General features: G+C 31.4%; 10 protein-coding genes across 10 annotated transcripts in view; 4 read left to right on the plus strand and 6 right to left on the minus strand.

Moving 5' to 3' along the window:
* Positions 1 to 2,146: 2,146 nt before the first annotated feature.
* On the plus strand, positions 2,147 to 4,973 carry HELRODRAFT_162380 (hypothetical protein; the record flags this gene model as incomplete). Its single annotated transcript, XM_009024602.1, has 4 exons — positions 2,147 to 2,157; positions 2,429 to 2,456; positions 2,644 to 2,796; positions 4,347 to 4,973. 4 exons carry the CDS (start codon positions 2,147 to 2,149, stop codon positions 4,971 to 4,973), a joined length of 819 nt encoding a protein of 272 aa, XP_009022850.1.
* Positions 4,974 to 9,489: 4,516 nt separating this feature from the next.
* Positions 9,490 to 13,851, minus strand: HELRODRAFT_66644 (hypothetical protein; the record flags this gene model as incomplete). Its single annotated transcript, XM_009024198.1, has 11 exons — positions 9,490 to 9,594; positions 9,766 to 9,895; positions 10,202 to 10,337; positions 10,449 to 10,575; positions 10,826 to 11,045; positions 11,300 to 11,405; positions 11,657 to 11,750; positions 12,024 to 12,148; positions 12,418 to 12,563; positions 12,741 to 12,895; positions 13,627 to 13,851. The coding sequence occupies 11 exons, from the start codon at positions 13,849 to 13,851 to the stop codon at positions 9,490 to 9,492; spliced, it is 1,569 nt and encodes a 522-aa protein (XP_009022446.1).
* A 1,853-nt stretch (positions 13,852 to 15,704) lies between these two features.
* On the minus strand, positions 15,705 to 20,091 carry HELRODRAFT_107075 (hypothetical protein). The gene is made up of 12 exons (XM_009024603.1): positions 19,883 to 20,091; positions 19,176 to 19,268; positions 18,924 to 19,102; positions 18,400 to 18,520; positions 18,172 to 18,223; positions 17,959 to 18,084; positions 17,656 to 17,791; positions 17,378 to 17,462; positions 16,860 to 17,132; positions 16,376 to 16,509; positions 16,212 to 16,267; positions 15,705 to 16,076 (listed from the first exon to the last, which is right to left on the minus strand). The coding sequence occupies exons 1-12, from the start codon at positions 19,973 to 19,975 to the stop codon at positions 15,910 to 15,912; spliced, it is 1,515 nt and encodes a 504-aa protein (XP_009022851.1). The 5' UTR covers positions 19,976 to 20,091; the 3' UTR covers positions 15,705 to 15,909.
* Positions 20,092 to 21,595: 1,504 nt separating this feature from the next.
* HELRODRAFT_188954 (hypothetical protein) lies at positions 21,596 to 27,628 on the plus strand. Its single transcript, XM_009024604.1, has 14 exons — positions 21,596 to 22,119; positions 22,289 to 22,460; positions 22,889 to 23,033; positions 23,346 to 23,512; positions 23,644 to 23,774; positions 23,938 to 23,998; positions 24,562 to 24,739; positions 25,051 to 25,168; positions 25,270 to 25,380; positions 25,640 to 25,782; positions 26,375 to 26,453; positions 26,812 to 26,922; positions 27,108 to 27,251; positions 27,371 to 27,628. Exons 1-14 carry the CDS (start codon positions 21,922 to 21,924, stop codon positions 27,578 to 27,580), a joined length of 1,968 nt encoding a protein of 655 aa, XP_009022852.1. The 5' UTR covers positions 21,596 to 21,921; the 3' UTR covers positions 27,581 to 27,628.
* A 1,794-nt stretch (positions 27,629 to 29,422) lies between these two features.
* HELRODRAFT_162385 (hypothetical protein) lies at positions 29,423 to 31,348 on the plus strand (the record flags this gene model as incomplete). Its single annotated transcript, XM_009024605.1, has 7 exons — positions 29,423 to 29,500; positions 29,783 to 29,888; positions 30,272 to 30,340; positions 30,548 to 30,612; positions 30,880 to 30,975; positions 31,064 to 31,144; positions 31,208 to 31,348. The coding sequence occupies 7 exons, from the start codon at positions 29,423 to 29,425 to the stop codon at positions 31,346 to 31,348; spliced, it is 636 nt and encodes a 211-aa protein (XP_009022853.1).
* Positions 31,349 to 35,570: 4,222 nt separating this feature from the next.
* HELRODRAFT_188955 (hypothetical protein) lies at positions 35,571 to 48,869 on the minus strand (the record flags this gene model as incomplete). The annotated part of the gene is made up of 20 exons (XM_009024606.1): positions 35,571 to 35,600; positions 36,287 to 36,866; positions 36,939 to 37,022; positions 37,176 to 37,345; positions 37,570 to 37,847; positions 39,808 to 40,039; positions 40,237 to 40,364; positions 40,547 to 40,657; positions 40,835 to 40,861; positions 41,835 to 41,940; positions 43,057 to 43,126; positions 43,478 to 43,598; positions 44,432 to 44,579; positions 44,781 to 44,926; positions 45,708 to 45,867; positions 46,739 to 46,851; positions 47,259 to 47,333; positions 47,742 to 47,819; positions 48,212 to 48,349; positions 48,806 to 48,869. 20 exons carry the CDS (start codon positions 48,867 to 48,869, stop codon positions 35,571 to 35,573), a joined length of 2,859 nt encoding a protein of 952 aa, XP_009022854.1.
* Positions 48,870 to 51,424: 2,555 nt separating this feature from the next.
* Positions 51,425 to 55,697, minus strand: HELRODRAFT_162387 (hypothetical protein; the record flags this gene model as incomplete). The annotated part of the gene is made up of 4 exons (XM_009024607.1): positions 51,425 to 51,477; positions 52,199 to 52,335; positions 53,773 to 53,947; positions 55,637 to 55,697. The coding sequence occupies 4 exons, from the start codon at positions 55,695 to 55,697 to the stop codon at positions 51,425 to 51,427; spliced, it is 426 nt and encodes a 141-aa protein (XP_009022855.1).
* A 1,344-nt stretch (positions 55,698 to 57,041) lies between these two features.
* HELRODRAFT_150875 (hypothetical protein) lies at positions 57,042 to 57,701 on the minus strand (the record flags this gene model as incomplete). The annotated part of the gene is made up of 1 exon (XM_009024608.1): positions 57,042 to 57,701. A coding segment is annotated over one exon (660 nt), but the record flags the coding sequence as incomplete, so codon positions are not given.
* Positions 57,702 to 59,816: 2,115 nt separating this feature from the next.
* On the minus strand, positions 59,817 to 61,266 carry HELRODRAFT_162389 (hypothetical protein; the record flags this gene model as incomplete). Its single annotated transcript, XM_009024609.1, has 4 exons — positions 59,817 to 60,440; positions 60,511 to 60,688; positions 60,824 to 60,939; positions 61,009 to 61,266. The coding sequence occupies 4 exons, from the start codon at positions 61,264 to 61,266 to the stop codon at positions 59,817 to 59,819; spliced, it is 1,176 nt and encodes a 391-aa protein (XP_009022857.1).
* A 7,760-nt stretch (positions 61,267 to 69,026) lies between these two features.
* HELRODRAFT_66975 (hypothetical protein) overlaps positions 69,027 to 72,089 on the plus strand; it is a gene marked incomplete at both ends in the record, with an annotated part of 3,941 nt that continues 878 nt past the window's right edge. The window contains 6 exons of the mRNA XM_009024258.1: positions 69,027 to 69,143; positions 69,243 to 69,347; positions 69,600 to 69,642; positions 69,757 to 69,832; positions 70,620 to 70,664; positions 71,872 to 72,051. Of these exons, the coding sequence (XP_009022506.1) occupies positions 69,027 to 69,143; positions 69,243 to 69,347; positions 69,600 to 69,642; positions 69,757 to 69,832; positions 70,620 to 70,664; positions 71,872 to 72,051 (566 nt within the window). The remainder of the gene's footprint in view (positions 69,144 to 69,242; positions 69,348 to 69,599; positions 69,643 to 69,756; positions 69,833 to 70,619; positions 70,665 to 71,871; positions 72,052 to 72,089) is intronic.

The raw sequence follows: 72,089 nt of genomic DNA on the forward strand, positions 1-72,089 counted from the left end.
TTTTTAAAAAAAGCTAGAAAAAAAAGGCATGTTAACAAATTTGAATCCTTGGATCGCAAGAAGAATTACATAGATTATAAAGACGACGATGCCGAATACGCGGGAGATGCTGAAGAAAGAGAAAGAGCGACAGACAACAATTGCCACAATAACAACACTATTAACAACAACAACATTATTAGTAACAGTTATAACTATAGCAACAACAACACTGACGTCATACTGTATACAGTGCCTTCTACAACCAAGTGTCCTTCAAACATTGTTAGTTAATTTAATTAAATTCCGCTTAATATCATTGCTTTAAAAAATTGACATTTTTTTTATGTTTCACGTAAAACTTTGCTGTAAAAATCATCTTGAAATCATCATACAAAAGTAGAAAGAAATAAATATGAGCCGCCTTAGGCACGCATTATATTATTAAATCATGATGCTGCTTATGATCATGGAATAACCATGATTGATTTCTCGTCTCCAGCCTTCCATCAATAAATCCAACAAAATTATTATTCTGCACGTTGTAATGTGAAGCTGTATTTATGCTGCATCATGCAAGTCTCCACAATTACCATCACATCTGCTTTTATAATCATCCTTCATTCCCTTGCCTGCCTGACTGACTGCCTGCCTGCCTGCCTGGCTGCCTGCTTGCTTGATTGTTCCATCTTTTTGAAAGAGTTTTCTGATGTAAGAAATATTTTTGTGAATAAATTTAACAAAAATTTATTTCCTGTTTAATTTAGGTATCGATTTGGGTTTTCTATTGATTTGAGCTTTTGTATTTATTAATTTTTTTTCAAATTTAAATTAAACCAAAACAGGCTAAAAAATAACTAACGTAGAAAATATGCCAAACTCGCAGATATAATTTAGACGTACAACGACGATTAAGACACACATTTTGAAAATCTGATAAGAATTGTAATAAAGAGATATCTTCTTTGAAGTGAATTTTAATGTTCATTTATCATTGTATGAATTAAGACTTTTAAAACTTCTTTTAAACTTCAAATTTAAATTTGTTCATTTTGTAGGCTATATAAGTATATATATTTTTATATATAGTTAAAATGTTTTTTATTAAATCCGCCAACAATTAATTGTGACCCATTGGAATGTTTGGTTATTTTCCTTCCATGTTTGAACCATCTGCCTATTAAAAATTAAATTGTTGAGCTGATAGACTTTAAAAGACTATAACAAATTTTGCTAATGAGCGTGCGCTGTGCTCAAATAGCATAATACATTTGCATAAATATTTAAAGAATGATGTGAAAGATATAAAAGTAATCTGCAAAATATTTTTTTCTTTGAAACCAGGCATTTTGAAAATTAGAAACAATTCTAAAATGTAAAAAAAATTAAAATGTTGATTTTTTTCGTATTGAGTTGCAAGTTATTTTTTGCAATTACAAGTACTAGGAAATAAATTAAATTTATTGACATGCCAGCTAAATTTTTATTTTCAACTGAATTCGTTGATTTTATCTCTAGCTTTTTTGCATGTATAAATTTTTGCTGCCTCTTATTCGTTCGAGTTAAACATGCTACGCACACTACTTCAAAAGAAAACGACGTGAAATTTACGACCGTTCTTTAATTTAACATTTTTCCAATAGAACAAACTGGATGTAGTTTTTTTCCATGTTTCGTTGTTAAAAATGGAATGTTAATGTTAAGGTTGGCGAGTGGCCTGACCGCAAAATGTCAAGTTGACTAATGTCACACAGGAGTCACACAGGACCCGCAAGCATTCTTATTTGGAATTAGTCAGTGGTTGAATACTTCACTGCAGCTTCAATTTAATTTCAATGCTATCTTGACGAGGACGACAAATTATTTACATTGTTTTTAGGCTAATCACTCACGATGACAAATAAATGTTATATTTTATATATATGGCAAACAGCTTATTTTCGATAACATTACTTTAAGAAATTTGAATTTTGTTTTTCAACGTGATTCAAAGTCATCCACTTAATATTATAACTGTAGCAAATGACGTTGTAAGATTATTATTCATTTTTATTTGCGTAAAATTTCTTTGAGACATGAAAATGCTCCAACATCGAGAATATCAAGAGAAAAAGAGCGGGTATAAGAAGGCGATCACAACACGAAGTTGAAATGATGGTGGAATAATATGTCGGACAGGTTCGACGACGGGCAGGCAGTTTTATTGTCTCTCTGATAGATCGACATTCAAATTCGATCAGATATTATTCAGCCTGTTCGTCTGCTGTCTTTAAGTGCTCTCCTCAATTCAATTCGCGTCAATACAAAAACATCAATGCCGCGTTATTTTTACTTCTATGGCTTGTGTTAATATTAATGTTGCTATCATCAATACGATCGTATGTATCAGATGTTTTGTGGCTTTAGCTATCTTAGATTTATATATTCTTTATTATTTCAACTCTCTCAGAGGCTTGAGCAATAAAAACAGCGTGCACGTAGGTAAATACACGGCATTCAAGACATGACGCATTGCACATGGTGGGCGAATATCTCTCTACATACAAAACAGTTCACTGAAACAGCTGGACCAGGCACCTCCACCATTTAATATGATAAATCATCGACATCGTCAATCAATCAATCAATTAGCTTATAAAGCGCTATTTCCGCGATGTTCAACAGCGCTCCTCATGGAATTTTGAAAACAGATGGGTCTTGAGATCCGCTCTGAACTTCGCAAGTGATGGAGAAGTAGTCAGAGAAGTAGGTAAAGAGTTCCAGAAAAAAGGACCAGATAAAGCAAAAGCAGATTTGGCAAAAGAGTGTTTAACACGAGTTAAGAAAAAGCGAGAACAAGAAGACGATCGTAAACCGGGGTGTTTAGGTTCAATTAATATATCTGATAAATACTTAGGAAATAACTTAGATTGAGACTTATACATGAACGTGCAAATTTTAAAAATCATTCTATATTTTATAGGTAGCCACACGTATTATTACTCACCTGGAATAACATTAAAAGATCATCACATTCAATTGAAAAACCCAAATTAGAAAAATCCTTATCCTTTTTTGCAACAGAATAGAGGGAGAAGATATGTTTTGAAAGGCGTTTGATGCCAAAAATGCGAACCGACTTGAAACTTAATGTCGTTGTTAGGCTTCATTCGGGACAGTTTTTCGCGCAGATATCAGATTTCAAAAGCATCGTTAACTATAATTAATAATAATATCATTGTTACTATTATTATTATTACTATTGTTGCTGTAGTAGTAAAAGTAATAATAATAGTTGTAATATTTTTATTACTATTGCTGCTGTTGTAGTAGTCGTAGTAGTAGTAGTCGTAGTAGTAGTAGTAGTAGTAGTAGTAGTAGTAGTAGTAGTAGTAGTAGTAGTAGTAGTGATAAATAGTAGTAGTAATAACGGTGGTCTATCATAAGATCTTTTCTTTTTTGATCTCCGTATCATTTTTATTTCTTACAATTGTTTGATTTGATTTGATGAATAAATAAAAAAACATTGAAATATTGAAATAAATAGTAATAGTAGTAGTAGTAGTAGTAGTAGTGGTGGTGGTGGTGGTGGTGGTGGTGGTGGTAGTAGTAGTATTAGTAGTAAAAGTAGTTGTAGTAGTAGTAGTAGTAGTAGTAGTAATTTTTTTATTACTATTGTTGCTCTTGTTGATATTATGTTATCGGCCATGAAATAAGTTGCAACATAAATATGACACTTGGTGTTTTTGAGCATTTGTTATGAGAGCACTGCACTCATCAGTACTTTTTTTCGTGCGGTTTCTTGTTTACATAGTTTCATTATTGTGTTTATTTGAAATTTGATTTTTGCATTTTTTGAAGCGTAAACATAGAAAAATAATTTGAAAAAACAAATGAATTTTCACACACTCACAAATTCAAACCTGCCTATTAAATAATATTTAATTGCCACTTTCATTCATTCCAATCAAACCAACGCCATTTACGCCGTTCACTTTGCTTGCTTCAAAGATGGACTAATTAGAGATTTGAAATGTTATTATCAAACAGTTATCAAATGTCACCGCTGTCAGAAACTTTGCGCTATGTTTGTTGCATTGTGTTGTGTGTGCTACCATTTTCAATCCAATGTTGATTGGTATGACAAAATCGTGCAACTTGATTTACTGTTAATCATCTGAATGTTGTCTCTATATCAAAGGCAAAACAAAACATCATTAATACGTTCGCGAAAAAATAGTGTTTCAAATAGTTTTGTAATAATATTTTACAAAATTTAATAAACTTTCAAACGATTTGTCATTTGGGGTTAAAACTTTGAATAATTTAAATAATGTTTGAATAATTTAGATTAACTTTATTAACAAGCAAAATTTTCCATTAACCAGGTCACGACAGGCATGGAACTAAATGAGAACCTCCTTCCAATAAAATGTACTTGCCACAGTGACTTGACTAGTAGATCAAACAGCCAAACAGCCACACCGCTATGGAAAATGCAGAAAATGCGACGAAACGTTTTAAAATCGGACGGCAGCGGGATTGAAAGCGACAGTTCGTATTCAGACAGCGGCAGGGGACTGAGCGAGGATGAACGGTTCAAACAAATAAACAGAAACAAAATATCCTCCATATCTTTGATGACGCCAATGAATGGCCTTTGTAAGGTAAGCACTGCCGACGTTTTAGCTGTTCATGAAGTTCTGTGCGCGAATAATAACAGACATCTCAAAAATCAAAACGTTCAAGTTCCTTCTAACGCTTTCGTGCATCAAGATCCAAACGATCTCCAACAAGCAAACGAAAAAAATAGATTCCACAGAACATTACTGAACAGAATAAACGAGAAGCAGGATGCAGTGGTCTCGAGGCAGGATGCAGTGGTCTCGAGGCAGGATGCAGTGGTCTCGAGGCCGTCTCCCTCCCGTCTCGACTCAACCGAACGAAAGTCTCACTCCCCTTCGAACGATGGTACCATACGCAGGAACTGGTCCGTGGCTGCCAGTGAGTTCTAAAAACTCCTTTCGAGTTGTTTTTATGATGAAAATTAAATTTAAAATAATTTCTTCTTCTTAGGTGAAGTGTGATGCAAAATAAAGCCGTTAACAATTTACTTTTTATTATCTAATGTTAATGAAGTGTTTGATTGGTAATTTATAATTATGAATATTATTTATTATTATAAATAATATTGAAAAATTATTGTAATAAAATAATCAAATATAATAAATAGAGTTGTTTGCATGCCAAAAAAAAAACTTAATAATTTAAATAAACATTTGCGAGTTCTTCCAGGGTGAGGGGGCATTTGTGCTGCAGCTGCATAAACTGCCATAAGTTCCTCCTGGTTATTTGGCTTACTCGATTTTTTGCTGCTTCTTCCTAGCTGTTGATTTTGTATTGACGTGTGTATTTGTGAACTGATAACGCTTATTTATTACAGTGTACCTGATGGATAGAATTCTTCTTACTACAGATCTAAATAATAATTTTGAAAACTTATAACCAATCAAAATTTGAATAAAGATGTTTAAATCTACCAAAATCATTTGCCTAATGAGTGCGTGCGGCTAGAGCAGACGTATGTGCTTGTCGCTTTTTAAAGTAAGAAATATACGATGTCGGACCCAAGAGAGGGGTGCGGGATCCCCACAATTCCATTTATATATTTTTTTATGTTTATATTTTTATTTATTTATATTTCGTTTTGACTGTTATACACTTGTTTCGTATCAATAACAAACTAGTTTTAACAAGCATTAATTAAAAATAACGTTTAATATGAGGAAATAAATGAAAGGAATTTTTTGTGTTATGGATGAAAATTTATTTTTCATATTTTTAAAAATCATTTTCAAGTTAGTCTTGTAAATCGATCATCATGCAACAAATTTAAATTAAAATTTTTTGTAAAAATTATTTTCACTGTTGCCAGATAAAACATAATACCAAAAAACAACACACTTTCATCTCTTGAATGCTTATAAAAAAGTATTTAATACACTTAGCTATTTTTGTTCACGTTAAGCTCTAAAAACATGAAAGCTGAAAATAAAAACTTCAAATAGAAACATATTCTAATTTGCATAACTGAGTTAACGCACACACCCAACAGAAATTCATAGAGATACAGTTACCAATTTTTTTCGAATAACAGGAAAGTGTAAAAAATAGCATCGTTTTAAGAAATTGTTGAAAGGACAGAAATGTGCAGAACAACAGTTATTATTTATTTATGCGCAATGTTCAATTTGAAAACCGCATTCAATTAACCTGGATACAAGTATGTGTTTAATGTAGTTAAGATGTATGGCAGGGTGAGTACAAAAATGCTGTGAAGAAGGAAAACGCAGACCATCGGTTGAAAATTTGCTAGCTTTTAAATTAGCGTAGATCATCACACCAAACCGGGAACAAAGACTGGAAACATTATGAATATCCGCTGAATAGGAAGAAGGAGCGGCGGTAGAGATGTATACTTTATAAATAATGCATGGAGGCACTGCATTAGGCGTAATATTTGGAGTGATGTATCACGTTGAGATTTCTATATTTATTTCACTTCTAATTCACCATGATCGTCGCATAGGACGCATATGTTTACGTTAGCAGTAACATTTGAGGTGCTCCTATATTTATCTTTTGTGTTTCGTTTTATTCAAATTATCGCTAAACGTTGTTCAGACGTTTATAAACACGTTGAGAGTGTTTTCCTATATAAAAAATGCTGTCCTATATGCCAAAAAGATTTTATATCAAATTTGCCGAAATGAATTTATATTGATGAAATGAATGGGTCTGTGTACAGACATTTTTTGGCTATTGAAAGAAATTAATAAAGATTGTGTAGCTTCGTTCTTAATGCAACTTGATTCCATTGAGATTTAATTCAAATCCCCTCAAATTTAATTTATGTATGCTTTTCTTCTAAATGATTCTAAGCTTATGAACATAGGTGTAATATTATAAATATATATATATATATATACATATATATACATATATATATATATATATATATATATATATATATATATATATATATATATATATATACATAACTTGTGAGAAGAGCTGTAAAATTTAGCACAACAGTACAATACTCTGAATTCACATGAATGCTTTATGGCGACTGAAACAAAATTCGAAACGGACACCTAAATCATTTTTATTCATAAACTTTTCTTAATAAAAAGCTTATCTTTCTCTTTCAACTTCACAAAACTTACAAATGCAAAATTGCATGTTACACTGCAAAAAGTTTACCGTACACCTTGTTGCACGGCATTTTCCCGGCATAGCATCACCGGTTGTATTGTAACTAAAATTTTGCAGCCTTGCAGCTGGTTTTCTGTCCTGTTTGAAAATAAAAGAAATAATAATTTCAATTCTTTAGTGGAAAAATCAACTAAAATTTTATTCTTTTTAATTAACAGGCCGGTTAAGGAAAAATATTAAAACATGAAATGGCTGGTTATTAAATGGTTATAAAATTCAAAAAATTTTCAGGTACATGAAATATGACATTTCTTATCAAATTTTTTGCTCGTTAAAACTATGAAAAACTTTAGTAAAAGCTTTTCTGTGAACCAAAAAACGTTTCATTCAGTGCTTGTTTGATAGAGGAGGTTCTATCTTATCCATTGAGGTGCTTTCATCTCCCTTCAGCACATAACTTTCCTAAAACTCCTAAAAACGTGGTTCATTCGTTATCCTCAAACTTTTAGGAGTTCCTTTAGCTTCGCAAGTCAGTTTACATTCGATTGTATCTCACCATAAAGTTATTACACTATTTTGCAAGTTTGATCAGCATAAATTTATTCCCTACTGCTTTTCAGAAATTTTCCATTTTTATTTGTATCCGACACACTTGGACATTTCATAAAATTCACTCATCCAAGTCGATTACGTACACAACTCCATCAACAAACTCCGCATGCAATAACCGGCACAACTAGCAAGGTAACATTCCACAAAGTTCTAATGACAATAATGATTTAACTTTGTTTACTGGATCTTAATATGTTTAACTTTTCAAGTAACTGAATGAGCTGCGCTAACGTTCAATCGACTACAACAGCCATGGTCAGGCCTAACAAGCACACGTACATACGCAGTTCAAATGTTGTGTATTACCAAATAAATACATGAATTAATTGTGATCTACTTGTTTGTTGAGTGAAGTGATCTTGAAATTATGATTTGTGGCATCAGGGTTTTCAAATATCACAAGCTTATGTATATAATAACTAAAACAATAGAAATGAGTTGCAAATAATAATCAAAATATCCATCAGCTAGAAAATAATAGCCAACACAGAAAATGAAGTTATCAAGCCCAACATGAACGCACAATGATAAGCATTTAAAATGTAAAGAAGTTCTTCAGTAAAAATCGTCATTAGATCCTCAAACGAACAACGCCGCCCAATTATTCTACTGGTCGGTTGTTCGTCATTCACTTCTGAGATTCTTATTATTTCAAAAAAATTTGATTGTCAAAGAAGCATAAAAATAAAAAACTGTGTTCAATTTAAACAAATAAATATTTAAATAAATAAATACAAAACGAAACGAAAAAATAAGATAAAAAGCAAACCACAAATTCATACAATTGATAAAAATAAAAAATAAGCAAGCATAAAACTGAAAATTTTTCATCTCGAAGACATCTTCAAGGATCATCCTTGATTCATACATCTTTGAAACAGAAATGAATAAGCCGTGTTCATTATAAAATATATAATGTAGATGGAATTAATGAATAAGTTAAACAATTGAATGCTCTTTGCATGGCTCACATGATATCATTCATTACACGTTAACAGTAAATTTGAAGCACCGTCCAAAACATCCTCATCACATATGCTAATACATCTTTAATAATACGCAATCTTCATCACACACCACAAAGAGATGTAGTGACACAAGTTGATTGATGTCTGCCGTCGTCAAGGCATCACATTAAATATATAAAAGGAAAACCATCAAGCTTACCACCAATTACATCAACATAAAATAAAAAAATGGAAACACCACCCACAGTATTAAACAACAAAAAGAAATAACATCAACATAATATTGCATCACCTCTATATATATATATATATATATATATATATATATATATATATATATATATATATATATAGTATATATACGCATTAATAACATTGCATCATCCATCATAATTAGAAATTAATGACATCACATCATCGCGAATGTTAATAATGGTTAATCCATCATTTGAGTATGAGTTGTTTCAGAAAGTGGCCCACCAGAGCCACCCAACTACTCGGCGTCCCGTTCAGGGATCGGTATGTGGGGGTACCTGTAGCAGTATTTTGAAGTTGCGAGAGGTAAAAAAAATTATGATGATTATATCGTTGTACGATTTTTATAACAAATATTATAAAAAAATCACGAAAAAACTTAATTATGGAGAGTCTTTAGCAAAATACTATCTTAGAAATAAAGCTGCTTGATGTCTATGGTGGTTTATTATAAGAAATACACGAACAAGTAGATGATCTACCTGGCCCTGAAGTCTTTATCATCTTCAGAAAATGTGACGCCCTCTATTCTAGAATATTTCAAAGATAGCAAGCTGCCAACGTCGTCAATGATCTCCAGAGCCTGCATGTGCATTTGTTTGATATTTTAAAAAAATCCTATTATTAATAACCCATTGCACAAGTAAATCAGACTTTAGCCTTTTTTAAATTCATTCACCTTTGTTGAAATACTTAATTAGAAAACATTACTTAAAAAATTTAGTAAACTATGAGAAGTTAAAAATAAACTAACAGTGTCAATCATTTCTTTAGTGTGGGCTCCAGAGAGGCAGAATCGTGCTCTGGATTCGATGATGGGCGTAGCTGGGAAGCCAACAACAACCGTTGCCAGACCTCTTTTCAAACACTCACGACTGAAAGCGCTGTAAGAAATATCAGATACGGTTGTGATAAAAAAATATCCTTTACAAATTTTACTAAAGAGCTTGCCAAACTTGTTACCTGCTATGCATTTTTTTATAAACCTTCATTAAATATTCAAATAAAATCGTACCATAAACTAAAAAAAATATTTTGAAACTCTGATGTCAAATATATATAAATAATTTCTACTATTTAACAATACATTAAAATTAAACTTCATGATGAATTCCCTAAACCAAATGCAGAAGAATAAATCTCTGCAATCCAAGCTGTTGTAATGAAAAATAAAATAGAAGTTAAAATACGCGATCTTGGCAGGACAGAAAAGTAGAAGCGGAACGACTGGTGAGTCGATGTTGCCATATATAATGAATCCCATCTCTTGCAGACGTCTTCTGAAGTATCTGCTGTTCCATGCCAGCTGTCCTAGCCTCTTTTTGCCTGACATCAAATTAATAAAAAAAAAAACAATATTCCAATAAACCACACATATTCACGATATCAAAAGAATCTGGCATATTTAAATTGGAATTAAAAGCAAGTGAATGAAACCTTCAGCTGGATCGTTTACGCCCATGATGACCTTCATTGAGGAGATGATTTGCTGTGCCACAGGCGGCGACATGCTCGATGCATAACAGGCACTGTGGGACTTCAACCTTATGAAGTCTATCAGCTTCTGTTCATCATTTCAAAAATTATTTGTAAAAATTTGAAAAAATGTTCTCTATAGATATTTGTACGGAACATTGCAAATTTTCTAATTAATTAATCTAAAAAATTATGCATCATCTTAGTTATATTTATAACGAAAAGGTTAAAGATACTATAACAATTGAAAATGGCAGGGCAGTATGAAGACATCAACAGTAAGTTGTACTCTAAAAAGTAGTAATGATATATTGTAAGAGTGAGTAGGCACAACTAACCTTCGAACCACCAATGTATCCCCCAGCTGATCCAAAACTTTTGGTAAAAGTACCCATCATGATGTCAACATTTTTTGGGTCACACCCCCAGTAATCCACCACACCCCTGCCCCTTGGTCCCAGGGCTCCAATGCTATGCGCCTCATCAAGGTACAAGTAGGCTTTGTACTTCTTCTTCAATCTGATTACCTCTGGCAACTTTACAATTGATCCCTCCATGCTGTTTTTTTATTAAGGTTAATGATGTTTGGATGATGTACAGTTGAAATTTATTGCCGGAGATTTGCAATTAAATATTTGATATTACTGAAATAACCAGACGCACGCACGGCACAACCAAGTGCAGACAGATCAATAGAAATTATCACTTTACAAAATCAACATAAACTTGCTGACTCCAATTTAAGCTGTATTCAAAACATAAAACAATTCACATCTCAAAAAAATGAGGAAAACCAATGAAAAAGAGCTTACCTGTAAACTCCTTCAACGATGATCAAGATTTTCTTCCATGGTCTGTGAGTGTGAGGCTGGCCATCAATTATATAGTTTTTCAACTTCTCTTCCAGGTCTTCCATGTCTGATGCAATGATGTCATCAAGTAGTTGATGCAATGATGTCATCAAGTAGTTGATGTAATGATGTCATTGAATATTTTAAATACCATGCAAGTCACTCTCAATTGAACACTAAGCAACGATTCCAATTTGCAACACTACATAAAGATTAAAACACAGGAGTTACTGTGTTTATTTAAAAAAAAAATTAATTGAATAAACTTTAAAAATTGAAAGTCAAATATTTAACAATAAACAAATAAAAAATACTAACTGTTGTGCTTAAAAGTTTTGATGACAGCTCCTGACAATCTGGCCCCAAGAATTAGTGAGGAATGATTAAGTTCGTCACTCAGTATCAAGCAACCCTGTAACAATGTTGTAACAACTCTCATTCAATAGTATATTAATATAAGCATATGAATGTGCATAAATGTGCATATGAATGTGCCAGTAAAAATCCTTTGTGGCATGGTTGAGCACTTTAAAATAAAATAAAAACATTTATATGACTTTCAATTGTGAAGATGAGTTAGCAAAGACTAGTGAAAATTGTAGTGACAAAAAGTTAGGAAAACACATTTCCTCTACATTTATAAAGCAACCTAATTATTAATCATGCTTCAAACAACAAGCACTACCTTTCCAACCAGGGTAGGAATATTCATGGAGTTTGTAGCAAAACCCATGCCAAATGCTATTGCCGATTCCACCCCAATAAACTCTGCCACCAGACTCTCTAGTTCTTTGTGCAGAGAGAGATTTCCTATAAGCAATCATCACCATAATCTTTATATTCGTCAGTGCCATGTTCATCTTCATCCTCGTCATCAGTTATTTATACTTAATTATAATTACAGCTATCTCCATTGCTTGCAGGTAAAAACCAGACTACACTCATTAAACATACCCAAAATAACACAGTCCAAAGCATGAAGACAACACTTTAATATTAACACATATACAAATACACTGACAACAAAATAATGAAGTTAATTGCAATCCAATAATATGTCTGCATTTAAAAAATCCCACCAAGTTCATGTCTAGTGGAGCATGTACTAGGTCCATATAGTTCTGTAGCCTGTTGGCTCTCATCAGCACATCTTCCCTTGTTTTCAGCAAATCCAAGATAATTGTAGGAACCCATGTTCAATGCTTTCGTTGTTGTGCCTGTGAAACTGTCATAATTCATAAATAAATAATTTGCAGCTAAGCTGTAATCAACCAATTCAAAAAGAAGTGTAGTAAAAAAACATTTCCATCATAAAGCTTAAAAATTAAAAATATTTCATAAGATATAAAATTTCACAAATACAGGTGAATTAAATTAGTTGTTATAATGCTAAAAAACTAACTGAAAAGTCCAGCCTCGATCACTTGTTTTTCGATCGATGATCTCGAACGTCGCCCCAGGAACCGATGAAATCGGACGGTTCCAACAATCTCTAATTCTTCTGTACAAGTTCCTAGTGTAGAAACTTTCAAAACTTTGGTAGAGAGGCACAAAACCCTTTATAATGTCATCATTCAACATGTACATTTTAAATACTTCAAATACAAAATTTATGAATGAAAAATATCACATCCTAATCAAAGATCAACAAAATTTTTGAAAAATTAGAAAGATCATATCCTTCACCAAAGAAAGCAAATTTTTAGTAATGTGTTTGGATATAATAAAAATACAAGTTATAGTTGTTTTGCAGTATTCAAGGAAGGACACATTTTAACATACATTATACATAATTTGTATGTGAGAAAACAAATGAATAAACATACAAATACAAAAAGTAACTAAAGAAAGAAATGTAACAGTCAAAAATTTGGAGTTAACAGTATTGAAAATCTCAATTAAATTCACTAATTAAGAAGATGACAACTAATGGAACAACAATAATTATTATTTAATAAAAAATTACCAAAGTATATAAACTTTTTAAAAGATTTACTCAAATCTTAACTTAGAGGAAAGAAATTTTATGTTGAGTTAAATTAACATTATTCTGCTAGAAGCTAGACACTTTAAATTTCTAAAGAAAAATAATAAGATTAAGAATAAATAAGAAATGTAGTCATTTTTATAAAAACAATAAAAACATACATAATATAATTCAAATTATTTATTTATTTGTAAGAAATTATTTAATTTAATTAAATCTTAAATAAATGTTGAAATTTGAAAAATGCTGAATTAAGTTTGAAAAACTAATTTAATTTAATTTAAATAATTAAAATACCAACACTTTCAACTTTCTCAGTGACCAATGGATTGTAAAAGACATTCCATTTTCTTAAAAAATCCCCTATATGACCAAATACTATTAAAATACCATAGCCCAAATACGTTAAAATGGCTATAATGAGTGGCGTTTCCTCAAATGATTCCAAACTTTCAACATCTTCTTTTGATTCGCCATGGATATATTTTTTATTTAAATTCTGAAATGAAAAAATGAAAATGATCATCCTTGAGAATAGAATTCATCTGATTTTAAAAATCTTATATCTTGTTACAAATTAATGAAAGTCAACAGTAAAATAAATTAAGCAAGTAGTTTTGACAATTAAGTGATAGTTGTGAGTAAGTAAAGTAATGGTAATCTAATCAACCAATCAATCACCTGTTTTTCTTTTCCTTTCTGCTGCTGTGTATATGATCCGTTACGTTTCAATTCGGTGGGACAGCTATTTGTATTTAGTAGCGAATCACAAAAATTCAATGATTTCATGTTAAAAAATATAAATTATCCTCTTAGTATGAAACGATTACTTTGAAGTTGAAATGACGAACCCCACCCCTACAAATAAACTCAATGAACCAGCGCCATTAAGAGATGTAGCGATGTCCACGTTGGAAACGAATAAAATTAACAGCACTTAATTTTTGTTATTAAAATTTAGCTGAGTGTTGTAACGAAACCAACGGCATTAATTTCTGTCTGTTTACTAATGCGATGAATTCAATTGAAATATATAGGCGACCTCAGCCCATTGTTTGATATGCTATTTAAAACCAGACATTGTTAAAGTTTTACCTGTAACAAACATTAAGTCAGGTAAACCGACCAAGTGCACGATTGAAAATTTCTTATATGAAAGAATAACGCAACTTATACAACCGAATCAAGTTATCTACAATTAGGCTACAAATATTTGATACGCAATATTCAATATTGTTCTAAACAATGTTGTTTTCAATGCCATAAATTTGAGTTTTTCATGTTTTTGAGCATTTAGTTTAAAACGCTTAGTAAGATTCAAATCTAATATTCCATGGATATTACATTGTTCCATGCATATTAAAATATTATATTATTACAATGTTTGTTGTAACAAGGTTCCTATAAAGTATAAATCGCTTAAATTCTTGTGTTATCAGCTTTAAAGATGTCTAAGTAACGGTATAAGCAATCAATCTAAATTATTTCCTAAATACTTAACAGATATATTTATTCAATCAATCAGTTTATAAAGCGCTATTTCCGCGATGTTTAACAGCGCTACTCAGATGGGTCTTAAGATCCGCTCTGAATTAAACCTAAACGCCCCGGTACACGATCGTCTTCTTAAACACTCTTATGTTAAATCTGCGTTTGCTTTTTATATCCCTTTTCTCTCGAACTCTCTACCTCTTTTTCTTACTACTTTTCCATCATTTGCAAAGTTTAGAGCAGATCTAGACCCAACTTTATAATTCACAGACGAGCGCTGTTGAACATCGAGGACATAGCGCTCTACGAACTAATTGATCCACTAGAAAACACGAGCTTAAAAATCGTATTTATAATAATCTTTTCTCAAATAATAATCTTTTCTGGAGTCGGATAAAAATTGTTCTATTCTGGTCCCTCAAAAAATTTTCTTGTAATATTGAAATTTCATCGTAAACCAAATCCTCTTGCATCTGTCGAAATCTCATCGTAAACAAATTATGGCTGCTGAGGCTACTTACAATCAATTAATAAACACGAAATGAATGGGTAAAACCGGTTAACAAAATGTTTGAATATTTTGCTAACATTTTTACTTTCTACATTTTGGGTTGCGTGATGGCCTAATGGTTAAACAGCGACCGGGTTCGATTCGATTATGACAAACGATCCTTTTCTTTCACATGTTCCGTGAGTGACGCGTCTTTTAGCACGTATTCATATACAAAGTTTGTGGCGTGTTGTTGATCCCTCTGAGCTTAGGAAGAGTGTAATTGACCTTTTACCTTTACGAATTTTTAGCGACTTTAAAACAGAAAATACATTTTCATACACAGGAAGAAGAGTAGAACATATACCGCAACAATTATTAATACCTACTTTTCAATCCCGATTTATAACTTGGCAGATAATAAAATGTTTTCAGATAAAACGTTTAACATACGCCATATGAATTATTTCATTTTTTATTATAAACATCGGATTTAAATATTTTTTTACACTTAATTATAAACAATAACATAGAAATTCAATAAAAAAAATTACACGCAATCAAGACACGGTCAGAGTTAGAAGAACATTGAAAACTTTTTCATCATATAATGTTACTGTTTATGTTTGAAGATGCAAAAATGGACTTCAAAATGCCTACGATCCCTAAACCTTCATCAATGAAATCAATTCTGTCTTTCGAGACTTGTAATAATTTTGACAATTGGATTAAAGATAACGGAAAATCCATCAGCTGATCCTGATAAACATCTGCAAAAACATTTACATCTAAATACTCGTCACGACGCCATTTCGACATTATAGGATGATGAACAATAAAATTTTTTAATAAAAAAAATCTTTGAAAATTTTCAACATGAGATAACTTTAATAAGAAAGATATACCTAATACTGTGTTCAAAACTTCAGTCACAGTGCTGATGTGTGGAGGAACAAAATTTCTGTAAAATGAAAAAGTTATTTATTATAATAAATGCAAACAAAAAAATCATGATAAATTTAACTGTTATTTGTAAAGGATATAATGAGCATCATCCATCATAACTGACTTTAAAAGGAATGTGAGGAGTGAAGCGAGATCTTTGTCAGTTCTGCCTGCAAGAGCCCCATTCAACGCCTGCCTCCTCCTCAACTCGTCCAACATCGTCATGGTGACTTCGGGATGGATTGTTCTCAGTGTTGTCTTTTGAAAAGATGAAACAAATATTTATACACTACTTGATTTTATTTTTTAACAACTATTCAATAAAACCATTGCATAGTGAACCATTTGTCAGAAAACATTAGTTTAATATTATTCTAAACATTTATAATATTTATAATATTATAAATGTAAATTTATAAAATTATAAAAATAAAAAATATAAGGTGATATCTTATAAGCAAGGAATAATTAAGCCTATGGAATGACAAGCTATATGAAAAAAGTACTTATAATAAAAAATTAAATAATCAAGTTTTAAATAATCTCAGATTATAACAGTCTGAAAAAGAAGGACATTGATACGAAAGAGACTAAAGTCATTCACTAACTTCGAGAACTTCATCCAGTGCTTTAGAGTACTGAAATGTTTTTAGATATGTTTCATATTTACTTAACATTTCTTTCCTTCGATGATGCAACGTGACGTCATTACCATCAGCACTAGGTTGAAACTTCTTAATGATTGGGACGGAAGAATTTGATGACCTTTTCTTTCTCATCCTCTTTTCCAGCCTCTCTCTATCTACCTCTTCATCTGATTTGCGATGTTTCAATGTTAACATGCCATCAATTGATCCAGTGGCTATCAGGCTGTCATCAGGCTGAAAATTATTTGTTTAAAACACATGAACGATTGCATACTAACAAATCCAAAATACGCACATAATGTGATCACATCTCATCATAGAATGTAAAAATCACGAAATGCAATAACAATACGACATTTTAAACCATGGGATTAGTTCTACACATTTATTTCAAAGTAAAACAATTTTGCAACAACTCATGTAAACCTTTAATAAAACATAATTGAAGTTAAGCAGAACTAAACAAAAAATGAACCAACAGCTATATCGATGGAGAGGAGGGGTGTTGGGTAATCAAGAGAGTAGGTCACGTTGTTGGTTGATATGTCATAAAACTTGACATGCCTGTAATGTTTATTCATCAGTTCATAAACTATTTTTTACTTATCAATCACTTAATATTTTTGTACTGCTGTTTGTATAGTGTTACTCAAAGAGACCTCAGGTAAGGCCTGAGACCTGCTTCAAACACCATAGAGCACCTATGGGTCATATTGAGATTGAACACAAAAATATAAAAAAATAATAAACAAGGAACCTATCAAGAGAGGCAGACACCAATCTTCTTCTGTTGTCACAGAAGCACAGACTTGTGATTGTTTTGTGGTGGTTGTTCATGGAGCCCATCAGCCTGCCACCCGATAAGACATCCCACAACTTTATGGACGTCCCTCCTATTTCATTTTACATCAATTACATTGATCATTATTCAAAGTTTTATTGAATAAATAGTGATCAACTAAAAGTTATTCCCTGGTTTCAATCAGAACTCAATAAAAATTTAAACTTGTATGAAACTTATGAGCAAAAGATGAATAGAGGCAATCATTGTTATATTGACCTGCAGATGCAATGACACCAGCCGATGGATACATGACGACAGATTCTACAGGATCGCCATGGTTCATTGTCAGGACACTGAGCTTACATCGCGAATCAAACAATTTCACTCTGTGATCATATGATCCTGAATAGATAAATATAGAACACTTCTTGGATTTTTCTACAAGTTGAAAAATAATGTCAACAAAAAATGATTCAATCTAATACCGACCAGTTATGAAGAGATCATTAGATGCTCCTTTGTTGCCACATCTCACGTAGTCCTGTTACCAAAAAAAATACTTAGTATCATTATAACAGTGAAAGTATAAATCCTGCAATTTGTTAACAAAAGTCAATTTAGGAAAAGTTTAACTAAAAAAAATAATTAATTAAAATTTTTTTAACAGAGAATCTATCAAGAAGATATTAAGAATAAAGAAAAACTGTTAGAACCAACTTCATGCTCATTGAATGTGATGATTTCAGATTTGGTAGCCAGGTCCCAAATCTTAACTGTTTTGTCGTCTGATCCAGAGAACAATTTATAGTTGTCCAAGAATTTTGCTAAATAGACAGATCTGAACAAAGCGAGTGAAATAGAAAATTAACATCATTGATTTATTTTTCATCAATATTAAGAGCCTATGTATGCTTCACTAGATCATTCCAACTAACAAGAGTACTGGTATATTTCATTTAAATCAGATAAACAAATTAAAAAATGTATCCATGAATCAGATATAGAAATAAACCGGGTAAAAGGACATGTGTGTAAGTATTACATCCTTATATAATAAAATTTGGTTCAGTACCTTAAAAAGTTTAAATACATTTTTCAATTGTCAGTGTAATGTTGCTAAAAACATATTAATAAGTTTAATGCTATTTGTGATTTTTAAGTGACAGACAACTCAATTTTCCATTATAATAAAATTTGTAAATAAACTGAAATTAATTTAAATTTAATAAAATCAGGCTGACCTTGAATGCCCATTGAAAACTTGTTTGAAATGTTTTTGATGGATGACCCACAATGTGGCATCATCACAGCCAACAGTTATCAACTGACCATCTGACCTGTAGCATGCTGATCTGACCACATCGTGAAATTGATGAGGTGTCTTCGAAGGAGCATTTGACTTAATTGAATAAACTTGCACCTGTGTTAATAATTTGGTCGAAAGTGAGCTAAGCAATGGAATCGACAATGAAACTGAAATAGCTTGTACTAACTCGTGTTGAATTGGCCACTAGATAATTGTAAGGTTCAATGGGAGAGAAATTGATTTGGGTCACAGCTCCTGAGTTTTTTATGGTTATTGGAAACTGTAAACAAGTCAATAATAATTAAAAATCAGATGAACTGAACTACAAGGTGGAAGGTCAAATCAAATAAGTAACCCACCTCAATGGTTATATTTAATTAAATAAAGGTTAAAGGTTTCTTTCTCTTTTGCGTTTGCTTCAGAGGTTTCAATGACAAACACACACAGCATATATGAACGCGCGTGCAAACCATGCATCATACACATTGCATATGATAGGCGGCAATCTCTTTGTATTCGAACAGTCATAGCAATAGCAAGACCAGGTGCCTTTAAAGTTTAAACATTGAGCCATCACACCAAATAGTTGAGCATTAAATTGACCTATAACATTTCACATAACCCACGTTAATTAATTCTAATAATTTAATTAATATTAATATTAACTAACAACATAATCATAATGCCATAATAGATAATAAATTATAAAATAATAACCATAAAAAAAGAAAAATGCTAAATACACAAGTAGCACCGACTACTATAGTAAAATTAAAATAACCTTTCCAAGTTAAAAATTATTATTTTTATATATTTTTTCTTGTCATTTTATTTTAATAAAATAATTTATAAAAAAAATCTAAAATGAAAACATTTTGATTTTTGAGTTTTAACCTGCAAATTTTTCCAATAAGGAGAATCTTTAAGCGATTCCTTGCGATTTAACAAGCTGTACGATTGTAAATGCAACTTTTTAAAATCAGCCATTTTTCACTTTTAACTATATAAAATTATTTAACCAGAATATTTATGAAATTTGTGAAATTTTATACAAAAAACACGTGGAAAAACAAAACGTCGTGACAGTTGGCGCAGGAATAAAATAGTTGAATCTTTATTTAATTTGGGCCTATACTGGCCTTCGAACGCACCCTTACAGATTTGTGTCTTCAAGTCTGGTCTATTTCTATAGTTTTCATGAAATTCATCAAACTTATCAACTTTAAAAATTTTTACATTTGTTAAGTTTAATAATAAATTAATTTTTTTAAATTAATTTATTAATTTTTCATTATAATTATTTTTAATAGATTTATTACATATATGTCTGTCATATAAATATTCTATAGATATATATATATAAAATATTTATATGATATATATATATGACAAACATATATATATATATATATATATGACAAACATATATATGTGTATATTATATATATATATATAATATATATATATATAATATGTATATATATGACAAACATATATATGTGTATATTATATATATATATATAATATATGCTAAATTACATAATTTTATTATGTTATATTATATGTATATTTATTTCATGCATTTGCATAATATTTATGCGTTTTTTAGAATTTTTTCTGGTGTATGTATAAGGCCTATACATAAATAGAATATATATTCTATTTATATTGGCCTATAATATAGGCCAACGGATTTGAGATCGTCGTGCTTGACAGACATCGCCCAAAATTTGGTTCTTTGTCGTCCACCACTTTTACATTATTCCATATATTACATTACCTCTTTTCAATTTTTCCAGTGGCGTAAAGACAGGAAAGGCCTGTTAAAACGACATAAAAATCTGAAGGAACGAACGAACATTATTTTATTTATGTGATTCCATTTAGAACATATGTATACATGTACATAAACATGCATATTCTATATAAGTGACTTAATAAAATTCTTAAACATTTTTCGATCATAACGTAATGATATACTTAGACGTAATCAGCGGCGGATCTAGGGAGAAAATAATTTTAACAAAAATTAGTAAAACTCATTATTTTCACCGAAAAAAGAACCGTTTTATGTTGATTATCGAATCGATTAAAAATGAACGTGATAAGCAAAAAAAGTCTTCAGCCATACTGTTACAAATCTTGGGCTCCGTCCACAAAATTTTGGCTCTCTTGTTAAAATTTACACATTTCAAAAATTTTGGCTACCCTTTCAAAGTTATCTATATCCGCCCTTGGACGTAATATTAATATTTCCCTATATCTTGAATCTATATTTGTCCTTTTGTATTCTTCTCATTGAGTGTCACCACAATTCAACTGCATCAAACTGTTAAATATCAAGTTTTGTTGGGTTTGATTGTTGCCAATGTCCTGAAGGGAAAAGACGCGAAGAAGGGTGAAGAATTCTTTTCATTGTACACTACTGGCAGCGAAAATAACTTTGACGTATCGCTTGTGTTTTACAAAAAAAAAAACAATATCAGACCTTCAACAATTAAAAAGCAGAAAGATAGCTAATTCCGAAGAGTAAATAATTCAAGAATTCAATCTAACCTTTGCCATCGCCCTTTGTTTAGTGTTGTTGTCTACTTTACTTTTTTCTAATGTGATGTGGCTGGTCAGAGAAGGCCAGCCATCGTGTTTTTGTTTATTTTTTGTCGATGATAAAAGTTTAATTAATTATAATTTTTTATTCAAATCAACATGTCCCCTGCGTGATTCGATTCTGTTTTTTGTATTTTAACGTTTGAGAGTTCAATACAACTTGAGATTTATTTTTGTTATTTTTATGTTTATATTTATTTCTTTTAATTTAATGATTTTGTAAAAAATTTTGTTAAATTTTGCATTCACACACAATTCAATAATCAAATCAATTAAAAACGGTGATTTAGTACCTTAGTTATCATTGCTAATTATTATAATAGAACATGAAACGTAACGCTATAACCATAGCCAAATATCTTTTCTTTGCTGCTTTCTTGCTTACTCTTGGTCCTGTAGTTGTGAAATTTTTTTTGGGGGATGCTGAAAATGGTTTCCAGAAGACCAGATTGAAGTTCCACAAGGCCAATTTAAAAGGGGCACTTCCAGTTGATCCTGATGACTTAAACAAAATATTTGAACCTGTAAGTAATGAAAATTCAAATTAAAAAACAATTCAATTTGAAATTATAATTTTTAATTGATTTGTTAATTAAATAAATGTAAATGAGAACATTGTTTTATTAACATTTGTTTCAAGTTAATTTGAATTGCACCAATAATCTTACTAAAAAATAATAATTTACCTGACAGAGAGAATGGACAGTTCCAGTAGCAATGAAGAGCGAAGATCTCACTCCAATAAAGAAACATCTTCCGACTCCAGTACCATTCCAAAAGAAGCCAGAAGAGCATGATGGCCACAGTGATGATTTAAAAGATTGGCACAATTATGAAGCCATTGAAGAAGAACTAAGAAGAACTGGTGTATAAATAAATATATGTTCATTGTTATAGTTAAACATTGGTTAAATTAATCAAATCCAAGGAATTAAATGAGTTAATTAAATGCATTTTGGCTATGAATTTGGACTTGTTTAGTTAATTTTTTTTTCAAATTTAATATTTTCATTAGTTTTTCCCCATTCTTAATATTAATTTGAGGTTTTTGATCCAGATTTCTACTAAATATAAAATAACATTAATTTATCAAGAGTAATTAGCACTTGTTTATAGTAAATATAATAGTAAAAAAACAAGTGTATGTATGTTATTCTAATGATAATAACTTCACCACATTTTCAGACATCAGATCTTCCCTGTCATCAGATCTATCAAATAAACATAATTTTTGCATGCTTATGCCATAATTATTTTTCCACACCGAAATCTCCAATTTAAAATGTTGATCAGGTCCTGGAGAGCAGGGTGTTTCTGTGATACTGGGACCTGAGGATGAGGAGAAAAAGAAGGACTTGTATTCAGTAAATGGCTTCAATGCACTGGCCAGTGACAAGATCTCTTTGGATCGAGCTATCAAAGATATCAGGCATCCTGAGTTAGTTAACAAACATCACCATCGTTCTTCATCATTATTATAGTTTGTTTTTATTATTATTCATGAGCATCTTTCTTTTGTCATCATCACAGTTAGTCCTTTACATTGTGACCATGGTAACCCTGACCATCAACTGTCATCGACCTCTTTATCATAATCATTAATGCCATGCCGTTCCTTTCAATTCTCAATATTTTATGGAATTTGAAATATTTTTCATGAAAGCATTTATATACATATACATTTTTTACATCATATATTATACATTTTTTTGTTTTTGCCCACTAGCAGCTTGCAAACATTTAAAAATAGTTGCAGGAAAAAGAAATACCGGCCAAAACTGTTGAATGCAAGCATTGTTGTGCCATTCCACAATGAGCACTGGTCGACTCTCCTGAGAACTGTAAAGAGTGTTCTCAACAGATCTCCACCTGAACTCCTACATGAAATCATCCTTGTTGATGACTTCAGCTCTAAAGGTCTGACCGTTTATTCATTTCCTTTTAATTCTCTACAGTTTGTTTGTTATTTGGGTTGAAATGTTAAATTTTTATAATTTGTTTTAGTTTTGAATATTAGTTTGGAGTGATGAATGTTTTGAATTGATCAGAACACTGCAAGAAGCAGTTGGATGATCATCTGGCCCAGAATTATGGAGGCAAGGTGAAGGTTATTCATCAGACCCGTAGGGAGGGACTCATTAGAACCAGGATAACGGGAGCCAAAGCTGCAATGGGACAAGTTAGGAAAAACTTTTTCTAATAGCTTACTTTTTATTTTAAATATCATTTTCCACCCCTTTAATGTTTTTTTTTTGTTTTCATCACAATAGTTCTGTTAATATAAAATAACAATATTTTCTCGAAGTTGAAATAATTGATAAGTTTTCTTTTGTTTCATTCAGGTGCTGATCTTCCTTGATTCGCATGTCGAAGCAAATGTCAACTGGTTGCCGCCATTGCTAGGTAACAATTTCTCTTCCTTTTTCACAAAAAATAAATTCAGGCTGATTTTGAGATGACTTTGTGATGAGTGTATGGCGAGTTAGCTGAGATAATGTCTTAGTGCTAGCGTTTGATTGATTACATATTTTTTATTTGTTATGTTAAAATCTAAACTTGTAGTGGTATCAAACATAAATCTCAAATTTTAGATTTCAAAAACTCAAATGTGTGTAGTGAATTAAAAATCACTTATTTGTTATTTTGATGTAGTTTTTTTTGTATTCTATTGTTTTGTAGTTTTTTATTTTTTACTCTTATCTATTTTTAAACAAGCCGTTCATACATTTGCATATTTGGAATTTTTTAGGCTTATAAAATTTTCAATAGAGCTAATATAATGATTGATTTATTGGTAACAATGTTTTAATGTAACATTATATACAATGAGTGGTGAGTGTGAGCTAAAAATGGTGCTGACCTGTTAATATTCATAATTAACATTTTATAGTTGGAATTATTTATCAGTCAGCTGTTTTCTTGGATGGATGGAGCATAAAAAAAACTTTTTGATGAACTCGTTTCAGATCCGATAACAGAGAACTACAAGACAGTGGTGTGTCCATTCATTGATGTCATCGACTACGAAAATTTTGCCTATCGAGCACAGGACGAAGGAGCCAGAGGAGCTTTCGATTGGGAGTTCTTCTACAAACGACTTCCACTTTTAAAAAAAGATCTACAGAATCCTTCCCAACCATTTAAGTAATTTCTTTTCTCTTTTTCTTTCTTTTTTTTTGTTTGCAAAAAGTGATAGACATAATCAAGTTAAAAAAAAACAAACTATTATTATTACAGTGATAAGATAGAAACCAACATTAATATAAATTAATTGTATTATCGTAAATGCATTGAAATATTGTATGTGACGAAATAGTAATATTTTGAGTAAATAAACTACAATATCCTAGACAGTAAAAATTGTATTGTTATGTCTAAATTAATTGTAATATCGTATGCAAATAGGCCGTAATAATTAATTAAAATAAGTTGTAATGTTGTGTGAAACAAATCAGGAGTCCTGTAATGGCCGGGGGGTTGTTTGCAATTAGTACCAAGTGGTTCTGGGAGCTCGGTGGGTATGATCCTGGTCTTGATATTTGGGGAGGGGAACAGTATGAACTCTCTTTCAAGGCATGTCAACAACATTGTTGTCACTTGTTTTGTTGCTTGTGCCTTTTGGCTTCTTGGTAAAATGGTTTAGGTTTTAAAGTGAGTTAAAAATTTTCTCATAGATCTGGCAGTGTGGTGGAACAATGGTTGATGCACCATGCTCGAGAGTTGGACACATCTACAGGAAGTTTGCGCCATTTCCTAATCCAGGGATTGGTGATTTCATTGCCAGGGTTTGTTCATCATGTCTAACCTATTATATGTATTGTTACATGTTTCCTCGTTTTAATATTCAATGTTTCCATCTAATTTAATGACCATTTGACACTTCCAAACTTCACTGTTTCATTTTAAAAATGTTGTCAAAGTTTCAATAAGATACGCTAAATAAAATTATTTATAATTTGAAAAATTAATTAAATTAAAATTAAAAAAATAATTAAAAATTTAATATATACTTATCGTTATTGTGTGGAACCCCAATGCATACAGAATTACAAGCGTGTCGCGGAAGTATGGATGGACGAGTACAAGGAGTTCTTGTATGCTCGCAGGCCTCACTACAGGACAGCTGACATGGGAGATGTTTCTCAGCAACTGGCTGTCAGGGAACGACTTCACTGCAAACCGTTCAGGTGCAGTGCAGAGAGCTTGTGTCATTTCATCTTGTTGTAGTTATTCAGATATATTTTTTAAATGTTAGAAAGCAAATGCGGGTTCTAAGTTTTTGAAATCGTCTATTCATATCTGCTTGATTGAAATTTTTTAAACTCTCCGTCTATCTTTTGTTGTTCGTTTTTTTTATTATTTATATCAAACTTGACACGTGTTCACTATGAACATTCACAATTGTTTGAATAATCTTATTAATTTTTCTGCTTCAAATTGAAAATTTTTAAGCTGACTAAAACTGTTGTTTCCTGCTATTCATTACTTTCCCCATATTTCTTTAACAAACGTTATTCCATTCATCCGATGAACATGTGCTTTAAAACAAAGGAGCATATTATGTTTTCTTTAAATTAATATTATTAGTTACAATAATAATTTTTATTTTTTCTACTCCACCATTCTGCATTCGTAGTCTGCATTGCAAGTCGTCGTCATCATCAACTCTTCAATCAAATATTCTGCACTTCCTAATTTGATCATTTGCTTACCAGTTGAAAAATTTATATTTTAGAAATCAATTTAACATCAACATTTATTGAAGAATGTTTTTTCAAGATGGTTCATGGCGAAGATAGCATTTGATTTGCCACTGAAGTATCCAATGGTTGAACCTCCAAATGTTGGCGAGGGAGAGGTTTGTTGATCATTTTGTTGTTGTTGTTGCTGAGATTGTTGCTCTTGTTACCGTTGCTGTTTTTTGGCGAAACTACATTCATTTGTCCATTGCTGTACTACTGAGCTTTTGTTATGAACTATCTTTAACTGGCGTTGTTGATTTAAAAATTGTTTGTTGTATATTGAATTATTTTATTTCAACAAGTTATTCACAGAACAACTTCAGCTGTTTGGTTGTTTATTTTATTGTTAAATTAAACTTTGTGACGTCTCTTTTGCAATATTATAATTTTATTTGTTGTTATTGTTTGTTGTAATTTTTGTTATAAAGTTTTCATAGTTGGTTATTTCTAAACATCACATCATTTTTTTCATAGCTACAAAATGTGGAAGGCAAGTTGTGTGTTGATCTGAAGTTTGCTTCGGAAAATTCTCGTTTTCAACTCGAAACCTGCCGATCAGCTGACCCTAAGATATCCGGGGAACAGGTGGCCTATTTGTTATTTGTGGGTTGGATTTCATGGAGTGTTAGGGTAAAAGTAACAATTCAATGTTAAACGTCTGAATAACTTTATTTCAGTTTCAGCGCCTGATGCTTCTTTGACATTAATAATATTATCCATTGTTTGAACGCAAAACATCCTGAAATGTCTTATGCCTTTTATCAAACTAGCAACTGCAGCTAACATGGCATAGAGACATTCGTCCGAGAGGAAGGTCTGTTTGCTTCGACGTCTCCAAGTCTGATAACAAGTCACCTGTCATTTTATACACGTGTCACGGTATGCAAGGGAATCAATGGTGGAAATACAACGTGGTCAGTAATCAATTATTTGTGTCTCCAACAGTTATCATTTGCAGTATCGTTTTATTTGTTGGGTTCGAAAGGTACCTGTCTACGCATGTTCACGTTGAGTTGTTAATATTTTCCGACAGGACACCCAACAGCTTCTGCATCCGGTTTCTAATTTGTGCCTTGACTGTGACGCAGAGAGGAAGGAGATTTTCATGAATCCCTGTGATCCTGAGGTGAAGACGCAACGCTGGAAGTGGTCTGTTTTAAATAAGGAGCAGGCCAGGAAGGAGTGGTACGCCAGCAAGTTCGAAGATACTCTCACCGAACCTGCTGACGACGCTAATTATTAGCTTATTTCTATTTTTTAATTTCTTTATTATTTTTTATTGCTGTTATATTATGTTTAAACAATTTATGTGTTCGCATCTCATGATGACTATCTTAGTTTAGCTACTAAATTAATGGTATTAATTTTTTAAAATTTTGGTGTAAACGAATTTCAAATTTCAAATCACTAAAACTCTATTATTAAAACTCTTAATAATTTCACGTTTACATATTAAGTATGTACATACACGCATATATTAACGTTTATACATAAATTTTTAATGTCTTTGTTATGCACGGATTCATTTCCCAGATATATGTTATTATTGCCAACAATTATTAATTTATTTCACATTTAATAAATCGGATTAATAACATGATATTGTAAGCAAAATTTTAATCGATCTATTTTTAACTGTGTGAACAATGTATGTCCAACGTTATTTTAAAACGCTTATTTCTAGCATTATATTATTTTTTTTATATTATAAGCTGAATACTTTTTTGTTTATATAGCGAGCATATCATTCTTAATTGCGGCATAGAGTTATTTGTTTTACCATAGTTTTCATGCAAGTGCACTTATTTTTATTGTAACTTATTATTATTATTGTTATTATTATTATTATTTCTAATTATATTACAACGCTTGCTCATATGGTAGAGAAAGTGTTGTTAAGGTTTCATTACTTTGATACATTAGCCCCGTTATTATTGTTTGTTCTGCCTGTATTCTATCCTGTATGCATTCCATCATTTACTCACCAAATTTGTAAATAGTTATTCTACGACGTTGTTTATTTTTAGGAAAACATGTTACTTGTGAATGTACACTTTCTGTAGAATTCATCGTTAAGCATTATTTTTAACTTATTGAATTCATGGTTGTTTTGCTCTCTCACTACTATACAAGTATCCGGGTTGATTATGATCATTTTACGTTAAAATTGTTTGAAATTTTTTGAAAAATGTTTAAAAAATGATCTTTCTGCTTCAACCGAAAAATTATTTAAATCGTATGAATTTATATTATACACTAGTTAACAAATGTTGACTACAAATGTTGGTCGAAGTCAATTTATAAAAATATTTTGGACGTTCATCCCCGACTTCTTTTATATCACCGCATTCCTCGGTGTTCAGTAGTCTGTACTTTATAATATATATGAATGGCAAAATACAACAAATCATTAAACGATAGTTATTTAGAATATTTTTAATTTTTATAAAATCTCTCAACAAACTTGTTTTTTGAAATTATTTTTTAGTTCTTATTCTATCCATGACGTGTGAAACTGATAAACACTGTTATAGGCCTGAGAGAAATCCCAAAGTCGCACAGAGATATAATTGTACGAATGATACAAAATAAGGTTGGAAAATATCGGGGTTGCATTGCTTTGTATTTCGTGGAGGTTCCACGCTAGATATGGTTGTCTCACAGTATTTTTTATCTTGTCCTTCCTTGGTTGATTCCAAGAGGTTATCTGCACAAGATATAAATTTGTGACGTCAACACTGTTCTTGTTTTCAGTAAAGTTTGTAATGAAAAATTACAGCAGGGCTATTTCGGTAGTAAATTTTGGCATTATAATTATGCATGCATAATCATTTTAAAATATTTATAGCGTAAATAATGTTACGCGCTAAACATTTATAAAAAAAAATCCAGGTAGAAACTATGATCGCCATGTTGGTTTCTTCACTAAGCAAGCTCAAATTTGTTTTGTGTTTATTTAGACTTGTAATTGTAATTAAGACGAAATTGTTTGAACACAGCTATTAAGAGCGGTTTGTTGTATGTTTTAAAAATTCTTCTTCGACATATAAAGTACTTTAAGAATTCTTCTTTGATATTTGAAGTAATGGATGTAGAAAAGTCAGAGTTATCTCATCAAAACGAATTCGCAAACATCATTTCACAACTGGAATCCCATCAAGAAGTAAGAACTAAGACGATAAAATAATCTTAAGAATAGAATAAGTTGATTGATAAGATAAAAAAGAGGCGCGTATATTGTATAGTATACGAATCCATTAATGTTTTAATAATATTTCAATTGATTTTATAATTATATTATTTATAATTATATTTTTAAAAAATTTGAATTAAATTAAAAACATAATTTTATTTAATTAACCACTTTTGACTTAAGTTAGTAAATTAATTAAACAAAATCAGGTCAATTTAAAATTGTAATACTTTTTTATGCATTAATTTTTAGGCAGTTTATGAAATATTTAACAAATGCAATAAACTAGAAAAGTCGTTGAAGTGTTCCAACGAGCAATTAGAACTCTACAAAGAGAATGAGATAAAACTCCTAAAAGGTGGGCATTTTTTAAATATATTTTTTTCTTAAATTGTACATTGTTCTGGTTATGACATTAAACTGACCCTCACTGCCTTGTGAGTGATGTTGGATCATCAAAGGCTAGGCCCACCGCTTATAACTGTGGTTGCGTAAGGAAGGACATCCTGCATAAAAATTAGCCAATAAAATATTTATGATGACAAAAGGGGTATTTCAGGTTTCGTCATAGGTAGCCAAACGGCAACCCCGGATCTCGGGGAAAATGTCGTCTAAACATGTGTTGTTGTTGTTTTTTTAAATTGTACTATAATTTGCAATGAAAACTTGGAAGGTTTGACAATTTTCTAAAAAGTTATTGTTTATTGTTTATTTTGTATAACAAATTTTTTTATTCATTAGATATTGATGAATTACAAAATGCTTTGAGAATTAAAGCAAGCAATAGTGTTAATGATTTCAACATTAGAGGTATTTAATTTTTAGAAATTAATTTCAAATTTGTTTTAAGTTTCTTCTATCATTTTGATATGATCATATAATTGTGCTCAAAAGCATGCTATTTTAATGTTATTAATATAATATCTCATTTGATAGAAACATTTTTAATAATGTAAAACAAAGTATATATCAATTTAAAAAATTATTGTTTATGTCAATGTTATACTATTTCAAAAGTTGAAATGGATAATATAAAGAATGAGCTGGAACTTATGAAATCAAAATTGAAAGAGAGCAATCAAGTTAGCGTAATAATTTTTTGTTTAAAATATTTTAAATGTTAACATTAAAATTTTTGGTGTAATGATATAGGAATGGTCATCTAAGAATTTAATTTTGGAAAAACAAAACGATGAGTTGACCAAGAAACATGAAGTTGAATTGCAAACCTTAAAGAACAAACATGAAACATTAAGTCAATTTTTTATAATTTGATAAACAATTAGTCATTAAGGTTAAATATTCTGTAAATTCCAGTTGAACAAATTACAATCAACTATCAAACTCAGCTTGAAAGCAAAGATGATTTTATAATGACTCAACAGCAAGATATTGAACAAATGAAAATTGATTTCAGAGATGAACTCAACAAATACAAAGTTGAAGTAAATAATTTTTATAAATTAAACAAATATTATTTTTTCCTTTTTTATCTTATTGCTGATAATATTTCAAAAATGTTTTACTATAAAGATGGAAGACAGATTAGTAAAGTTGCAACCTGGTTCAAATGGGAGCAATTCTTTTAATGAAAATCAAGATATATTCAGAAAAGTATATATTTACTATTACAATACTTTTTCATACAGTTTAATCATTACATTGTCTGTGCCATAGAAACTGCTACACGAGAAACAAGAATCTGATAGAGAGAAAGCAGGACTGAAGAGAAAAATTCAGGAACTAGAATATGCTGTACAAGTGCTACAGTCAAAAAAATCAGGACCTCCTATTAAATTATCAAGAAAAAACAACTGAGACATCTGAAATTTTAGTTAACGCAGCCAAACAATTTTTTTACATTGTTGAATGATTTTGTTTATATCAATACATTCAAGTAAAATCCTGTGCTATCTGGTTTTGTTAAGCTTGTGAACTAAAGTGTTGTATTGTCTTCAGTTCAGTTTTGTCGAAACTATGTCATATAAATATATGTGTGTATATATGTATATATATATATATATATATATATATATATATATATATATACATATATGTATATATATATATATATATATATATATATATATATATATACATATATGTACATATGTGTAAGTATAATACTTGCTTAATAAACTACATTCTTAACGCACCTGTGTTTAGCTGTGTATATATATTCCGCATTGTTAGCTTTGCTGGCACAATCATTCTTTATAATTTTAGGACGTATTAATGCTGTGGCAAATAAACTTGTTTTTAAAAAAAGTATAATTTGCTAAAGATTTTTGCAACTATGGGTGGTTAGCATCTTATTTCATGCTTTTTTAGTTAATTACGACTTTGGTATATATATCTCCGTGACGCCTATAAGTTTTTGTAAATGTGCATACCCGTAAGTAGAGTGACAATAAATATACACACACACATATATATATGTGCGTCAATTTAATTTAGTGTCCATAATTATTTGTAAAATATCAACGTCAACATTTTGAACCTTAACGGTTTTATTTTATATGTGGGACTAAACTGAGATCTCGCATTTTATCATTTTTTAGTTGTCATTAAGTTACAAATAGGAATTAAAATAACGCCTTTAAGATAGACGGTGACCTGGAAGCGTTAACGTCATATTCTTTCTATTAGCTAACACCTGAACCTACCCTACCCTTCATAATGAATGTGCATCATAGAACCTATACTGGGGCATCTCTTCATGATGAGTGTGCCAGGTCATTATTGTTCTCGTTTCCGGTAAAATTTGGATGGAAGAATGCGACAGGACAATACTCTCCACTTTTACTCGCTGCAAATCATTTTTATACTGAGTATCCTCAGCGCAATTTTGCCTTTTTGTGACATGCTTCTAGTAAATTGTCGGGTTTAATGTGGGTCTTTTTCATTCTTAATCATTAAGCTCATAAAAGAGAAAGCTGAATATTTCTCGAATTGATTTATATCTATTTTAATTTTTGATTGATTTGCATCATTTTTATTTGACATAAAAAAAATTTATGTTTTGCAGAACCTGTAGACGCTTTACATGACCCACTCAACTGTGAGAAATTTGTTTTTTTTAATATGTAAAATTGGTAATTTTATTGCTTTTTTTTGAAATGATAAATTATTTCTAATAAAATTCGTAGTGGGTGTAATTGCGGCAATATGTGGAGGATGTGGTATGTTGGTCCTTCTGATCATGTTGTTTCTCACTGTTGCCTTCATTCATAAAACCAGCTCGTAAGTTTATATCATAGTAAACATAAGTAGATCACAGCTAATATCTTTGTTTTTCATTATATTTTTGAATTTTGTTTATACGTGTTCTCGTTAGTTGTCGCGTGTCGGTATTTTGTCGATATTTTAATGTTGCGTCGGGGTTATGAATAAAATAACAATGAAAATTTAATAATCAGGAAAAGACAAATAGTAAAGAGTAAAAACGACCAGGCATCAAAGACAGCTGATGCGAGTATATATACGAGTCCAAACACCCAAAGTACACTTGGATTAATGTCTCAGATGAGTTCTCACAGTTTCGCCAGTTCACCGTCCGAAATATTCAACTCCGGTAATGTTACCCTACCACAGAAAACGATACAACCAGAAATCCATCACGGAGTCCACGACAATGTTCAAGACGTTGACAACAACAAAGGTAGTAGATGTTATATATTATATTATATACTCTTACATTCTCTTAAAATCATTATTTCATAAATTATTATACGATTAGGAATTCTCTTCATAAAAGGAGTTGACAACAGAGGCTTCGATGGTCCAAATGATAAAATTTCTGAGCTGGTTGATGAGCGGTTTGAACCAATTCGTTTCAGAAAAAACGAACAAAATGAATCGACAACGTAAAATGCCTTCAATATTTATCGCGTTTAAACTTCATGGTTTCAATAATTTTTACCGATTTTGTAAATAAACTTAATTTTAAGAACAATTTTGGGTCTATAAACAGACAATTTTTTATTAAATTATTTTCTACAAAACCTACACAGTTATACAACTTCGTAATAAGAAATAAAATTGATTTTAAGATTGTTCGTCATTACAATTCTTGTATGCCGACACAAAATAGAAATAATGTCATTGATCAGTGACATTTAAAATTCACTGTTTAGAATCTGTGCGTATTGTGTAGCGTCACGTCTTAACTGGTCCTTCTAATTACACATATGTAATTGTAAAGAAAATTACATGAAACACGTCAATGAATATTCGATCAGCGTACTTGGATAAAAGTCAAAATTAATACAGTCGTTTGACGCAGGTGACTGTTGAGTTAAAGATTTCGTACAAACAGCTTAGCTTACATCATCCACACGTGCATAATAAATTGTATGACGAATATTTTACAAATGAATTATTAATAACTAACGTAACTGGATTTCAAGTTCAGAGATTTAGATAGAAAATGTTAAAAATAAATAAAAATTGAATTTCAACAAATATTCAAGTTTTAAAATTTTAAATGACAATAAAAATTGAACCAATTTTGATGTATTTTAGTTTAAAAGTTCAATAGGTATGAAGTGAAATAGGTAGGTTAATGAACAATTGTGAAAAATTAACGTGAGGTAATGAATAAAACCATAAGTTTATTTCCCTATTGACCGCACCAGTAAGCAAATGATCACTCATGATGAACGATCATCTATCTCTTTACGACATAAACAAAACTAAAACAAACAACGGCAACAAACAAACTAATAACATGAAAAAAGATATTCACAACTAAAAATATCAAGAGGTAGGAGATAATCAACGGGAAATATAAAAGGATAACAACCGCGTTTGTTGTCTGATGAAAAGTGTGTACGTGTATGTGTTAACATTTGTTTTTTTTATCTGTTTGTTCATTTGTTTGTTTGTTCGTTTGTTTTTGGTTCATTTTTGGCGAGAGCAAAACACATGTACGATCTAAATTCAGTTTACTAAACACGCGTTAGAAGAAGTGTTCACAATTGTTATAAAAATATTGAAATGAAACTTTAAATATGCAGAAATTGTTTATATAAGAATTATATATATATATATATATATATATATATATATATATATACATACATACATATATACATATATATGATGTATGTTTGGGTGTGGTGTTTTCATTTGTAAATATAATGAATTAAGCAGCACACTGGTCGATTTTAATTAATCTAATATCTATAGACCAATGCTTAATTTTTAATTTCTCAATTAAGAATCTATAAGAATTCTTTTACTTTGAATTGTTTCACTGACGATTTTTGAAGACCTCATCATTTATTCTATGTGCTCATGGACTTGGAGCGATTTCATTATCATTTTATTTGGTCATTGTCATTAACAAAAGGGAAAATAAAAAATATATAATTACAAATATGTTAACAATTTTTTAGAATAAATAAACAGAAATAAAGTTTAATGGACCAGATTCATTTGATCTATGCTTGATGCGATTTTCATGTGAAACGTTGAATAATGTGTGTCAAATATTTACAAAACATTGTGTTTGTGTGTGTGATATTTTTATACAAAAGTTGACATAAGCGTATACGTGTTTCAAAAGAAAGACACAAAAGTACGCTTAATTCGGCTGATGATTCTGCTCTAAAGAATCGAAAATAAGAAACAACATTCACATCATGGTTTGCAACAAAAATATTCATTCAAGTTAATCAGAATCAAAAAGTTACTTGTACGTTGAAATGTTTTTTGACTTGAAGTCAAATAAGACTTTCGAATGAATTTGTTTATCAGTTTTCTATACGTTTTCAACATTTATGTTGGTTGATTGAATATTTGCGAAACATCGTTGAAATGCAAACGTTTCGTTGATGCAGATTGTGCTGAAAATGATGATGATCACTTTTTTTATTTTTATTCCTGATGTTAGTGAGAAAATGAAAACATTTAATTGTTGCCTGATCTGATGATGAAAAACTAGGAGGTGGATGGTGCTTGTGAAAAATTATTAATCGATCATGTTAACGGTAAGGTAGAGACATTGATGATGATGTTGTTTGTGACGATGATGTCTCTAATGATATGTGGGTATTAAATACGATGCCTGTCAAGGAGTTTTTATATTGGTGGTGTGTGTGTGAGCGGATGCTTGCACCACCGGAGCATCACAACCAACCATTGTTACCATTATGTTGTACAGCTTCCGTCTCCATCAGCGAAATGTGATTGCCAGTAGACGACGTTAACAAAAAAATCTTATTTTAAAAACGAACGTTGTCTGATTGGCTACGCATTGCATTATGTATGGTATTATCTCTAAGGAAGATCTTTCTTGACAGCAATAATTATGCTGAGATTATTATTGTTGGCTTCGGGAAGTGAGAATGTGATGAATGTAGTTTGAGTAAAATAGGTGCACTGCGTTTTTCACTCCTTATTTACATGCGTTGAAACTGACGGCAGATGGTGGTGACCAGTTATTTGGTCAAATTTCACTAATTTTTTTGACGATGATAATATTTGCATCATCAAATGAAACCTGCCATGCAATGACGTGTTAACGTGTTAAGTGTATTTAAAATAGTTTTTTGCATTTTATCTAACAAATCATTTTCATGCGTTAACTTCAATACTACAAATTAACAGTTAGATAGTTTCTGCCATACAAAGTTTCACATGGATGTTGCATTTATAAAGAGCGCATATTAATTGAGCTGAGCACTCTCTCAAGGACAATCATGATTTAACTAGGTCTGTTGGATGTGACCATGAAACAGAACAACCACGTACTTGTTTGGATGCTGGCTTGTTGAGAATTGGAGGATCAGGAGGCGGAGGAATTGGTGCTTGGCCCATATCGAGTAAGCTTTCACGACCGACTGGTGTTACTAGCGGCGACTTGTTTTCGTTTTCATAAACATTGTCCAGCTTGTTGGCGTTGATGTTGTTTTCTGCATAATTTGCTCTGTCAACATTCAAATCATATTCATTGATATTGAACTCCGTGAGATCAAACTCGCCGATGCCATAACCAACTCCAATATAGCCACCATCGCCAGTTTCGTCGTCATCGCTAATGTCCACTAGTTTAATTTCAACAGATTTTTCTTCTTCATCTTTTATTGCGATGAGGTTTTCAATGCCTCCTTTTGTTTTCATCTCGTCGCTTTCTTTCTTGGCTGTCACGGTGATGAGGTTGCTGGTGTCCACATTCAACACACTTTCTGGAGTTGCCTTTTCCGACACAAAACCACTTTCACTAATTGCCTGATTGACGTTGTGCTGAGGTTGTTTCTCCAGTGCACTCAGTCGCTTCGCTAAATCTTTGGACCTCGAGCCCTCGTTTTGGTTCCGTTCGAACAGTTTGTTTCTGTTTTTAAAAATATCATTATCGCGGAACGCTGTTAAAACTTTTAATTTTAATTAATTTAAAAACACAAACTTCAACTCTTTCTCCAATTCATCCACCACGTCTTTCCACTTTTCATCTCCCTGACTCAAAACGCTTCTTCGATCGGGTTTTGACCTGCCATGTTGTTCAAGTTTTAAAAATAAAACAACTCAAATATAAAAAGACGTTTGACATATTCTTATGTCAAAGTGTATATATATATACAAGCTACATTTTAAACAGACGTATTTGCACAAGCTGCAATGGAGAGAATTGAAATGGACGAACATGAGAATGCCATCTCGAGAAATATACTGGCTGTTGCCGTCGTCTCTCGTCTGCACCGAACCGTCCCTCAGTTCGCACTTCTCTTTGATGAACGATGAACTCGTCTGCATGTCGCAATTACTGCATAACGTAAATTTGAAATATATTGCAACGAGAAGAGTAGTGCAAAGCTATTTTAAGTTTTAAATATTCAAACTTTAAGTGTAAAAATAACGAAAATAATTTGAAAATAAAAGGTTTTAAATGAAAATCATTAAAACTATTTGCAAAAAGATAAATAAGAATAGGAAATTGACGATTGGTTTAAGAAATACAGAAAAAAAAACTAAAAATATTTCCAACTAAAAATGGTTAAATCTGAAAATTAATAAATTTACATGGCTTCCACGCAAACGGTTTGTAGTTGCTGGTCGCACTGCTGATAGTGGTCTGATTGTTTTCGATTCTGCGGACACTGATGTTGCTCCATCTCCTGCTCCTTCCTCGATAGAGGCCTCTCCTTCTTGCAAAACTTCACGCAAACAAACATCGTCATGCCGCAACTGTTTACATAATAACATGTGACGTCGACGACGACGATGACGAGGATGAAAATGACGATCGTGATGAGAAGGACGACCCATATTCTGACGTCCCGACTTCTTGAGGCCAGTTCTTCGTCAACGTCAGAAACTTTTTGGTGTTGGTCGGTTGGTGGCAATTAGTTTCTTTAACAAATTTCTAATTAACAATTTTTTTATAAAATAATCTTCTCCCCGATTTGTGGATTCTTCATTTGTTTTCATAAAAGTTTTCAGATGATTTTGCATCCAAACAAAAAATATTTTGTATTATCTTACTGTTAAATATTTTTGGATGAAAAATTTTGCGTTTTTAATATTTGTTGAATTTAGAAGAAGTTTTGAAAGCCACAATTTACACAAACAGAACTTTCAAGTATTTATTGACATGAAATCTAATTTTCACATAAATAGATTACATTTAAATGAATGACATTTAGAAAAGTGTGAGAGCATAAAAATCATTTTTTCTTAAATTTGTCCTCACTTTACGTTTTAAATGATTGTTATATTCTTGAAATAAGTATTTTCGTCGAAACCATGATGATCTAATGGTCATTACGACACACTTCAAAATAGTACAATCATTTGTTGCTTCTAGAAAAACTCAATTTAAATAATTTTAAAAGTGTTTTTGATACAAGTGTTGAAGTAATTTGCAGAAAAAAAAGAATGTAAAAATATTGTTCGAAGAACATTAATTGGTTGCTAAATATATTGCAATTGTGGATCTCTAACAAGCAGTGCTCTGCAGTTCATTAATTTGATTGTTGTATGAATATTTAATCGGTCGAATGAATGTATCAATGAAAAAATTGATAAGCTAAATAATTAAATATTCAAATAAATAACAATAAAACAAATAAATAACCGATCAATTAACATCAGCAACTGTAAGAACGAAACACGCGTTGAAAAAAAAGTGGAATTACTTTCCAAGCAACGAAGATTAATAAGACTCAAAAAAGATAAATAAAGCCGGCACATTAAATATACAAAGACATCGATCACGTGCAGTGACAAAGAAATATTCATCACAAAATACATTTGAAACAATAAAAAAATGATTGTACGTTGACACACAACTCTTGTGCATTGCAAATGAATAGACTGCAACGATATTAAAAGCTGACGCATGAAAAATATTATACATATTATAGAAATTATGGTGTCATTTTGTAGCATTTACGCTCTGAAAATAAGATTTGAATATTTATGAAAATTTTAATACGATGAATACAAAATTTGTAACAGTTTCTCTACCACTAACATTAACATCCACGATCTAAAGATTTTATGAAATAAATTTTGAACATTAAAAAATAAACGAAAAAAATACTCAACGTTTGACTGAAAATATTAAATATTTGTACGTAAAACCAAAATTCTCAAAATTAAAGTTGAAAAAATGAATCTTAAAATTTATTGAAAGAAATAAGTTACCAAAATTTTAAACCAATAAATTTAATAAAATTCATAGCAATGTAATTAATTGAAGAAGAAAAAATTAAACTTAGCATAAGATAGGAGGGAGAGAAATAGTAGTTGCAGTTTGGCAATTGTGTGGACTTCTATATAGCACAAGTGGCCAGAACTCATCAACGATTGATTTTGTTCAACTAAAAAATAATTTAAGGAAAAATGAAAATAAAAATTTTGACAAAAAGTAATAATAATCAAGCACAAAAACAATACAATACTTTATTTTTCATTTTAAAAATGTATATGAAAATAACCAATTCATTAAAGTTAAGTTATTTATAAAAAATAAATCGTGTGATGCTAATTAAATTTGTTATGGAAATAAGTCGCGAGTTGAGATAAAGAAGTGATGATCATGATGATAATAACATGCTTGATAAGAATAAATAATCAACATGCAAAAACTTAATTAACGCTAAGTTCGAATTTATATTAGGACGAGTTAACAAAATCTACTCAAGCAGAAGATTAAAGCATGCTAGAAGAACATTTGGTAGAAAAAAAACCAAAACGACATCAACCTAGAACGCACTTCAATAATTACAATGATGATTATATGAAAGTGACAAAGAGTTAAAAAGTAGACTCACCCTTGCTAGTCCTGAAGCAGAACATGCTGTTGGACTCTGACTTTCCAAGCTCGTTGAAAGCATGGATGATGACGTCATAGTTGGTCTCGGGTTCAAGGTCGTACAAAGTGTAAGATTTTGATGGCCTCAGAGGATTGTCCGAGTACTTGAACTCCTGCCAGGTGGCTCCCAGTGAATTGCCGCTGACCGAACATTCATCTTTCAACGCCCATAGTTGGTTTTGGTTGATTGACTGGAAATAAATTTTAAAGAAATAAATTTTATTTTTGAATGGTAAACTAAAAACTCGAAATAAAAAATGCGTTAAGGTAGAGTAATTTCAATCGCAATAACCGATTGCACAGAAAGAATGAAACGATTGAGGTATAAATGAAAAAATTCTGCGAAACAATTAATCAGCCGTCTAACATTTCAAATAAGCGAACTCACTTTTCGAAATTTGATTTCGTACTCACGGATCGGCGTTCCTCCAGTTTTGGGAGTCTCCCACATCAATTTGTACTGATAAGCATTGGGTCCCTCGCGGTTCGAATTGATGATGATTGGAGATGGTTTTGCTGCCGTTGTTAAGGGTATTCTTCAAAATACTATATTAAATATTGCTGACGTTTCAATTAAATATACCTTCATTTGAAAAGTTATTTTTTGATAGATCATGATACGAAAGAACAATGTTATGAAACAAGTGGAGATATTAATGTGATGTACAATAGCGTTAAATTTGCATCAGCGAACGTACATTTGGAGGCGGTTGTGAACGTGAGGACCTGCTCAGGCCCTGAACCCACCTCGTTCTTCGCCCTCACCTTCACCGTGTATTTGCTGTTCATTTTCAAGTTTTCCAGCTTCACTGATGTTTCGAAGGTTTGTAATGTCATAAAATGCACTTTTTATGTTGTTAAGATACGTAATTATTTTTTGAAAGATATTATAAAAGTTTAAATGTTTAATATTTCTAACGAATAAAATATGTAAATGGGATATGTAACTTAGGTAATTTACTGGAATTTACAAAAATATTACTTACGTTTTTCACTGCTTTTCTTGTTTTCAGCTGAATAAATAACAAAATTGAATTTTTTAAAATTATTAAAATACTTATTAAAATTATTTTAAAATTTATTTTAAAAGTCAAACATAAAAAATCGTAAGGTAATTATATCACCAAAAAATAATTAAATTGTGTAACAGTGGACTATGACTCAACATGTAACTAGCACGTAACTAAAGTGTAACTAAAAGAAGAGAAAATTATATCGCAACCTACCAATAAAAAAATCGTAAACAAAATTGTTGAGCTCCACTCGGTAGCCAATGAGATCCACGTTCCCGGTGTTTTTTGGCGGGTCGACTCTTAAGGTCACCACGTTCGCCGTGTTTTCAAACACTGACACCCTTGGTTGCCCTGGTACGTCTGTTTGGTCGGTCGGTCGGTTGGTTGTTAGTTGGTTGGTTGGTTAGTTGGTTGGTTAGTTAGTCAATTGGTTGGTTAGTTGGTCGGTTGGTTGGTTGGCTGGTTGGTTGGTTGGTTGGTTGGTTGGTTGTTGGTTGGTTGGTTGGTTGGTTGGTTGGTTGGTTGGATGGTTGGTTGGTTAGTAGGTCGGTCGGTCGGTCGATTGGTAAGAAATTGGCAGTGCAATGTGCGATCAGTTGTTTTCTTCAAATAGTGTTCCTAATTTTACGGTTCAAATTGTCGTCTACAATTTTCATTTCATTGTTGTATAAAGCTGCGCTTTCATTTAATAACAGATATGCATCTGAATTTTCAACATTTTATAAAGATTTCTTCAATGCATATCTCACTTAGCAAATATGCCCAAATTGACAAATTTTGTCCCATTGATTTAACGTATAAATAAAAATGCCCGATTTCAAAAGATTTTTTAACATGGACCGTTTGATAGATTTTTACAAAGCTTTGGTAATCTTGAACTGAAATTGCTTTCAAGGCACAATGCATCGATATGTACGCAAAGGTAATGACATGCAGGCAATGGTGAAAATGAACGAATAAACTTGCCACATACTTCCTTTATCGAGGGTTATTGTGTGTTTGGTGCTGCCCTTCGTGTTCTGTGCAATGCAGGTGTACTCGCCATATATCCAGTTCTCGTCCGAAGGCTTCACCCTGATCTGTTTGATGTCATCACAATTGGCAACGTAACCATTGTCATTATCATCATTATTGTCATCATTATCATCATCATCACTATTGTGTTACACACGCATTTTCAGCAATATCTCTTGTGCCACCATTGTTTTTTTTTAAAAAGATCTAAAATACGATGATAGCAAACAACGGAACAAACCACATGAATTGCTTTTCAGTTATTAGTCAACCGATCCATTCAAACAAACATGCTGCAAATCAAAGGACTCAATTAATTGAGTTATAAGACATGATGTACGCAATCAACTCCATGTCAAAATCTCTTGTGAGGGCAGAATTGAATGAATGTAGTACGAAACAAATAATGAATAGTCCGAAATCAACTAAAATGCACGCAATCTCTTGCATACCATAAACAAATAAACTCTTGACAGAATAATTTTCCTGTTGATGAACGAGACACCGGCAAGAAAACAACTGAAAACTCAGGAAGCACCAACTTTTAATCATTAGAAACAGACGACGTGCATTCCAAATATTTTTTGGTCGTAATAATTATGATCAAAATCCTGAAACAAATCCGAATTTGCAATCCGGCACAATTGATACTTCGTTTGATTTCCGAAGAACCGATGAATACAAGTTGATCATCACATTGCCAGAGTGTAGAGGTAAATTTTAATCGCTAAAATTTGCGCATTGACTGCACGTTACCGTGGAATTTATTATGTTATAAAGACTTTTAAAAGAAAATTAAAAAATATTCAAGTAGGTTGAGATGGTTACAAGGATTGGTTCTATCAAAAGAGGTAAGGGATTGGACGAGAGTGGAAAAAATAGAGCATCTATAAAAAGCGTGACAGTTTTTTTAATTTTTTGTACAACAGCTCATCTATGAAAATAAAGAAGAAAGTACAAGATAGATAAGTGCAAGGCAGACAAGTCACAAGGGAAGCATTAAAAATGTAAAAAAAATGGCAGAGAAAAGATAGAGCGATCAATGTAAGCCAAAATGAATTTTATGCAAAAGAAGCGTATGTTAATAATATATTAAACGCATTGAACTTTCTCGTTAGTTTATATTATATGTTAATAATTATGTTTGCTTCTTAGAAATAGTTGGACGACGAACTACAAACCTGCAAACTGTAGTTGCCTTTGTGCTCAAACATTCGGTAGGTGACGTTGTCCGTTAAGTAAATGCCCCGTCTGCGAATTTAACGTAACGTAACGAGGTTACAACAACAAAGACTCACATTGTACACCTTGCGAAAAATTTCATGATTAGTTTGCTCTTTACAATATCAAAAATTTGTATCAATCGATTATATGATGACGTAATATTTTCACATCTTCATATACAAAGGCAACATTAATAAATTATTGCCTTGATAACACACAACATCACAACATCGCAAATACTAATGACATCAAACCATCATCACAACACATCAAAACATCAACAGTGCAACAACATTTTACAACGCATGGCAACAAACATCCTCACAATGAAAATGCAACAAAACAAAACAACAACATTACAAGATCATCCCGACTCACCTATCCCACACAAATCCACTGACAGGGGGGTTGGCATTAACACTGCACGTGATGTTGTGCACCCTGCCCACCCAGCTGTACTCCTTCAAGCGGTTTCTTTTCGTTGGAAATGTAGGCTTATCTGGTGCGTAATCATTGTTATTATTATTTCTTTTGTCTGCATGTGCTTCAGAGAGCTCGGTCTTGCGCTTGGACTCCAGTCAGTGCGACAAAACATCCGCTCATTTTATAAAAAAAAGTGTGTGCTACGTTATTTCAAGCGCGTGCATCGCGGTGTTTGTAAAAACGTTGAAAAGTACCGTTGAACTAAGAAATGGCGCTATATAAATTATAAAAATTGTTTGACTGATTGATTTCAATTTTCACATTTGTTATTTATAGAAATTTAAAGTCAACAATCAACAGCTCTCAAAGCAACTGGCCACATTTGTACAACATAGAGGAAGAGAGAGAGAGAGAGAGAGAGAAAGAGAGAGAGAAAGAGAGAGAGAAAGAGAGAGAGAAAGTATTATAAACCGTGGATAACTGGAAATCTTAGAGAAAAAAAATTTTATGTCAAAAAACGAAAGTGAAAAAAAAGAGATTTATTAAATGAAAATGTGCTGCAAAATAAAGAAACGTGCTAGAGCAGATTAGAGGCGATAGACAAATAAAAAATGTTTATGAGCTTATTGTTTGGTGAAAGAACTAAATGATACGAACAAACACGTCAAAGATTATATTAAAGACAAAGATTGAAACATCCGCAGCAAGTACAAATCGATGGCAATCATTTCTTGCATGCAAGAAAAAGCAAGCGACTCAAAAATAACATCTCAGTGAAGAGCAAGTCGTTTTAAAAAGTAACAAAAAAAATTTCAGCAAATTTTCATGCTTAATAATGGATTTATTCAACATAATCAACAAATGGTCAGACTGAAAAAATTGCTGAAACAACTGATAAGACAAACTAACAGGCGACTTCTAAGTATCCAGTGGCATCATCCTTGCCGTAGTCATTGGAGGCCTTGCAAATATAGCCAGACATGTCGTCAGGTCTCAGGTAGTTTATTTGCAGGACTATCTCGTAGGGACTCTTCTTCAATACACTGTATCTATCTTGCTGTTTAGTCGTTCATTCAGTTTATCAAACATTATCATTTCATTTTGGATTATAATAAGTTTATTTTCAAATGACTATTAAAAATATTATCTGACATTGTGTAACGGCAAGTGTATAACGAAACATGGCAAAATAAACAAGTGTACCTCGGACGGACCCGTTACAACAAACAATTTTGCAGAGCCAACAACAAAGACTCACGTTGTACCCCTCGCGAAAGATTTCTTTTGTGGACTCTTTGAAAAAACTGATTGACAATGGAAGGTCACCCTTAGCCTTACAACTGATGCTAGCTGTCATCCCTTGGTCCAAGGTCAAGTTCTTCAACTCCATAATCTTTGGCGGAACTGTTTCAATATGAGGTGAAATTCACATTGGAGACAATCAACAGCGTGATGATAATGATGATGACGACGATGACGACCGTGATGACGATGACGATGTTGATGACGACAGTGAAGAAAACGTATTGAATTGTAGTAAAATAAAAAAAACGTAAAAATTATTGAAAGTTTGCTAACTGATAAGATTTGTAAAAAATTCTGATGAAGTTTCAAAAGTATTAATGACATATGATCTTGAAAATCCCAACAAATTTTGTTAAAATAACTTTGTAAATAGATTAGTATGCATATAAATTAGAAGTTAAAAATTTTCGCCTTATTTTTTATCTAAAGAGGATTTTTTAAAATTTTTACATCAGTTTAGAGCTCATTCTGCCAGCTTATTTTGACTTCATTAAATATTTTCCTAAAAATGAAAAACTACAAATGACGTTTGGAAGCTAGAAGATGAGACACAGGTGCACGTTTGCGAGCTGAACACTTTTAGAAAAATGCTGTAAATAAACGTTTTGCGTCGAGACCCTAGTAAATTTAATTTTAGTTTTTTTTTCGCACAAACTATTTGGCGTTCAAAAAGCTGTAGGGTGAACGTAAATAAATTTTTTTTATATAACGAATTGCAAATGCGTCAGAACATACACCAAAAACTACATTCAATGAATAGTAGAAAAAATATTAAATTTTTCTTAATCTTGTATGGTTTTCATGTCACAAATGAAATATATTGAAACCCTAAAACGTTCATTGCCGTAAGAAGTATTTAATTATTTTGTAATATCGCAACCTTTGACGGCGATGGAGCCTTCGACTGAATTTTCACCGGCCTCGCTGTAGGCTCTGCAGACGTAGGAACCCTCGTCTGACTTCACGAGCGACCTGATCTTCAACTTACCTTGCTCGTCGTTTATCTCCATACGGTTGGTCGCTTGCAGCTGCTTCTTCCCCTGATGTGTTCAGTTGTGATTGAAATGTTTAGTGTGGTTGAAGTTGTGTTTGAAGTTGTGGCTGAAATGTTTAGTGGTGGTTAAAGTGTTCAATCAAGTATTTAATTATAATTTTTTTTATTTTCAGGCCCAACTCTCACTCCATTGTTACAATAAATATTGTCAGTCTAAACAAATTATTTTGAATTGCATACAGAATGAAATCAATAAAAAAATAATCATCCATCACTGGGCAATTGAAACTGCAAATGAATATTCTCGAAGCCTTCTAATGCATTCATCAATACAGAAATAGTTGTGTTGCATTTATTGCAAGAATGACCAAGAATATTTATTCTTATACAAGTAGATAGGAACCATCCGAATAAATTGTTCCCGAAACTGAAACAAATGCACATAAACATAGGTTAGAAACGTTTTTATCAAGCTGTAGAAAAAACTCAACAATCGTTCGTAGTTGCATGCATGTTATCGTTTTTAGGCAGACAAGTCGAACATGTGCGAGATATCAAACAAATTTTCTAGTTACCAGTGATTTAACGTTAACATCAGAAAACTTCTGTCGGTTAAAATTTGTGACAGAATTTGCAACAATTGAAATAAGCTTTAAGAATATGCTTACGTTATCATGTTATTGTTTATAAATTAAACTATGTTTATTTTTACGATACTCCTAAAAATTAATAAAATATTATTGAACGATTTCAAAACTTACAAAAATATATGGCAAAGTAAAATGCTTACAAATACGCGTGCAGTTAGTCAGTCTATAGTCTATCATTGAAACGATACGCATGAAGTCTGGCAGACAACAAGAACGGTAAAAAAAAGAAATGACGATAACAGCAAAAACCAATTTCAAATTAGAAACCTTAAAGAACTTGTACTTTGGCTTGGGCAGTCCAGTTGCATTGCACGTGACTTCCAGGGAATTCCCTTCAATCTCCGTCACGTGACCAATTGGTTTGGTCACTTTTGGCGGGACTGGAAATCATTTATTTGTTGTTATTTGCTACTTATCACATGGTGTATAATTAAGTCATCTGAGTCTCTCGGTAGATTTATATAGTCTTCAAGTTTTTATCAGCGGTTCCAATTTCACCCATTTTATCAGGTTCGACGTGATTTACTTAATGATTGGCTAAATATTTCATCTTCATGTTGTATTAAACCATGCAAACAACAACATCTCCAGTCAGCATACGTCATAAGTCGCAGCAACAACACCATCTTCGCTTATGTACATTTAAGTATCATTATTTCCGTTATCATGTGAACAATCATCTTTATCCTAACCGTCATCATAGCTACCCTCATCATCATCAACATCAACAACATCATCATCAACAACAACAACATCAACATCATTATCAACAATAACAGACACTCACTGTAGACGGTGACATTAATGATTCTTTCGTCATATGCACCAGCCGATGGCAGTTCAGCAGCACATGTGTACAATCCTGTGTAAGTGAGTGAGTGAGTGAGTGAGTGAGTGAGTGAGTGAGTGAGTGAGTGAGTGAGTGAGTGAGTGAGTGAGTGAGTGAGTGAGTGAGTGAGTGAGTGAGTGAGTGAGTGAGTGAGTGAGTGAGTGAGTGAGTGAGTGAGTGAGTGAGTGAGTGAGTGAGTGAGTGAGTGAGTGAGTGAGTGAGTGAGTGAGTGAGTGAGTGAGTGAGTGAGTGAGTGAGTGAGTGAGTGAGTGAGTGAGTGAGTGTAAACGAACTTAAGAGAACGAGTGTAAATGAATAAACTTACTAGCATTGAATTAACCAACATCTTAAATGCAAGTTAACAAATACTTAATATTCTTAATATACTTAATACTTAATAAAATATTCTAATTAAAATGAGAACTCGAAATAAGTACAAACCATTGTCAGCCGTGGTGATGTTTTTGATCAGCAAGTATCCATGTTGAACGATCTTCCTGCTGTCTCTGCTGTTGGCCTCTTCAAGTTAGTAACACATTTCAGTGCGTGAAGAAAGGATTTTAAAAGCTCAAAAAATGGTTTTAATGACAACCAAGCAATTATTTTTTTGCTTTACTTAGCCTGAAGTCCTTCAAACTTCGCAGCAGTAGCAACAAAAACAACAACATTAGCAACAACATCAAAAATAACAGCTTTAACAGCAACAATGTCAGCAACAACAACATCTGCAACAATAGAAGCAAATAGAAGCAGAAACATCTACGACATCAACAGCAGTAACAATAACAACATTTACAACAACATTTGCAACAACAACATTTGCAACAACAACATTTGCAACAACAACATTTGCAACAACGTTACGAAATTAGGAATACAAAAAAATTAAAAAAGTAACAAGAGTAAAGCACCGTTGGTGATGGATTGTCTGCCGTTGTACTTCCAGCTGATGATTGGGGTGGGAGAGCCGACCACGTGACATTTGATCTGAGCGTCTGTGTTGATGATCGGGTGCTGAAAAAGAGGAACGTCAAGAAAGGTGATCTGTTCTGTTTGAGTGGGTGGGTGGGTGGGGTGGTTTGTTACGTCATCACACTGTTTGTGGCGATGATGGTGACGATGATGACAAGGACAATACAAGCAATGGAAAAATGTAGCATCCAAACTCTAACATGCATGCTTAAAAACATCCAAGAATAATTTATATGGTGATGAAAGTAATAACCATGACGTGATTTACAGCCAGCGCATTTAACTAGCCAATCAAAATGCATGGCACGTCGCAACCAGCTTCACGTACGCCTACAAAACTTGGAGAATACAAAGCAGAGAATATGCGTCTGTAAAAAAATCTATTTGTGATTGAAATAAATACTCAATTAATTTCTAATTCAAGAAAGTGTCAGACTTTTGTTTGCGCCAAATAATTTTAAAATAAACTTTTTCTAAATATTTTGCTAAACGTTTTAACAACATCACAAATGATACTTATTTGTAATAAAAACCTTGTGAAAATCTACGTTTATAAGTATGCGTGTGTGCATATGCATAGCTGGGGTAAGCTGTCATGTGTGTTTATATATATATATATATATATATATATATATATATATATATATTGATAAAAATTACAGCATGTTCGGTGTTAGTTAACTTCCAATTTAACTTCGATTTTTCTAACGGTTTCGTTACGTAACGGATTGTTTTCATTAATAATAATTGCATTTCTGACAGTCTTAACCCTATATATATAAATATATATATATATATATATGTGTGTGTGTGTGTGTGTGTGTGTGTGTGTGTGTGTGTGTGTGTGTGTGTGTGTGTGTGTGTGTGTGTGTGTGTGTGTGTGTGTGTGTGTGTGTGTGTGTGTGTGTGCTAGTACAACAAATTGGTTTGGTGTTAAAATTGACTGTTCTGCATTATTAATCCATGATTTGTTCATCGTTATTCAAAAGGGAGAGATAGGGAGAAAGAGAGAGGAGAAAAAGAAAGGAGAGAGAGGAGAGAGAGAGAAGAATGAAAAAGGAATGAGTTGAAGATTGACAACCTTACTAAAAATAACAGAAAGAAATATAAAGGAAGACAAATGGGATTGGAAAAATGTTACAAGAAAGAAATCTATATTATTAAATAAGTAGAATTAGGCGAATAATATTCAGAAAAAAAGCATTATTTAATTGAATGATGTGCTTGTTTTGCTCATTATGAACTGACAGATTGATTGGCTGGTTGGTTGAAAAAAAACTTTCTATATACTTTAGAAAACAATAAATAATTAAGAATATTATTTGCCAAAATTCAAAACAACTCCGACGACAAAATGCCCATCTTGTTATAAATGCATCATGTTATCAAGAATCCAGCCCACCAACCGATCAATCAACCAACCAACCAACTAACCAGCCAACCATTGAACCAACCAGTTATCCAACCGATAAACCAGCCGACCAACTAACCAACCAGCCAATCAATCTGTCTGTTCATACTGAGCAAAACAAACGATTCCATGCACACATTCGTGCATTGATTGAACTATTTGAAAACTAAATAATGATACATTAGAAGAGGTGGAGGAGTTGACGTAGAAGTTACTGCCTAAATTTGCCAGCAATGTGCGTGTGCGTGTGTGTTTGTGTGTGTGCGTGCGTGCGTGTGTGTGTGCGTGTGTGTGTGCGTGTGTGTGTGTGTGTGTGTGTGGATGTGTTTGTGTGAATATGTGGGCGTGCATTTGCAATGCCAGTCACTATACAAATCGAGTACAACTAATTTTTCAATGACCAAATTTTTCCATCAAAAATACATTATAATTTTTTCATTAAAAAGTCATAAAACTAATATTTTGAATATCTTTACTCAAACAAAAAGATAATGATTCGTAAGAATGACAATTTCATAAAGTAGTGGGTTGAAATTTGAAAATAGTGCTCAAAACAATGAGAACAGTAGGAACATTGAAAACATTAAGAACATTGAGAACATGAAGAACATTGAAAACATTAAGAACATTAAGAACTTATCTACGACGGCAGACACAGTCAGGTTTTTGAAATAACAGAATGAAAATAGCAAACAAATGATGGATGTAAAATTAATCTCTCAAACGTAGAATTTCGTTTTGATAGACACTGGTGAGATGTTGATAAAAAGAGCACGCCCTAATGAAATCATTTAAAAAAATTAATTAGCCTGAAATCTGAAAAATTTTCTGAAAGATGTAGTCTGATTTCTATAACAAACAATTACTTTAAATAAAACTTGTATGAGGAAAAAAAATCTACTATATCACTTCTACGCAGAATTTCTTATGTTTCCTCAGTCGTTCTCTAATCGATTTCGTAATGTTAATCATATTTCAATAATGATTTGTAGTTTCTACACTACTATTAAAAATAAATATAAAAGCTCACCTCATCATATAATATAAAGTAAAAAAATTGATTTAAACTTGTTTAAATTGTTAATAAACAGAAATCAGATAAGCGAAATATTTCTTGATCATCGTACGGTTCTCCGATGATTTCGTTCATACCCTGATGAAGATGTATGTGTCATAAATGTGTATGCTTTGTTGTGTGTGTGTGTGTGTGTGTGTGTGTGTGGGCGCGTTTTTGTTGGTCTTGCATTTGTTGAAGTGAGGATATAGCCATACTTGTTGTGGTTGAAGTGTGAATGCTTGGTCTTCCTAATATTGATCGTGAAGAACACGTTCTGCATGCACATAGGTATGGTTATATGGGTATGTATGGCGGTATGTGTTTGTGTAGTGTAAATACATAGAAACGCGCGCACACACACACACACACAGAGAGAGAGAAACGCGCACGCACGCACACACACACACACACACACATCTTTTCTTCACACATACAATACAACACACGTACGTGTATCAATAGATGTACAGTTATTTATTTTACTATCTTTTTGTTAGTCTTATATCTGTACACATCTCCGGGCATATGAAGATATAACATAACATGATGATTGATTATAAGTGGCTACATTGGGGTTTCAGTTTTTTTCGTAGGACTAGTATTTTTATTTACAATATGAAAACAGGTATAATTTTTTGAATGTTGAAAAAAAATTGAAAATTCTGTTAAATTTTGAAAACCTATTCAAATTGTGAGAGCTAACATATCGGACAAGATTCTTATATGAAGCACAATGTCTGTTTGAGCGTGTAATTGTGGGTAGGTGTTGCAATTACTTGCCATCTTTTTAACAGATACATTGATGAAGTTTTTATTACGTTTTCGGCCACATAAATACATAAACCACACAAGTATTCTGAACACACAAGTACTAAAAGTACACAAATGTTAAAAGTACATAAATAATACTAAAACTTCAGTGCATTTTATAAAAACGCAACGTCAGCCTCGATTTTTTTACGAACTGGCAATTAACTAGCTAATGTCATCGTAATTAATTGAATTAATATTATTAAAGTAAGTTTTTCTGCTAATGGTGTCATCGCTAGAAGGAATTGTGAGACAACGAACAGAGCAAGAGTACGCCGATATTATCAAATGAAGAGTTTTCATTTTGGTTGTTAACCTAATCAGCAGCTTGGTAATAGCATTACTCTCGCATCCCTCAAGAAATTATATAAAACCAACGACGAAATGAGGAATAATCAGAAAAAAAAATAATGTTGAGCAGCAAAATAAAAAACGACCAAAACAAAATAACAGACATAAAACCAACAAGAAGCTATCAGCAACAAAAAAATGTTGAGCAACGAAATAAAAAGCGACCGAAAACAAAAAAGTGATCAACAACAACAAAAAGTGATCTACAACAAAGTTTGATCAACAACAAGAAAATGTGATCAAAACGAAGAAGGAAGTGGTTGATCAACTAAATGAAAAATGATCAAAAGGACTAACGCAGCAGAGTGAGTTTAAAGTGCTCTTCCTTCGGCATTCCATTGACGACGACTCTACATGAATACTTGCCTGTGTCTTTCTCGTTGATGTGCTTTACAAACAACTTTAACCCGGAATGAACTTTTTCATAATACACCCTGTTTGGGGAAAATTTTGTTGCCTCATTTGCACGTATGTAGATCTATGTTATCTGAATGAATGTTGGTTGTTGTTGTCTGGTCTATTGTCTATTGACTTGCATGTGTGTTTAATTACATTCTCGCTTCGTGTAAAATTTTAAATAAACAATCATTTAATTAACTTGCACATTCATAAAAAGTTTTTATATAATAACTAAAAAGGATAAATAATAAATATTGAAAATTTCCCTTTAATATATCAACGTAAGATCCTTTACAATGTATGTGTGCGCGCGTAGTTTACCATTTAAACATGTTTTTGAAACATTTTCAATCGCCAAGTGAGCATAACTTGAACACTCACCAGCTGCATGATTTTAAAATTTTCTTAACACAAGATCCTTGAAACGGAAAATTTCCAATGTTTGTTAACTAAAAACAGGTTTTTCAAAACTTGACTTCTAATTTGATTGCATAATTTACAAAAATATACAAAAATTCATATTGTATGAATTCTACCAAATTGTTGGCATTAATCAATTTAAAATTTGTCATTTCAATTTTACCTACTAAAATTTTCTGGAAATTGTTCAATTTATTAAAAATAGCATTTTTCAAGTTCATCATGGAAAATTAATAAAACTGTTTTTATCTGTTGCTTAAACTGTTGTTTATGTGCACGTAAATATATATTTGCAGTTATTTTTCACGTATACATCAAGGCTTGCGAGTTGAGACCACACAAATAACGCACGAACAACGACAGCAACGAATTAGTTGCTAATTTATAAGACTGTCAGCCTGCTTCAAGCTATCTATCTGGTCCCTAAACAAAACAATTGTCACTGGTTTTATCACTTCCTAGAGCATGCATAACAATAACAAAAACAATAAATTAATTTATTCATTCAGTCATACAAGAATTCATCCACACATGCATTCATTCATTTATTCATTCATTCATTCATTCATTCATTCAATTATTTATTCACCCACATCTTAATTTTTTCACTAATTTTTATTTATTTACCCATTTATTATTAACATGCAAATTTATTCATATATTCATTCAATTATTATTCATTGGTCAACTGGCTCATTATACGATGAGACGACCCTGGTTCACATACATTGCGAGCCTTCATTCTGGGCAAGCAATCATTCGCTTCAGTTAAGCGCACGTTTATTACATCTGTCTTATATACATTTATTTATATTTGCTTGTACAGACTTGAGACAAAAGTTTAGATCAACTGTCAATAAAAATGTCCGATAATGTTGAATAAATAAATGGATGAATAAATAAATGAATGAATGGATGAATAAATGGATGAATAAAAAAATAAATGAATGGATGGATGGATGGATGGATGGATGGATGGATGGATGGATGGATGGATGGATGGATGGATGGATGGATGGATGAATGAATGAATGGATGGATAATCGAACGACCTCTGGTTTCCATCAACATCCTTGATGGTTTTGTTGTAAGGATCGGTCCAATGAATCTTCACGTTGTCAGACGGCGAGACATCATCGTAGGAGCACGTAGAGACAAACGATCCACCCAAGTTCGAGGTCTGCTCCTTTATGTTCGGCGTCAGTCTCACAGTGAAAGAGTTCAAAACTGATACGTGTTTAAAAGTTTACATTCATTCAGATGTCAATAAAAACTGTTACAAATGTTCTATTAATAATGCTGTGTTCAATTCATACAAAAACATAAAAACCTGCATTTATAGATGCATAAGTAATACATCACCATCGTACGCCCGATTTTAAATGCAATTTCAGATACATCATTTGATTTCAAACAAGCCAAGCTATGTAAAACAATAGTAAAGTTAATTGCTAAAACACAACCGTCGTTTGTGCTTTATGAAAGAATGGTTCAGAGTCGCAGCGAAATGAAAATATGTATTTCGGATAAACATAGAGCGTAAACATTTACTTGTCGTTTCTTTAATAAGACACGTACGTATCAGAGGAATTTATTTTGCTTACAGTATAGAACTGAAAAGAATTAAATACAGTGTTAACAAAACGCAATGCAAAACATTTAACAAGCTGTATTTTAAAAAATGTTTGATATGTTTGCCTTTAAACATCTGTAATCAAAAATAGAGCCAAAAGACTTCTGATAAGAAAAGTTCTGATGTTATGTGCAAGTAGAACACCCAACATACACACACACATCACACATGCGCACACACATACACTAACAAAAAAAACTGATAACATATTTACACTCAGTCACAAAATTGTTCGCGCGTTTGTGTTTGTTAGATGGGCTATCAAATATTTGTTCGTGCCTGTGTCTGACGTTGTTTGTTTGTATGCTGGTGTTTATAATAGTTGCAACAAATGATATCAGTAACAACATTCCCACACCTCAGCAATCAACTCAGATTGATTGTTTTCAAACAAGGAGTCAACGAATGTCTCGATAAGAACGTTCGTTTTACGTTCCCGAAACAAACAAGTAAAAAAATAACGCAATAAATTATATGATTGTTATGATTCTGCCATCACTGCAGCTATAAATTTAATGAATTTTCATGTTTCATAACTTTTTTAATGAAGAGAGTAGTTGACGTAAATTGAAGCACGCATCATCTATTCTTGAACAACAGAAATAATAATAATAATAATAATAATAATAATAATAATAATAATAGGACCTATTCATTGCATAACATTCAATATTAACAAGCACGAACAATCATCATTGCTTGGCACAGCGACATTTAGCATGTTTTAAAACTTAAATTTATTAATAAAAAATAACAGCAAATATATTTGCAATAAATACTTTTTATATTCCTATATTAATTTTTGAATGAAATCGATATAGGCCCATATTAATTTTTGAATTAAATCGATCATATTCGCCGAATTCGATTATGATGAGTTTGGTTTGCCTATAATCCCAGAAAGGATTTGCTGTAACGTACGCAACAAATATTTAAAAAAAAAGATACGGTATGACTGTGTGGAGCCATCCGATCAACTCATCTGACTCAGATTATGCACACACATACCTATAGTTCAAATCGAAAATGTTTCAACAAACACGTAGGTTGACACTTGGGAGTATGTTGACACAAAACATGACAAACGTAGAACATAAAAAAAGCATTAACAAGTAAGTATTTTGAATTAATCGATGTTAAATAAGCCCGAGCAAAATCTCAAATCATCAAAAATGGTTAACACAAATGAAATTATTCAAATCGATAAAAGCAAGATAAAAAAGATAAATTAAAACAAGAAGTTAATACAAGTTAATTTTTCAATTTAATTATATAGGTCTTACCTTGAAAGTGTGCAAAAATGACGAAGATGCTAGCGACACCAAACACTGGCAAACGAGCCATCGCTAGGACATCAATCAACAATGTTCCAATTGTCAAAACTATATAATCTTAAGTTCCTATCTAAATTCTGTCCATCTTTTAATGCACAGACTAATAAAATAGATCAAAATGATGGCAATTAACAAGCCAAACGCAATTACTTCTTCAGATGTTATGACGTCCTGTGTGTATGTGTGCAGTTAGCATTCAAGAACAGGAAACCAAACAATTTCCAGTTGATTTTGGTGAACATATACAATTCAAAAGGATATACAATATATAAATGCAACTATAGATGAGCGTTTATACGTATCGTACGATATAAAATATGTATACCAGATTTCGATTATAACTATATATGCGATGTATGCAAATATATAAGAATGCCTGTTTACGCGTGCGCATATATGGCTGTATGATGTCCTCGCATGAAAGCTTCAAAGAGAAGAGCTGTAGCTGCTACATTGCTGCAGATGTTTATCTCCGCCAACCACAACATACACTAAACCACAACCACAAAACCATTGAAATTACACATACGACATGATCATTTATTAGTAAATATTGAAAAGATTTATAGTAGAGCTATATTTTCCACAAATGACAAACAGATCTGTTTCTGATCAGCTCAAAATGTCACGTGTACAACCAACCCCAAAAAACTATTGTCGTCATCGTGTGCTTCCTAAGCAGTTGCCGTACGCAGCAATCTACGCGTGCTATTTTAAGATATCGTTTTCGTAAACAAACTCTAGAAATAAATAATAACATAATTTTTCACATAAAATACCAACCGCTGTAACGTAAAATTAGTATTAGCTTGGACAAAATGCCGACTTTACTCAGAACATGGCAGCAATAACATAATGTTATCACTAAATCGATGACTGTAGTTGGTGTCAAGTTTAGGGTTTTCTTTAAAATTTAAGACGAACATTTAAGATTTTTATAACTTAAATAGACCTTGCACAATCAAATGATGACGGTAATTTCTGCATAAAATAAAATACCAAAACATTGTCAACGAATTAACGTACACACACAACCATGCATTCCGTGAATTCAAAAACCGCTATCCCGTTAACTACACATCTATTGACTAAATATAACAACTGAACGCACTAGCTTCGAAAGACCACTCACCAACTAAAATAATTGCTCTGTTTGGCGTTAATTGCTTTGAAGTCGCTAGTTCGACTTTTTTCGCGAGACGGTTGACTAAAGTGAGCACACAGTCAGTCAAAACCAACGGCTACTATGTATAAAACAAGCGTTTATTTATTTATTAGAATTCAAAAAAACAAAAAGTATTACGTCGGAATATAAATATTGCAAAAACAAAACTAATTATGAAACGGCAAGCCAATACTTATGTAGTCTCTGTAACCAATCTTCCCAATATTTGTTACATATTTCTCTGTTCATGTGATGTACATCAGCTTTTGTGCCATCCTCATACGTGATTACTAATAAACAGTTTTCGATAAAAGCAGTTTGTAAATTAATTTTTTCAATTTTCTGCTTATATTTTACAAAATCAGGATGAAATAACTGTTGATTAAATGCTGCTAAATAGGCAACAAGTTGTAATGGATTGTCAAACGTTTTATCTAATGATGATTTCAGTCTTTTTGATGTCTTCCATTCTACCACACACAATTTTTTTTTATAAACAAAAACACCATCAAGAATTCCTTTATAATTAAGATTTGTGTTCTGAACAGGCAATTCTAGAGCAATTGTATCTTCAATTTCTTCTAGAACATGCTGAACACTATTCCAGTACCCTTCAATTGATGGAGATATATTAACATTCATTTGACCTTCAAGAAAACTTTTAATGCAGCTATGCAAACGATAACCATTTTCAAACAAAGCTTTTTTGTACAATTCAAATTCGCTGATTCCCATCTGTGCAATCATCTTCTTTTCCCATTCTTCAAGTATATATATGTTTTCTGGAGACATTGTTGATTTCAGAATTAGGGAAACACTAGGAAGAGACAAATTCTTCCACAAAATTTTGTTGGTAACTGGCAAAACCCCATTAAACAGAGGCATTTTTAATATTTTGTCTAAGTTTATTTCTTTATTATTGCTATTTACCCCATTGATTTTTTGATTTCTTAATTTATGACCTTCTGGAAATGCAGGATATGTTAAAGGAAATTGGCCGGTCAAGATTAATTCTAGTTCTTTTGGTGTAGCTTCTTGATAATCATACAAATCTGTTTCTGTGGCATCTTCACTAATAGAAATAGACACAACATCATGCTGGACATTTTTTAAATCATTATTTAATTCTGAATTAGTAAGTTTGTTTTTAGAGCTTGCATTTTGATATTTTGTCTCCTCTTCAGGATTTTTTACACTTTTAATTTTTTTTTCTTTCACTGATGCTGTTACATTTAGATCTTTTTTTGAATTAATTTTAAGTTCAGGCACTTGGCTTACTACTTTGATTAATTTATTTTTATTTGAAAGTACACCGAAATAATTTGTTTGGCCATTGTTGTTTTCCAGAGATTTTTTGACAACTTTAAAAAACGATTTCTTAACTTTGGGTCCAAACAAAAATTCAGTTTCATCATCCCAGGAAGCAGAAGCTCTCTGCTTGATTTCAGTCTTCATAACGGTTTTCACACCTTTACTTTTACCACATTGTTTTAAAGTGAAAAAAATTGCACGAGCACACGAAAATTTCATCCTGAAAATCCTACTTATTAATGAAATTAAATAAATTAAATCAATTTATTTAATAAATATACCTAATTATTCAATTATTTCATTTTACAGTTTTGTTTTATAATTTATTTAACAATAGTTAATTTTAATATAAACAACAAAAAACATATTTATCTCTAAGTAATGGTTCAGTTTTTTTTTCTAGGATATAGTCATGATCCAAATAATTTAAGCAAACGCTTAGATAACTTTACGAATTGACAGAATCCGACTATTTAAAAATCGTAACACGGCATGGTTGTTTTGACAAAGATTAACTTTTAATCGTAAACAGGACGATACGTTTTCTGGAATCTAGAACAAATCTATATAAGTTAACTTAAACGCACTACATACTCGGATCATTCAGATTCTACTCAATATACTTTAACCATGTATATGAATATAAATAAAAATGTATATTCTAAACATATATAGAGGAACAATACATATATTCCCTTAAGGCCTTAATTATTTCTTATTTTTCTGCATGTTTTCTTTGGCTGCTGGTAAAACATAATTTTAAATATGCACATGCAAATGTCCAGATTTCAATCTAATTCATTTCTTAGTAATTATTGAAATTTTCAAATAACATTAAGCACCACGATCTATGATTCCTCTCAAACGCTTTAATCCTTTTCTCTATCTATAACGCTTTTGACTTTTCAGTTATTTCTCAGCGAAAAAACGAAGTTTAGATCAAATTTCAAAGATCATCTATCCCATCATCTTATTGGAAAGGTCTTCGAAGAGCGCCGTTGAACATCATTGAAATGAAGAAGTTTTATCCATGGATTGGTTGAAAATTGTAAAAATAAAAGAATAGATTTCAATTAAAAATTTTGTTTAATTGTATTGGTGTATCTTATTATTCAGCCAGACCATCTACCCATCGAGATCTGTTTTGTTCAAACCATTTCACAGATCCGTTTTGTTCGTACTATTTCACTATTTATCACATTCTATAAAATTTTACCAAAGTTACAACTTAGGAAAGCAGCTTTCCTTTTTTGCTAATAAACGAACATTAAGAAAATGCATATGGATTGATTTCAAAAGTTATCCTATGTATAATATATACTAAGCCACAAATACAAATGAATAACATTTAAAGACATTTTTTATAAATTAAATTGATGAAAGCTTGGCAGATACATTGATCAAATTATATAAAGTTGGCAACAATTTTTATTGTTACACATTTTAAATAATATAAATAAATAATCTTTCGAATTATTGCAATTGAAAACGAAAATTACCAAAAATGCTTAAAATATAAACAAGCGTATTAAAAATCTAAAATTCTATGGCCAATAAAAAGAAAATTAGTGAACACTAAATTTTTCGAAAGTAGAAAATTAATTTAAAATGGTTGATTTCGTATCATTTATTAGTTTTCCATTCAGAGCAAACTCACTGTAGGTAGCAAAATTTATTAGTTTCAATCAGTTCTTCGTCATACAAATCGACATAACTGGGAACCTTGACTAACGGTTTGCTTTCTAATGCATTTTGTTTCGTGGCTTCAACGAGGTCACCGTTTTGCTGATTTGCAGACTGGGAGTTATTCAAAATTTGCCTTGATTTTACCTCTGCTTCGTTTACTAACTCTTTAATACGTTCGCTTTCGGCTAACAAAAGTTTGAGAGTGTGCTCAGCTGAATCAAATGTCTCTCGCTTGTTTAAAGAGTAAGGGCATTCCGAAATGATGACATCCCCTTTGCAATCCATGTTTTCCATGAAAAATGGTGAAATAGCACGAGGAGATGATGGAGAACTCACTATAGATGTGCCAGATCTCAAATTCATTTTGGCAAAAACCGGATCCCAATAAAATGCCTCTTCAGGATTAAACCATTTCGACATAGCGTGGTTTTTATTTAAGCGTCCGTCAATTTTTGTGCAAACAATTGGTTTAACTTCATCTAATTTGAGTGGAGGACAGCTGATGAATACGTCGCACATACGTGCTTGTCGGCGGCTTTTTGTAGTTTTATAGCCGTAACATCGAAACCCTTCAAACTCATTATACACGACCTAGAAAAAATGTGTATTAATGTGATAAAAATAATTGTTATACTTAATTTAAAATGTTATATCAAATAACCGATTTGATCTCATCTAGAGTCAATCGAAAAGTTCCGCCGATGATAACGGGCATCTCCTCAATAGCACACAAATTTGCAGTAAAGCTCAAGACCTTTCTCAACAAATTAAGGCAAAGGAGTGTGTCCTTTGTTTCGTCAGTCATCCACGACATTGCCAAAAAACTAACATCATGTATCCTTGATTAACATAACCACATTTATATATTTTTATGTTCAGTATATTGTAGATGCCTCAAACTAAATTACGAGTTATATACATTGTATATTTTCATTCTCTCACTCCTTATTTAAAAATTTTAAAATAAGACTAACATTTTCGATTTCATTTTACAAAGTGCATAATTGGTTTCAGGCAAGTAGAAACGTGCGAGACGACCTCTCATCTCCAGGTCTCTCAAGAAATGCCTGTACTGTGTTTCATCGTTAGCCTGGGCAATTGAAATATTAACAAATCTAGGTTGTCATATTTTCAAAAAAAATGTATGGCAAATTTTTACCTGAGTAAACTTTTTGTTGTAAATTATCAATGCGCGTTGATTACCAACAAACTCGCAGTTTTTAGGTATCTGAGACATTCGAAAACCACATTGCTGTCCAAAGACAATATTAATCTTTTTAGAGTTAACGAGATACTCAATAAAAGATTGACTTAGTTCTTTGATTTCTTGCCCTTTAAATTTTCCACTTAAATTCATCGATACCAAATTGGCAATGAGATCTCCCTGAAGAGTTGGCAGTTCAACTTTCGTGGACATTTTTTGTATTCGATGATGACCTTGGTAATTTAAATGATTAAAATTTTCTTTATAAGAGCGCTCACAGTGACGCAAAATTGAAACCAATTACTTTTTTCTTATTTAATTATTTATATACAAATTTATTATTTAAATATAACATTTAATTGTATTTTTATCCAAAAAATTTAAAAACAGCAGATTATATCGAAAAATAAGTAGAAAATAACATATACATCTAATCAACATTCAAGTTCATCGGACGGAACACGTTACACGAGCAGATTTCTCGATCGACACAGCGCATAAATAATGTACAATATACATTCAAATCAAAAATATTTCATTATTACAACCTTAACCGTTTCAACCTTTACTAGATTTTGCTTACAATAGATTTTGATCTGTTGTTTTATTTTAAGTGTTTAATTCGAAAAAATATTTGTAAATAAAATCGTAAATTAAAAGCAACGATGTGAAGCTTTTGAGCCTCTAAAGCAGTTAAGGTAAACTTATTCTGTACAATTTATTGATTAGTATCGTACAGATATGTTCATCATCATCATTTCTTCAACATCTGCTCACTATGAGTCAACGCAACTTAATTATTCATGAATATTATCATTTAAATAATCATGAAAGTAAATATCAACATCAATTTGAACATTCGCTAAACATAATTGCTTCCAGTCGAAAAAAATTACTTCTATTTAATCTGGTTAAAAAATACCGTAAAATATACATAAAAAAATTTGGGCAATAAATGTATGATTTATCACAAATACTATAATAGTGTTTTATTTTTTATTATTAGAGCTGTTGAATCGACATGCAGTTTTCATGTTGAACGGGTTAAAATGCATACAGAACTCTGGCTGGTCTGTCTATTGAAATACGTGATGCGTTTTTACAGATGCCTGCAGATGCTTGTTTTGAAAGTTTGTTAAATATAAAACAAAATAACAAAAAATTATAATGTAGAGTTCAGGTGGCAGACAGCATTGACGGAAGAGGCCAAAATTTGAGCAATTTCAAAATTTGACGGGGCCTAAGAAATTAGCCAAATGTTGGCTAATGTGGCCAAAATTAGGCTGGTCATCTTTTTTTGCTTATAAAGCCAAATTATGGTGAATTGTTTTTACTTAAAACGGTGTTTTCTATCTAATAACTGACTTTTAATAATATTACTGCTCACAAACAGGGACCCTCCCTTGTAGCGTTCTAGTTTGAAAATAAGAAGATATTTAGATATTTGTTTCTCAATCAAAATGTATTTTTCTAAAAATTATTCATATAAAAGATCGTTTATGTTTGCATGCTTTCTTTATTATATATTTGCATCACTTTTTAATAAGTTTTTGTTTGCGATCATTTGATAGATTTCAATATATGAAAGACAGTTTGTCAGATTAAAAAGTTTTTTCATTAATGTATGTTAGATTATTTGGAAATTTACCCCAACACTTAAATGAAAATTGATGAAATACCTCATTAAATTACGAACATGCAAAATAGCATAATAATCGCATAATCAAGCCCATGATCTTTTAGTCTTCTTTGCAATTGGTCCTAGTTGGCATGAAAATATTTGTCGGTATAGTTGAATATGACGGCGTCATCGACTAATTGATCCATTATTCACTGCATTTTAAACCTTAAAAATGCTACTGGAGGATGCTTTTATGAGGTTTCCACATAAAAAGTCATGATAAAAAGTCATATTATTCAATGATTCCATCTGTAAATTTAAAAATAATGTTTACTGACAAGCATCGACAAAACCGAGCAGAATCAAAAGTTTGTTGAATGCAATGTGTTCATCCGTGAGTCCATTCCATTTGAACTTATGAGATAACTTTCATTTAACTTAAAAAATCTCACCATTCATCTTAAATCACACTCTTGATATTTTATGGGGTTACATATTAATTTATTACCTATATGTGTATATGAGAGTGAATGTGTTTGTATTTTTAACTGTTCATTTTTATTTTTTAATTGTTTGTTAATATCTTATTGTAGCTGGGAAAAGCACTTAAAAAGAATTGAGAAAAAACCCTGATTCACATTAACGTTTATAAACTACTGAACTTTTCGACATCTGAACTTTTTTCATGCTTCAGAGGTTGGATAACTTAGATTATAATATTTGTCAAGGCCTGACATATCACTATTTCATTAAGTTTAGAGACATCTATGAACAAAGTCTAAAAATTTATAATAGATAATTAATTTATTTTGATTTTTAGATATTTCTTATTTTTGTTATTTTATATTCTAAAAACATTCGGTTAATTGACCATCTTCAGCTGCTTGACTATTTGGATAGTTTGCATGAAAATGATTTTTATATTATTTAATTATTGAATGCGTTGAAAGAAACAACGTGGTTCATAAACGCGTGGCTACACTGGTTCATGTTTAATTACAGAATCGATTGAAATCCAGTTTTAAAACAAGACAAATAGAGTTCAAGACCAAGACGAAACTTTCGGAGAGCATATTTCGCTCGAGACATTTGAGGACAAGACAAGAAATTCAAGACAAAGTGAGACCAAGACCAAGTCGCCAAAAATTAGATGTTGTGTGCGTTCACTTATATGCGTATGTGTATATTTGTTCCTATTATTATTATTATTATTATTATTATTATTATTATTATTATTATTCCAAGCCAATTTGTACAGCGCTAATTACAAAAAAAGATCTCAAAAGCGCTCCCTAAAATAAATGAAAAAACCAAATATTTATCAAACGAAGACAAAGACATTGTTAAATCTGCGAAAATAAATGAGTCTTCAGCTCCTTTTTAAATAAAAACAATGATATATCCGGTCTTCTTAGAAACACTGGTAGACTGTTCCAAACCACCGGTCCAGCAACAGCAATATTGCGTGATCCGGTCTGTAAATTCGTTGTCGGCACAACCAGGAGGTTCATGTCATTTGATCTCAACTGCGAACCCAACACAGATGTTTTTCTGATGAACATGTCTGCCAAATACTGTGGTGCTAAACCATGTAATGACCGAAACGTTAAGACAGCAATTTTAAAAATTATTCTTTTTTCAATTTTTAGCCAGTGTAGGTCATTCAAGATTGGAGTCACGTGATCGAACTTCAGATTTTTTGTGACAAGTTTTGCAGCTCGATTTTGAATAGACTGAAGTACAGCTATTGACTTGTCAGGTATTTTAAAGTATAAACTGTTACAATAATTTAATCTGGATATAATAAAAGCTTGTACCAGTGTTTCCATGCTAGATCTGTTCGAATAGTGTCGAATCTTGTACAATTTTCTGAAATGCATCATACTTGCAATTGATAGCGACTTTATTTGATCCTTCATTGAGAGCCTGCTATCCAACCATACCCCCAAATTCAAGGCTGTAGAAGCAAATGATATTTCAACGTCACCAACTTCAACCGAGTTTATATTAAGTCCTATATATATATATGTATATATATATACATATATATATATATATATAAGTATATATATACATATTATATGTGAACATACACTCACACACACATACACACACGCACACGCACGCATGCATGCACACACAGAATATATATACGTGTATATACTCTATTACTTATATTGTATGCACGAATATGATATCGATGAAAAGCGAAAGCTTGCCCATATTTAATGAATGTGATGATGATGGGGAGGACGATGATGATGAGAGAGGCAATTAAAACTTCAAAACGGATCTAAATCTACGTCTACATATGAGTTTGACGTATGTACATTCATCGCTAACCAAAAGAACCTCAATTGCCTTTATATTGTAAAATTAAAATATAGAAACTTAAATAGCCCACTTTGGTTGGAATCTTACAATGGTTAGATTTGCTTGCATCTTCTTCTATTCAACATATTCATATAAAAAAATATGTCTTATTCCTTCTTATTTATTTTAGTTATTAATTATTAACAAATATGTAACATTAAGATTAAAAATTGAAGTTAAAGAAAATCATATATTCTTATAATTCTTATCTTATGTTTATTTTATTTACGTTATGATGTTTAATTTCACCCATACACATTTAATAATTTCATATAATAAAACTCATTAAAAAAAATTCTGCTTAATTTTAAGTCGTAGAGTTTGGACAGGTAAAGCTTTTAATATCGCATTTCGTATCCATAAATTTTTACTATTTTTTCTGTCTTTTTCGTTTCAATACATGCAATACATGGTTTGAAAGTAAAAAATTAAATGAAGAATTTTTCATTCAATTCGATGCTTTTTAAAACGGTTTTATTTATGTATGAGAAGAATTTTTTTCTATAGCGGATATAATTAAGACAAGGCAATTGAAATAGTTTCGTTAATTATTCATAACTATTTCATCAGTTGCTTTATCAGACTATTCAGAGTTAATGTTCCCTAGAAAATGAATAAGCCAAAACGCAAGGAAATAGAGGATAATTAACTTTGAAGGAAATAGAGGATAATTAACTTTGGCAAATGTTTATTTTTGTTTCTTAGCTTTAGGTTAATACCAAGCTTATTAAAAAAAAAAGAAATTTTGAATTAAATGTGTTAATAATAACGAAAGTGTATAAATAAAGTTATTTTTGTTTGTCTGTTATAATATAAACGAGTTAATTTCTCCGTTCATCAATTTTCAATAACACCGTGAAAATAGCTGTCATTTCATAATTCAATTTATTATATTGTGTAGAAAATATTATATAATGTACATAATAGTATATAATGTACATAAATTTGTATATAATGTACAAATATATATATATATATATTTACAATATATACACTCATATACATACATATACTCGCACATGTACATACATACATATATATGTGTGACATGTGGTAGAAAACATAGAAGCAAAAATATACAAAAGCGGTATCGAAAATTAAAATTAAAGTCCTCATTCACTCGGTTATAGAGTTCACTGTACCTTTGTTTCAAGGATACAAATAGAAAGACGATGGAGCAATCTTAGATGAAACTTTGGTAAAGATCAGTAGTCCGGAACATGTTAAATGGTAGGATTAAAATATCTGAGAAGCAAGCTAGCAATAAGCTGTTCAACGGTTTTAAAAGATAAAAATATTGGAAATTGATCTAAAACTCAGACTCTTTTAACAGAAATGACACAACTGCCATTTTTGTGATTTTTTTTACACAATTTATGATAAAATATATTTGTTGATCATAATTTTGAGAAATGGCGAGTCTTTCTAACAACTATTTGACCACAAATATTGACTCTGGGTCCAGGTCATAATATTTTATAAGTAACGTTTTAAACGCAGTTCTTATTTTGTCTAATGTAATTTGTAATTTGAGTGAAACAGTCGAAACAAAAATTGTGACATTGCTCATTTTGTAGAGCTTAATAGCAGTGATCTTTATAAATAATTGTGTTTATGATAGTCTAAACCTAAATAAATATATATATATATATATATATAATGAAATATATATAGTATCATATATATATATGGATATAATATTATATATATCCATGGTGTAGAATGCCAAATGACAGGTTAATTATCCAAAAATAAAAACCTAAAGAAAAAAGTATTGAAACGTACCAAAAAATGGGTAGACAACATCACGGAATGAACTTGGACGGGTACATTCAATAAAATTGGCCAAAGATAAAAACGAATTTTGGGTGAACGCCATTGGCCTTGATAGTCACCATAGGGATTAAAGAGGATGATTAGTTGACTGATTGATTAATTAATTAATCTCAGTATACAGTCGATTATTGCTAAGTCATATGCTTGCAAACGCACGCATTCAATTACACACATCAAAATACAGAAACACACACAAACACAAAATATGTATGAATGTGTGTGTGTTATATATTCACGTGCATCGATGGATGAAGACAGCGCGTTAGATGTTCTGTGCTGTCAGTCTGATGTTTAGGTCCATATTCACGTTTTTTTGTGCTCACAATCTTACATAAAATTTTTGATATTCCGAGTTTTTCTAAAATAATCAAGAAACACACACACACACACACACACACATATATATATATATATATATATATATATTATTTCATTTGTATTGTACTTATATATATATATATGTGTGTGTGTGTGTGTGTGTGTGCGTGCCTGTATGCCTGTGTGTATGTGTAGAATCAGTAGAACCAAAACATCAGGATCGGTTTCAACAATCCACACAGATACTCGCACACATGGCTCAATTGTAATATGTGTATTGTGAAAGTCTATAGACCTTATATATGGTATATACATGTATATATTTCGAGATCCTTTGTCTGTGTATGTATATACACACATTATATAGATATATATACATCTATACGTACAAACCTATATACACTTATGTACGTATACTTTTGTAGTATTGTATATACTTGTTTGTATAACGTGCGAGCATAGTACATAATATATTTGGAAGGCAATTTGTATTACGAAGTAGATGCACATGTGTGCGGATATGCACAGGCACACACGTATACAATAATTATACATTAGTATGTGTGCTGTTTGTGGTTAATTTGCCGGTCCTATCCACTGCGCGCTATTTCGTGGAGTTTGTAGTTTCTGTTGCACCGGGTTTTGTATATTATTGTTTTTTTTTCATTTAGTTTCTTCTATTAAATATTTTGATCGATGCAATTTTATATATAATCTTGTTTTTGTTTTCACACAAACTTGATAAAAACTATTAAATTCACCAGCTCGCTGATTGTCTTATTTTATTTGTATTGCTATCACTACTTAGTATACCATCACGTGTTTTAATTCAATTGATTTCAGTTCTATATTGCTTCATTCATGTTATGATGTGTTATGTTGTGTTATGTTGTTGGATTTTTATTGTGCTTATAATTTGCTTGCCAAATTAACTTCCAATGGCATTACGATTGGATAGAGAAGTAAATGCTTTTTGATTCTTTGGTTGTACTAGCTTACTAACTTGTAATACTTATTTTATTTAAATTTTCAAATATATAGTAAAAACTTGAAAGGTTATTATTTATTTTACAAATGGTTGGTAAATACTGAAACTGGTTCCAAAAAATGACAATATTATTATTTATAATGCCATATATATATATAATATATATGGAGTTGCAAAGTGTTACTATAAAATATAAATATTATTATTTTATTAGAAGATTAGATTAGAGATTTCTATATATATATGTAATGTTCAAATATTGTAATTTTTAATCTAATGAGAAAAGGTTTCTTATACCTAAGCATTACCAAACAATATAAAACTGTATACAGTTTACAGTACAAGCCACCTTAACTTAAAAGTAAAACTTAATAATAGACTAATGACTAATCCATGTATGATACAGACACACATACCACACCACACATATGCACACCACACACACGCACACACACACATGAACTTATAATAAATATTTTTATAAAGAATGATTAACAATAACACATGTGACATAATTGTTTGTTTATAATTTATACATTTTACATCAGTCATTTTCATTTAACAAATCAGATATGTGATCAATTAATTTCCACATTCAAAAAACTCATTAAATATAAAATTAAAAATATTTACAGCATTTTATTTATTAATCTATAATATATTTTATTCACAATATATATAATGTTATTTGTTAACCTTAAAGTGTTATATTTCCACTCAATGTTCACATAGGCCCTCAACGAAACCTCGAATTTCAATGAAAATTCTGGAGATTCAAGTTGCTTGTTAACCAGCCAAAAGAACCCACAAGGAACCATGTTGACAATTAAAGATGATATGAGTGGTGAGCATGATCAAAGTAAGACCAAGTATCATGTCACAGATGAAGTAAAGAACTCAGTGCTCTGTAAGGTGCTAATGCTAGATGGTACCGACTTCAAAGTACACATCCATGTATGTTTTATATCTTTTCTTCTCCATGTTTCATGTTTATTGTTCATCTTTGCTTCAAATAATTCATTTCCATTGGTTTTAATATTTATGTCACTTCAGAAAAATGCAATAGGACAAGTACTATTCTTGAAGTCTTGTGAGCATTTGAGTTTGCTGGAAAAGGAATATTTTTCAATTACTTTTAAGGAAGCCAATGGCACAAAGGTATACACCGCAACAGATCAAAACAATCACCACACAGCTCATGCTTTCTTTCATCATTCATATGATTTTGAACTAACATTTGCAAAGTGCCTGATGAATGGGTCCCTGTTTCTGTTTCATTATCTTGCACTTGGTGTTCATTTTACACTTTTAACACTAACCAGTCACTCACTATGTGACTCATTCATTCATTCATTCATTCATTTTATTCATTCATCCATTTTATTCATTCATTTATTGCTCATTTAATAGGTTTGGCTCCAGCATGATAAGCCTATTGCCAAGCAGTTGAACAGTATGTAGTAATGCCGCATTTCATATTTTCATATTAAAATTTATCACATTTTAATTAGATTTATAATTTACAATATATTGAAATGAATATTATATATTTCCAAAATCATTTCAGAATTGAAATGGGAATTTTCTTTTGAAGTGAAGTTCTACCCGCAAGATCCATGCAATTTGAAAGAGGAATTAACCAGGTTTCTTTTTATTCTTTCTTTCATTATTTATTTATTTATTCATTTAAAATAATTGTCATTACTATTCTCGCTATTACTATTTCTATTGCTCTCACTTTTGATCTGAACATGAAAAGAGGAGAAGGTTGATTGATTGATATATAAGATCAGCCAATATGTGAAAGCTAAACTAGATACAGAATTGGAGATAATAACAAATTTATGAATAAAGATAGTAACTTTCTAAAAGCTCATTAAGATCTATCATGACAAGTCCTGATCATATCCACAAATGGGATTTTAAATTTAAATAATACAAAACTAATCCGTTGATTCAAAATTTGAATTTTATCGAGAAAGTTCTGCTACTGAATTATACAACTACAAGGATAACAAGTGACAACTTAATGAATGTTGTAGATTAAAGGGTAGAAAATTACCTGTAGTCTGCAAATAGTGATGATGTCTTTGAAAGTTGATGGTAATTAACTCCCGCAAACAATAATTAGACAAGACAAATTAAAGGTCCAGTGATGGTGGTATGTTGGTGGGTGATCGATGAGAATACAAATATTTCATTATCTTAAATAATACTAGACATAGCAAATGTTCACCATTGAAAATAATACAACCAAAAGCAGATTAATGATAATATAATATAGTTAAATAGATGTTATGCAGAGTAAATATGCGCTGTGATGCTGTTTTGTTAGCATAACGTAATGACAAGCTGGAATTATGTTTTTATAGATTAATTGCTTGTTGTTCACCATTTATCATCTTGATGTATTTGTTTATTTTATCTTAGGTATCAGATGTATTTGCAAGTCAGGGTGGATATTTTGGCGGGAAGGTGAGTTAATCTTTAATTTGGCATGATCCTAGGACAGTGCCTGCAATTGAATTGAAAACAAATTATTTACACGTAAATAAGTTGCTGTAATTTGTAGGTTAGAGTTTTTTTCAAAATAAAATTTATATTTCTAAGAGTCTTTTCACGCTTTTTAATCATGTGCACTCACTCATTCATTCTTATCTCAAGCACTGTTCTAGGTTTTTGCCTTTTATTTTATTTATTTATTTTTTTTTATCAATACCTGTTTTTATTAAAATTATTTTTTTTTTCATTTAAAAAATGTGTTTTAAATTATTCTTCAAACATGTTCAGTATCGTTTATTTATTGTTTTCGAATTATGCCATAGTTTAAAATGAAACACACATTTATTCCTAGAGGTATTTTAAAATTGAAACAAATTATTGTAAAACCTAACTCGTAAGCTTGTTGAGTGGCTACAATAAATATCTTCCATAGATAACGTTTGCACAAACAGAAAGTTAAAACTTAATCGTAGCTTGAGTGAGCTCAAGACAAGTGGTGTATAAGTGCTGCAAAATTTAATGCTCTCTAAAAATCATTTCCTAGAATAATACATCCAACCGTAGCTAACAATAAATTTCTACTTTTTTATGCCATTAATATTCCGACGGAAAAATAATAATTTTACTTTGGTTAAATGGTAATATGGTTTGTCGTTAATAGTAAGTAGGTAATTGTAGTTATAGCAATCGTAACATTCTCTGGATCATCGAATCTGCCTGGTTGCTGCAATAGCGTGTAACACCACTGTTTCTATGTATGTACTGGACACGGACAGGATAAATGATTCTGTATGAAAGGTTTTGAAGATGTTGACGTCAGTATGCTAATGAGACAGCTCTATTTTGTTTACCCATTGAGCTTGCTAACAGGATGTTCTTCAAATCTGCTGTATATTTTTCGTCATGATAATTTTCTAATTTTAAAGAGTTATTATAATTATATTATTATTATACAACACTTTTTATATATATATATAAGTATATATATTATATGTGTATGATATTTGTATATTATCTTTTTATCATTGCTATTATTTGTTAAATGTAATTAATGTCAGAAGATGAAAAGTTACATGAGATGCGTCAATTTTCCATTTAATCAATTTTAACTAAAAAATTTTCGAAATGATTTAAACGTGAAACAAACGGTTACTCACAAAGTTTAAAATTATGTACGCAGATTGCTTTGTTCCCATCACGCCAATGCCATCCTCGGCGGGTACGCCTGCCAATCGCAACTCGGGGACTGGGACCCTAACGAGCATGACCAGGGCTTCGAGTATGTTAAAAATTTGAAGTTCTGCCCCGGCCAGACTGATGATCTGATTGAAGCCATTGCAGAGCAGCACAAAGACAATCAGTTATTAAATTTTGTCAATTTTTTTGAAAAATTTCTAT

This window comes from Helobdella robusta (assembly GCF_000326865.2).
Source record: "Helobdella robusta unplaced genomic scaffold HELROscaffold_4, whole genome shotgun sequence".
NCBI classification, from domain to species: Eukaryota; Metazoa; Annelida; class Clitellata; order Rhynchobdellida; family Glossiphoniidae; genus Helobdella; species Helobdella robusta.

Bases quoted from the DNA above. Each gene is read 5' to 3' on its own strand.
- HELRODRAFT_107075 (XM_009024603.1), bottom strand. From the start codon at position 19,975: ATGGCTGATTTTAAAAAGTTGCATTTACAATCGTACAGCTTGTTAAAT. The intron at 18,085-18,171 runs GTCGGTATTAGA...TTATCTATTCAG, and splicing joins TAATGATCTCTTCATAACTG to GATCATATGATCACAGAGTG. The intron at 16,510-16,859 runs GTTAGTGAATGA...TCTTTTCAAAAG, and splicing joins CACTGGATGAAGTTCTCGAA to ACAACACTGAGAACAATCCA.
- HELRODRAFT_188954 (XM_009024604.1), top strand. From the start codon at position 21,922: ATGAAACGTAACGCTATAACCATAGCCAAATATCTTTTCTTTGCTGCT. The intron at 23,034-23,345 runs GTTAGTTAACAA...ATTTAAAAATAG, and splicing joins AAAGATATCAGGCATCCTGA to TTGCAGGAAAAAGAAATACC. The intron at 23,513-23,643 runs GTCTGACCGTTT...TGAATTGATCAG, and splicing joins TGATGACTTCAGCTCTAAAG to AACACTGCAAGAAGCAGTTG.